This window comes from Salvelinus alpinus, chromosome 8, assembly GCF_045679555.1.
Source record: "Salvelinus alpinus chromosome 8, SLU_Salpinus.1, whole genome shotgun sequence".
Classification (NCBI taxonomy): Eukaryota; Metazoa; Chordata; class Actinopteri; order Salmoniformes; family Salmonidae; genus Salvelinus; species Salvelinus alpinus.
This window is the reverse complement of record NC_092093.1, coordinates 45239788-45311246: the sequence shown is the minus strand read 5'-3', so window position 1 is coordinate 45311246 and position 71459 is coordinate 45239788. Positions and strand designations below refer to the sequence as shown.

Sequence of the window (71459 nt, the reverse complement as noted above, 5' to 3'; positions counted from 1 at the left end):
ACTACACTTCCTATGCATATCTAACTCCCTTCATCTGCATTAATCTGAAGAGCTTCTCCCAGCCATGTAGACGATTGAAAACAGGGCAGCAAAGTTTGTCACCAGAGCAGTTTAGAGCATATTACTATTTGCCTGTGAATAACCAGACCTTCATACAAACTTGCTATGCTGAATTCTTGATGCACAACCGAAGGTGCTGTCATTTCCTGCCAGCAGGCCCACAAGCGAGCCACTCAGGCGGAGAATGATGCATGGAGGAGGGCGAGGAACGAGATGGGAGTAACAATCCAGGCTATTTGCTCTGAGACCGGCATAATAAATATAATGAAACAAGCAGGGAGCAGGTTTCGAACCCTCAACATTCTAGCCCAAGGTCCAGCACGCTATCGACTGTGCCTAAATGTATTAATTGGGGTTGGGGCCAATTGTGGCTAAAAACACTATCAATTGGAATCTTTAAATAGTGGAAAGGGGAAAAAGTATCAGTTTTTCACAAGCGTAGCAGGCTGTGAAATCTGCTGACGTTTCTAGGATGGGCTATTAGCTGAACAATAGATTATTCAACCTTTACTAAAGAATTGTCGAATAGCCGAGCGAGGTGTGAACCCCCCCAAATAAATCATTTGTATCTACCTTTCCACATCTACCTACACACGGTTAATTTTCATGACACATACATACATATGTATATGTCATGTCACCCGAGTGGCGCAGTGGTCTAAGGCACTGCATCTCAGTGCAAGAGGCATTACTACAGTTCCTGGTTCAAATACAGGCTGTATCACACCCGACTGTGATTGGGAGTGCCATAGGGCGACGAACAATTGGCCCAGCGTCACCCGAGTTTGGCCGGGGTAGGCCAGTCAATGTAAATAATGCTTTACTATCCAAATGTAAAAGCATATACTGTACAGCACTGTATTTCTTCATCAGCAGTCTCCGATAACTTCACCGCATCTACCACCTCTGATACTTCGCCCTCATACACTTCCTCCTGTCTTCAACACCCTCTGCTTACACTTTCTACCATTCTTCTTTAACAAACCATCTCCCTTTTTTCCACCATTTTTATCCGACTCAAGCTTACCCTCTTCTTCCCTCTCTCTCTTAGACCTCTTCTCCCTCTCTTTTTCCCTCCATTCCTCCTCCGTTTTCCAAGTATACGTCTCCTTATGATAATACTGCTGCCCCACTCCTGACACCCATCTTGTTCTTGTTTTCTCTGGGGACTCCATTTCCCACAATGCCTCACTCTTAGACTTTTTCTTCATGTCCATATTTCTTGTTCATATCTGAACCACTGAGGTATAATAAAAAAGGTCTGAACAGACATTTACATAGAACGTCTGAAATATATGAATTTAAATCTTGATTATAATATGTAAAGCTGTTGCAAAGAAACCACACAAGACATGCCCATCTCAATACATCCCAAATGATCTTATGCTAATTGTAACAACATTAACCATCAATTTGATGAGAGCAAGTACATCAATCAAGTTTCTGACATATCACACTTGACACTCCTGCTCCTGATTACAATAATGCGGTATGTTTCTCACTTTATCTTTATAACTTCATGTTAAGAAAATACAATTTCATCATAAATGCTGTCTTTACCAAGATTGCCATAATTCCTGGTATTTGAATGTACAGTACAATACATGCATTCTATTTATTGGCCTGCGTGAGAAATATTTTTGAAATGCATAATTGCTTTTCTTCTTTCTTGAGGTTATCACTGAGCTGTGAACTGGGTATGTTTAAAATTGTACATTTAAGTAATTTAGCAGACGCTCTTATCCAGAGCAACTTACAATTAGTGCATTAATCTTAAAATAGCTAGATGAGACAACAAGACTTTAATAGTATCATGCACATTTTCCCTCAACAAAGTATTTATCAGCAAAGTCAGTGCTAGTGGGAATAGAGAAGTACCAATAAAAATTTTATTTTATTTTTATGTCAGAGCATTGTTTCTATCTCATTGCTTGTTCCCATCAAACCTCGGCAGATCAGTGATTATTTCACGGAAAATAGATAGGATTAAAGAATGCGTTTCCCAAAAATTCGAACTGGGCCCGGGGTTCGGTGTCAGACCTCACACTAACTGACCGTTAATGAGTCCCAATGCATCCCAGCCTAAACAGTTCCGTATGGAACAGTTCAAGCGTTTATTATGACGACATTTTGTGACGTTTGTGTTCGTTTTGGACTTTTGACAGATCGGGTGTAACCGATGTGAAATGGCTAGCTAGTTAGCGGTGGTGTGCGCTAATAGCGTTTAAATCGGTGACGTCACTCGCTCTGAGACCTTGAAGTCGTTGTTCCCCTTGCTCTGCAAGGGCCATGGCTTTTGTGGAGTGATGGGTAACAATGCTTCGAGGGTGACCGTTGTCTGTGTGCAGAGGTTCCCTGGTTCGAGCCCAGGTACGGGCGAGGAGAGGGACGGAAGCTAAACTGTTACATTGATGCTGTTGACCCTGATCACTGGTTGCTGCGGAAAAGGAGGAGGTCAAAAGGGGGGTGAGTGTAACCGATGTGAAATGGCTAGCTAGTTAGCGGTGGTGCGCGCTAATAGCGTTTCAATCGGTGTCGTCACTTGCTCTGAGACCTTGAAGTAGTTGGTCCCCTTGCTCTGCAAGGGCCGCGGCTTTTGTGGAGCGATGGGTAACGATGCTTCGAGGGTGGCTGTTGTCGATGTGTGCAGAGGGTCCCTGGTTCGAGCCCAGGTAGTGGCGAGGAGAGGGACCGAAGCTATACTGTTACACGGGCACACGAAGTCTACGCCCCCTCTTCGGCGATTGGTCAACAGGGATTTTCAATGAAGCGCATGTTGTTGTCATTCAACGAGAGACGACTCTTCCTCATGCACATTTTTCCACTTGAAAAATACTGCACCAAACATCCTACTCATATGCAAAATAAGATCTCCTCCGGCAAAAATATTCTTCAGGGTTAGGTTTTACTTAGCATTATGTGTTCCCTCCCAAGTGCTTATAAGGGCACAGATGACAGACCGGTAGGATTCCAGTTGAGGTTGTTTAATGAAGTGATTGCTTAGTACAACCACCAATTACATAAGCTATAAATAATATGGCTACAATAGGTTCTGCTACACTAATGAATGATCAGAGGAGTGCAAATACACAGCACTACTGAGCAGAACCATCATCCTCACACAACTGCATGGACTTGAATGTATATAGCTACATCCACAAGGCTCATGGCTAACAAAATACCTTCACAATCTATACAGTATACATCCATAAAACCACAGGCCATATAAGACTAGACACTGAAATGCAAAATGTCTTAGATGACAGAAACAACAGGGTTAGCAAGCGTACAGTTGCTAGCTCGGGTAAAAAGGCTAATTAGCATTAAAAAGGAGTGTGTCCACAACACATGAATTGTAAGAAATATGGACGCACACTGGCCTTGGCTAAAACAAAGAATGCTATCTAAAGGTAATCACAGGAGATGGCTGGAACTTATCACGGCTGGTGTACTTTCTCTAGTTACTTCCTTCTCAGCTGGAGATCGCCGAGTGTAACAGGGTTATATTGGTGATTCCCCTTGCCACTTTATTGTTAAGCCAATGGGTTTTTGGTTTTATTTTTGTCTTGCCTTCACCTACTCAACATGGCATAATATTGGCTGGTTTGCGTAGATGCTTACCGAGGGAGGATGTTTCAGTTAGAATCGTCCCAGTGAACAAGCACCAAACCAGCGGTAAGTTGTTGGTTGCAAAGCACTGTACGTCAAAAGTGATTTTTATACTCCCAAATGATGATTTAAATGTACAATTTATATAAATTTGTTTGCAAATGTTATTAGAACACCACCTATAAGATGTAGTGCATATTTGTTGTGCATTTTGTTGTAGAGAATTCCAGCTAATACTAGCTAGCAACTTACTGTGTCTGGTGGGGGGGTTCCTATATTTTGTACAGTGCGTGAGTGTAGAGTTGGATGGTGAGCCGTGCATTGCGTGACGTGCAATTTTGTGCTGTTTCTGTCAGGTACATTGTTCAAAATATTATATTGTATATTGTAATTGTTGTATTATTTTGGTAACTACATTGCCCAGTGAACAACCACCAAACCAGCGTGCGTGAGTGCAGAGTTGGATGGTGAGCCGTGCATTGCATGACGTGCAATTTTGTGCTGTTTCTATCAGTTTCTATCAGAATACATTTCCATGACAGGTGCTACAAGTTGGAGTTCGTGTCGATTATTGATTGTACACAACGCAAGAATAGTACTGTTACAGTGGTGCCGTGACCGTTCTCCTGGATCGGATCATCTTTCGCTGGATTTCCATCTCAGAACTTCGCCGTGGTTGCCGTTGAAGAATCAGATAAGACGCTGCCGGTGCAGTTTATGGCGATATCGCATTTCGCCACAAGAGGGCGCTATTGCAACGTTTTATTATCGAAATTGATGATTTCTCTGGTTTAGACTTCACGGATAGACGATATAACTTTTGTGTTACTTGTTTATTTGCAATTCTAACGTATATCTGATGTAAGTAAGATGAGTTTTACCAGTGTACTAGATATTGGTTAGATTTTGACGTGAGGTTAAAAAATATATATATTTAGCTATTTAAATTTTTATTTTAGTGTGTTGATTTCCCATTGAAGATGGAAGGTGTTGGGAGAGGTAGGGGTTACCTGACATTTAATCTGTCACCATCTGTTGGTAGCGGTTTCCTGACATTTAATCTGTCACCATCTGTTGGTAGGGGTTCAGCCAAAATTCCAGTTGCTTCTACACCTATGCCTAAACTGGAGGGTTTTGGGAGTTTTGATGATAGTTTACCCATGGAAATGCCCAAGGATGTGTATGAAAGAGGTTTGCCAAATACAGGGAGTGGGGAGGTCTCCATGGATTTCATAGGAGACATAGTACAGCAGATTGGTCATTCCATTGGGGAGAACATTGCCTCCTGTTTGGAGTCAAAGGAAATTGTTGGACATGTTGGGGACAATGTTATGGGGAATGTATGCAGCTCTAGGGGTATGGATGTGTCGGGCCTGAACCTGGTATTGAAGCCTGATATCAGGGAGCCGGTGTACTTTCGGGGGGATGGCTCTGAAAAGTGCACAGTGCATAAGTGGGAGGATATGGTCATGGTTTACATGCGTAAGAGGGGCGTATCTATGATGGACCAAGCAGTTGAGGTTATGGGTAGGCTTATGGGAAGGGCCCGCGATGTTGTTAAAGTGGGCATACGCAGCAATCCCTCCGTTGATTTATCTAAAGGCCCAAGTCCCATCTTTGACATACTGAAACAACATTTTAGTGACACTGCTTTTTCAAGCATGCCCCTCGCTGACTTTTATGCCACATTACCTCTGACTGATGAACAACCATTTGAATATTGGCTCAGACTGAACAGGGCTATGGAGGTTGCTGAATATTGTCTAAAGAGACAGAAAAAAAGTGTTGAAGACCCATCTCGTGAGCTCACAGTCATGTTCATCAGACATTGCCCTAACGCTGAACTGTCGCTTATCTTTAAGTGCAAGCCATTACAGCAGTGGACCGCTGCAGATGTTCATGAGAGGTTGGATGAATACAGGAGGGAGCAGAGGTACTCTCACTTATCTAAGGTGACCCCAGCCATCGCAACAATGAAGCAGGAAGTTGGTGCTGTCAAGTTGGTGCTGTCAGGACACCTGCATGTTGAACATCTCATTCCAAAATCATGGGCATTAATATGGAGATGGTCCCCCTTTTGTTGCTATAACAGCCTTTACTCTTCTGGGAAGGTTTTCCATTACATGTTGTAACATTGCTGCGGGGACTTGCTTCCATTCAGCCACCAAAGCATTAGTGAGGTAGTGCACTGATGTTGGGAAATTAGGCCTGGCTCGCAGTCGGCGTTCCAATTCATCCCAAAGGTGTTCAATGGGGTTGAGGTCAGGGCTCTGTACAGGCCAGTCAAGTTCTTTCCTCACCGATCTCGACAAACCATTTATGTATGGACCTCGCTTTGTGCACAGGGGCTTGTCATGCTAAAACAGTAAAGGGCCTTCCCCAAATTGTTGCCGCTATGTTGGAAGCACAGAATCATCTAGAATGTCATTGTATACTGTAGCGTTAAGATTTTCCTTTACTGCAATTAAGGGGCCTAGCCCGAACCATGAAAAACAGCCTCAGACCTTTATTCTTCCTCCACCAAACTTTACAGTTGTTACTATGCTTTGGGGCAGGTAGCATTTTCCTGGAATCCGCCAAACCCAGATTTGTCCGTTGGACTGCCAGATGGTGAAACGTGATTCATCACTCCAGAGAACACGTTTCCACTGCTCCAGAGTCCAATGGCGGCAGGCTTTACACCACTCCAGCTGATGATCTTAGGCTTGTGTGGCTGCCAGCCATGGAAAACCATTTCATGAAGCTCCCGACTAACAGTTCCTGTGCTGACCCTGCTTCCAGAGGCAGTTTGGAACTCGGTAGTGAGTGTTGTAACTTCACTCAGCGGTCCCGTTCTGTGAGCTTGTGTGGCCTACCACTTCGCGGCTGAGCCGTTGTTGCTCCTAGACATTTTCACTTCACAATAACAGCATAAATAATCAAACATGAACATTAACAATGATTTCCAGCAAGGGGATGGGGTTTATTTTTGAGCAGCGACTGTGGCAGGGTATATTTCTGTAGTCACAATTTATTTTATTTTATTAAAAACAATAAATTTCAGCGCCCATAAAATAGCATATTGTCTTTTTACGTGACATCAGCTCCAGTCTGCACACACTAGTCACTGCTCAACTTGATCGTAAATCATGGAGTTGAGTTTAGTCAGCTACATGAAGCCTAGACTACCATTACTAGGGACACGTTCCTCAGATATTGCCTACCAGCTCCTACAATGCCTGGATAGGTATTTTTTCCTTTCAGCTAACCACATAATATTTTATAGAAATCTGTCAGTCAATGACACAGTCGATGACGTGACTCACAACCTATTTACACTTTTAGAATTTTGACACTTGAATAAATAATTACAAAGACAATTGTTGCTTATTTTTTTCAGTTCAATGTTGACTCTGTCTAGACAAAATGTAAGTAATTTAGCAAACACTCTTATCTAGAGCGACTTCAAGTAGTGAACATAATTTTGTACTGGTTTCCTTGTGGAATCAAACCCGCATTATTTCTGTTACAAACATAATGCTCTACCAACTGAGCCACATGCGACTCAGATTACGCCGTGAGGACGGCACCATCAAGCCTCTGTGCTTCTCAGTTCACACGTGTCCTCATTCTACTGGACGTCCCACTCAGGTAACATACACATAAAAAACATTTATAATATTGTATATGGACATCTCTCAACTTTTTTTTCTCCCTCCCTTTCTCGCTCTTCCTCTGTGTCTGTAAATATCTCCCTCTCTGTGTCTGTCTGGTTGGTCTCTAGGGAGGAGGCTTTCAAGTTTGTACCTCTGGACGGCTCTATAAGAAAGAAGAGAAAGGTACCCCAGAATGACCCACCCGTCAGCCTGTTGAACAAGCAGCTTTCATTAAAAACTGGAGGGGTGGGCCTAAAGTCAACCTCACAGCAAGCTGCCTCTCATCTTTCTCATGGATCAAGTCTGGAATATAGCAACAGAGGACTGCTGTAACCACTTTGGCCAGAAGACGGACATTGTCATCATTAAGTTTATATAGTAAAGGACTCCGTAGAGGATTAAAAAGGTGAGGATTCAGAGGCAGAAGTGGGATTTGGTAGAGGAGGCTTTTGGTCTCCCCAGCGAGAGGAAGATGTCACATATAGGTGATATTCAAGCCCTGAAGGCAAATGGTGTTTTGATTTTTATTATTGTTCGACTTCACCTTTCACCAACGTTTAGAATTGTAAAGAATAGAGAATAAAACCTGATTCTTTTCAATTGCACGCACTTGCTTTGGGACTCCTGGTTATACACCACATGACCACATCATCAGTACTTGTACTCCATGTAAAATATGTGGTTTAGCTTAACTGAATAGGTGATATTAAGTTTATTTGACAGGAAAAATCACAAAAAAAGTATCAGAATGTGAGAAGTGACACTGCACCAGATATGTCCATAACATATATAGCCCACCAAATCAAATATATATGTATATACCGCACATGTTCTTATCACATTGCACATGGTCTCCTCCTACATACTGCTGTTTAGGAGTATTACTAACGGGAGGAAGGAGTGCTTCTATCTGTTCAGTTTACAATGACAAACTGTTTTAACTTTGGGTGGAGTACATAGGAAGGGTGTGAGATTATTTTATTAGGCTGTCCCATGATTGTTTGTTCACACCCATCATATTCATTGATGTCTGGATAGTAATTTTAAAGTAACTGAAAATTTCACAAACCAGGCAAAAATTACATATATAGTAGAAAGCTCTCTATAACAGTGGTAGAATAGGAGCATGACCTTGGGTTTAACTCCAAAAACCCTGCATCTACCCTGATTAAAGTCCACATTACTGTCTGTAGCACCACACCACAGGTGAGTAGTCACCAATGGATTTTAAGTCAAAAAAACATTTTCTTGATGTATGAAGTGGTGGTAATCACACACCTGCACAAACCTCCCAATCAATCGTATGTTCTTTTTAAAGTCCGTTTTATATCAAGAGTTGTCATTAAGTGCTTATACAGGTACCTGGCCTAAACCCCCCAAGAGCAAGCAAAGCATACTGTAGTGGCTAGGGAAATCTGCCTAGATTGGCAGGAGCCGATGGGAAAACCTAGAGAGGAGTGACCATTCCTCTTGGCTGTGCCTGGTTGAGATTTAAGAGTACATGTGGCCAATTAAGGCCACATTTTTCTTCGAGATGTTTGAGCATGTTAACACACTTTACAGTTTCAGTCAAACTTTATGTAAAAGTCATTAGGCTAATTTGACAGTCTTTTCATAATATGTTATGTTGCCGACAGTGGATTTACAATGGATTTCTGGTAGGAGTCATATTGATGGATTTTGTTGTTGAGCTTGTCATTGAATAGAATGACAATACAATACAGAGTCCAGCAGTTCCCATTCTAAAATGGTTTGTTGCCAGATTCTACAAGAATAGATTATTGAGCCAAAAGGCTTACCTTCAAACTCAATGCCTCTTTGCTTGACATCATGGGAAAATCAAAAGAAATCAGCCAAGATTTGACGACCTTGTCACGCCCTGGCCTTAGTTATCTATGTTTTCGTTATTATTTTAGTTAGGTCAGGGTGTGACATGGGGGATGTTTGTGTGTTTTTTGTCTAGTCTAGGGTGTGTGTATTGTCTAGGGGGTTTTGTAGAGTTCATGGGGTTGTGTTCAGTGTAGGTGTTTATGTAAGTCTATGGTTGCCTGGATTGGTTCTCAATTAGAGACAGCTGTCTATCGTTGTCTCTGATTGAGAGCCATATTTAGGCAGCCATAGGTATTAGGTAGGTTGTGGGTAATTGTCTATGTCTTGACGTTAGTTGCTTGTGTCTGCACTTTCGTTTTGTAGCTTCACGGTCGTTTGTTGTTTTGTCTAGTTTGTATTAGTGTTCGTGTTCGTTTCTTCTTCTATTAAAAAGAAGATGTATTTATATCACGCTGCGCCTTGGTCCTCTCTTTCACCTAACGACGATCGTGACAGAATTACCCACCATACCAGGACCAAGCAGCGTGATACAAGGCAGCAGCAGCGAACGCAGGACTATAGGAATTGGGAGGAAATTCTGGACAGCGGAGGACCCTGGGCACAACCGGGAGAATATCGCCGCCCTCGTGAAGAGCTGGAGGCAGCTAAAGCCGAGAGGCGGCGGTATGAGGAGGCAGCACGGAAGCGAGGCTGGAAGCCTGAGAGTCAGCCCCAAAAATGTCTTGGGGGGGCTACAAGGGAGTGTGGCGAAGTCAGGTAGGAGACCTGCGCCAACTCCCCGAGCTTACCGTGGAGAGCGAGAGTACGGGCAGACACCGTGTTATGCGGTAAAGCGCACGGTGTCTCCTGTACGTGTGCTTAGCCCGGTGCGGTACATTCCAGCTCCACGTATCGGCCGGGCTAGATTGAGCATTGAGCCAGGTGCCATGAAGCCGGCTCAACGCGTCTGGTCTCCAGTGCGTCTCCTCGGGCCGGCATACATGGCACCAGCCTTACGCATGGTGTCCCCGGTTCGCCAACACAGCCCAGTGCGGGTTATTCCACCTCCCCGCACTGGTCGGGCTACGGGGAGCAATCAACCAGGTAAGGTTGGGCATGCTCGGTGCTCAAGGGAGCCAGTACGCCTGCACAGTCCGGTATATCCGGCGCCACCTCCCCGCCCCAGCCCAGTACCACCAGTGCCAACACCACGCACCAGGCTTCCAGTGCGTCTCCAGAGCCCTGTTCCTCCTCCGCGCACTCGCCCTGTGGTGCGTGTCTCCAGCCCGGTACCACCAGTTCCGGCACCATGCACCAAGCCTCCTGTGCGTCTCCAGAGCCCTGTGCGTCCTGTTGCTGCTCCCCGCACTAGCCTTGAGGTGCGTGTCCTTATCCCCGGTACCACCAGTTCCGGCACCACGCACCAGGCCTACTGTGTGCCTCAGCCGGCCAGAGTCTGCCGTCTGCCCAGCGCCGTCTGCGCTGTCCGTCTGCCCAGCGTCGCCTGCACTTCCCGTCTGCCCAACGCCGTCTGAGCTGTCCGTCTGCCCAGCGCCGCCTGCGCTGCCCGTCTGCCCAGCACCGTCTGAGCTGCCCGTCTGTCCTGAGCCTTCAGAGCCGTCCGTCAGTCAGGAGCCGCTAGAGCCGTCCGTCAGTCAGGAGCAGCCAGAGCCGCCCGCCAGTCAGGAGCAGCCAGAGCCGCCCGCCAGTCATGAGCCGCCCGCCAGTCATGAGCCGCCCGCCAGTCCGGAGCCGCCCCTCAGTCCGGAGCCGCCCCTCAGTCCGGAGCCGCCCCTCAGTCCGGAGCCGCCCCTCAGTCCGGAGCCGCCCCTCAGTCCGGAGCTGCCCCTCCGTCCAGTGGCGCCCTCTAGGATGGTCTTCAGTCCGGGACTCGCTGCAAGGGTCGCCTCTCCAGAGGCGCCACCAAAGCGGGTATTGACTATGGTGGAGTGGGGTCCACGTCCCGCACCCGAGCCGCCGCCGTAAGAAGGCCCACCCGGACCCTCCCCTTCTGTGTCAGGTTTTGCGGCCGGAGTCTGCTCCTTTGGGGGGGGGGGGGGGGTACTGTCACGCCCTGGCCTTAGTTATCTTTGTTTTCTTTATTATTTTAGTTAGGTCAGGGTGTGACATGGGGGATGTTTGTGTGTTTTTTGTCTAGTCTAGGGTGTGTGTATTGTCTAGGGGGTTTTGTAGAGTTCATGGGGTTGTGTTCAGTGTAGGTGTTTATGTAAGTCTATGGTTGCCTGGATTGGTTCTCAATTAGAGACAGCTGTCTATCGTTGTCTCTGATTGAGAGCCATATTTAGGCAGCCATAGGCATTAGGTAGGTTGTGGGTAATTGTCTATGTCTTGACATTAGTTGCTTGTGTCTGCACTTTCGTTTTGTAGCTTCACGGTCATTTGTTGTTTTGTCTAGTTTGTATTAGTGTTCGTGTTCGTTTCTTCTTCTATTAAAAAGAAGATGTATTTATATGACGCTGTGCCTTGGTCCTCTCTTTCACCTAACGACGATCGTGACAGACCTCCACAAGTCTGGTTCATCCTTGGGAGCAATTTCCAAATGCCTGAAGGTACCACGCTCAACTGTACAAACAATAGTACGCAAGTATAAACACCCTGGGACCAACCTGCCGTCATACCGCTCAGGAAGGAGACATGTTCTGTGTCCTAGAGATGAATGTACTTTGGTGCGAAAAGTGCAAACCAATCCCTGAACAACAGCAAAGGACCTTGTGAAGATGCTGGAGGAAACATGCACAAAAGTATCTATATCCACAGTAAAACGAGTCCTATATCAACATAACCTGAAAGGCTTCACAGCAAGGTAGAAGCCACTGCTCCAAAACTGCCATAAAAAAAACAGACTACGGTTTGCAACCGCACGTGAGGACAAAGATCGTACTTTTTGGAGAAATGTCCTCTGGTCTGATGAAACAAAAATAGAACTGTTTGGCCAAAATGACCATTGTTATGTTTGGAGGAAAATGGGGAAGGCTTGCAAGTCAAGAAGAACACATCCCAACCGTGAAGCACGGGGGTGGCAGCATCATGTGGTGGAGGTGCTTTCCTGCAGGAGGGATTGGTGCACTTCACAACTTCACAAAACTTCACACAATAGATGTCATCATGAGGTAGGGACATTTTGTAGATATATTGAAGCAACATCTCAAGACATCAGTCTGGAAGTTAAAGCTTGGTCGCAAATGGGTCTTCCAAATGGACAATGACCCCAAGCATACTTCCAAAGTTGTGGCAAAATGGCTTAAGGACAACTAAGTCAAGGTATTGGAGTGGCCATCACAAAGCCCTGACCTCAATCCTATAGAAAATGTGTGGGCAGAACTGAAAATGTGTGTGCGAGCAAGGAGGCCTACGAACCTGACTCAATTACACCAGCTCTGTCAGGAGGAATGGGCCAAAATTCACCCAACTTATTGTGGGAAGCTTGTGGAAGGCTACCCGAAACGTTTGACCCAAGTTCAACAATTTAAAGGCAATGCTACCAAATACTAATTGAGTGTATGTAAACTTCTGACCCACTGGGAATGTGATGAAAGAAATAAAAGCTGAAATAAATCATTCTCTCAACTCTCTATACTATTATTCAGACATTTCACATTCTTCAAATAAAGTGGTGATCCTAACTGACCTAAAACAGGGAATTTTTACTAGGATTAAATATCAGGAATTGGGAAAAACCGAGTTGAAATGTATTTGGCTAAGGTGTATGTAAACTTCCGACTGTATGTTAGATATTGCTGCACTTTCAGAACTAGAAGCACAAGCATTTCGCTACACTCACAATAGCATATGCTAACCATGTGTATGTGACCAATAAAATCTTATTTGAGATCCTATTGGTGCGTTGTAGCATATATTTGCATATTTCCATTATGGAACGCCTACTCTGTGAAGTGCGAGTGTGCAATAACTCAATTAGCATTTGTAATCCTTCGAAACAATGCACTTTTTAAAAACCTTTAGTAAAGGGTAAAGTCTACAAAATTTGTCCACTCTGTTTGTAACAGATTCTAGTTTAGGGAACAGACTACTGTATTGAGATGAAATGTTTCATCGATATAAACATTTGCAGAATATCGGGCCAAATACACTTGGCTTCCTCTCACTACCATATTTGGTAGTGGGTGGAAACGCCAAACAGATGCTTCACATTTATACATTCGTGAAATATCTGTCTCATTGTTCTATCTGTGATAACGTCCTCCCAGGCTGGCCGGAAAGTGACACACGGTCAGCAACACGCTCATTCAGGAACACAGCTCATTCAAAACCGTAACCAATCACAGAGAAACCGTCCAAAACTTGATCCTCCCATCAGTGCTCCCTATCCTCCCAATTCTCTCGACACGCCCATTGAAAGGGTCACTCTGGCGATGCAGCTACCTACACTTGCTGACTTCCATAATGTGCTCATTGTAGTTTATCAAGTCCAATACTAGTCGAATATTATTACATATATGTCTGCCCTTCATAAAACCAGACTGGGTATCGTCAATGACCTTTATTAAGTCTTTCTGAAAAGATGGATGCAAGTATCTTTCCATCATTGTTCATTAATGTGATTGGTCTCCAATTTTCTTACATCATATAATCTTTGTTTGGTTTGGGTATTGCAGAAATTAGGCCTTGTGTCATAGAAACAGGCAGGACCCCTAAATCAATATCCTCCTGAAAATATTTATAGAATTCACTGATAATGCCATCATTCCCTGGAGATTTGTTCTCTTTTAACTTGCTGATACATTTTTTTGTTTCATTAATAGAAATAATTTCATCACAAGACTTTTGGAAGTCTTCATCAATGAATTTTGCACATTCTTTGACCGAGTCTAGAAAGGCAGATATGTCACTAGTAGGACAGGCATTACTGGTATAAAGGTTACCATAGAATTCTGAAACATATTTTGAAATATCTTTGGGGTTTTCATTTTCTTTGCCATCTATATTGAGCTTATGAATAGATGTAAATTCAGAATTCTTTCTTTCTAAATTGTAAATTATTTGTAGACTTTTACAAGACATTTGATACAGTTGAACATTATTTTATTTTTGAGACTTCGATATTTTGGTTTTGGTCAATATTTTCAAAGTGTAATTAAGACACTTTACAATAATAGTAACATCTCTGTTAAATTATCCCATGGAACTTCACAGAGATTCGACATTAGACGTGGAATTAAACAAGGATGCCCAGTTTCTCCTTTCTTATTTTTATTGGTCACACAAGTTATGGCACTTCATATAAATAAGGATAGTTTTAGGGGTATTTAGATACAAGACAAAGAGATAAAATGTTCACAATTGGCTGACGACACCACAATTTTTTAAAAAGATCATAATGAAGTCAGGAAAGCTATTGAGTGTATTAATGCCTTCACACATGTATCAGGTTTATCTCTGAATATTAGGAAATGTGAATTATTTGCTTTGAAAAGATATGACTTAAACTCAGTATGTAATATCCCTGTAAAAGATGTGATCACATATCTTGGTATTACAGTTAGCAAAGATCAGAAAGAAAGGGCCAACTTACATTTCTCTCCTATTGTAGAGAAAATTGGAAAGAGATTTAACTCCTGGTTATTAAGAGATCTTTCTTTATATGGACGTGTACTTTTATCAAAATCTGAAGGTCTGTCCAGATTAGTTTATACCTCCCTTGCCTTGGATGTTCCTCTGTCAGTAACTAAAATGGTTGATACTAAATTATTTAACTTCACATGGAGGAATAAACCTCATTATTTAAGAAAAGCGGTAATATGTAGCACCCAAGGTGAGGGAGGGTTGAATGCTCTGGATTTTAAAACCTCTAATATAATATTTAAGATTAAATGGATACAAAACTACTTAAGAAATAAGGATTGCATTTGGAATATCATCCATAATTTAATATTCCAACAAATTGGTGGTCTAGAATTCTTACTCAAATGCAACTTTGATATGGGTAAAATCCCTTTTAAGCTTGCAAACTTTCATAAACAAGTACTTCTAACTTGGAACCTCATGTACAAACATATTTTTTCCCCTCATAGGTATACAATCTGGAATAATAAAGACATAAAATACAAAAACAAGTCTTTGTTTTTCCAGAACTGGTTTGACAACAACATTATTTGGGTTAAACAATTATTGAATAATGATGGACAACTATATGATTATCCAGAATTTATTAGAACACACAATGTTACATTCACTCCTGAGGAGTATCAAATTGTTGTTAGAGCTGTCCCTAAAGGTGCTATTCTTCTTTTAGGAGAATATAACAGTACTCCAAGTGCAACTGTTGAGGATGTTGTAGCCTCAATACAACTAGAAGGAATTGACATTTTAAACTATAAATGTAATAACATGTATATAAGGAAACTATGTCAATATGTTACTATTCCCTCTGCTAAAATGTACTGGAATGCAGCCCTAGGACAAGTGAACTGGAACAAAGTTTCGTTGTTATCTGGTAAATATTGTATATCTAATAAGGTGAAAGAAGTATCATACAAACTCATTCATAGAATCTACCCTGTAAAGACCTTTATTATACACAGATTTAAAATAGCTATTGATAACAAATGTGTATTTTGTGATTGTGCCGTGAGTTAGAAGATTTTATTTTAAAAGAAACAACTATTAATGTTAATTTGAAAGACTCTGATATTATGTTTTATTTTGAACCAAATGATATGGACCCTGATTTAACTTTCATTGTTCATTTGTTTATCTTTCATGGAAGATTCTTTGTCCATAAAATGAAGTGGGCAGAGAACAAACCCCTCTTCACATTATTTAAGATAGAATTGAAATATTATTTTGAAATTATCAGTAAATGTAAAAACAAAAAAGCAATACGCACCATAAAAGTATTTAACATATTGAAAATTTATCTTGATATGTAATACTTTTAGGTTTATGTACTCTTGTCTGAATATTTCAGTTTTTTTTGTATTTGTTGTTCATAATTAAAAATTTAAATAAAAAAAAATACCTACACTTGCTGAATATACCAAATATGTTTTATAAATAAACCACAATAGATAACAGTATGTCGTTTACAAATTAGTCACAGTTGTCAGAACAAGCAAGGAGGTGGGTAGAACCAAGCACGAGCTAGCATTTATCTGCATATTTCAGTTAGGGAACGTCTACTCTGTGAAGTGCGCCTGTGCAATAACTCAATTCGCCTTTGCACTCATTTCAAACAACGCGATTTTTAAACACTTTTGCAAAGGGTACAGTCTACAAAACTTGGTCCACTCTGTTCATGACAGATATTCGTTTTGGGAACAGAAAACTGTATTTAAATCAAATGTTTAATCGATGAGGAAATTTGCATAATGTCGGCCAAAATCCATCTCGTTCCATCTTCTCCTACTGCCGGCCAGTGGGCTTCCAGTCACTACCATATTAGTAAGTGGAAACGCCAAGCGGATGCTTCACATTCATATATCCGGTGAAATATCTGTCTCAATCTTTTATCTGTGACTCTACTGCATATTGTGAGAGGCGGGACTTCCCTTCGTTTACGGATAGAGGTTTAGGTGAGAACGCAGAAGGGATCGTTACTGTATCAACTATTGGTAGGCCTATCACAGGTTTATGTGAAAGCCTCAGTACAGTAGCACAACTACTAGGATACAATGACGCGGCGAGGGACATAGTAGCCCATATCGGCGATGCTAACCTGAAACGTCTTGTGCAACTCCACCCGGTGAACATGTCTGATGTCAACAAGACTATCCAGAAATGGCACGCGAGTTTCAGAAAAGGCACGGACTTTGATTCGTGGGGACAATTAGTAGAGGCCATAGATGAGTACCAAATGTAAGTTGCATCACCTGTCACAGTGGTTAGAAGAATGAGAAAGGATGGTTGCATCTTACTACCTATTCAAGATGATGTTTACACTGCTCATCTCGAAATATGTAGTAAAATATATCATTATTGTTTTCATGAAGTATCAGGAAAGCCAGCAAATCTAAAAACCATCAGCAATAGAAAGCCATGCATGATCTTTGATGTGGTGTAACTGTAACTATTTTCTCTTGGCGTTACATTGTCACAAAGATGGGAAGTCAATTTGCGTCTGTTACAGTGTTGCTATCATTTTAGTTTATAAATCACAATTAGAATTTGGGTTGATGCATTCTGAAAATGCAATTTATATGACAGAGCAAGACACTCATATGGGCAAAGGGACATTATCTGCCACACCCTCCTATTCTTATGGGTGGAGCTCTGATCTGTGGATGTGTCATAGGCTGCTGCTGATGAACAAAAACAAATGAGGATATATTCAAGACATTATTAAATAAGTGTATCTTAAAATAGTATACTGTATTACACAGGAATGACAATCATGATAATTTTGAGGCTACTGTACCTCTTCTCTTGGCCCAGGAGGGGGCATGAGAACAATGCATTTGATTATTTTATTGCCACAACACCCATTCTTAGACGCCTTCAACGATGACTAGCGCTGTAGGTTACAACAATTTTTACTCAGCATATTTGTTAACATATTGTTTCCATATTTTGGGAACTATTAGTTTAACTTGATTAAGAATATGCATTTAACTGATGTTTCTATTCATTTATATGTATATAGACTCGCAAGGCAGCTGCAGAAAGAAGTACAGTCAACAAACCCGTCTGACTTCACAGAGGACCAGAAGGTACATACTTTTCTCAGACTAATTTCAACACCAGGTGAATTAATGAATACTTCTATTCAACACTGGGTGAATTAATGACTACTTATTGGCTTAGGCTACCTCAACCTCACTTTCCTCTATCTCACTATCATGTAGCCTATGCAGATTTTCATATGCCTTCTTTTTATAGCTGAAAGATACAGTTTTTCACCACAACATAGTTATTGACAGAAAAAGGTTTGACATTCAGTGGTACCCTAATTATGTGAGGAAACATGATTTTTTTTTTTTTCTTTTTTTTAGAAAACATTAGGGAAGTTTGCAACATGCCTGGAGATGAGGAGCTCTGCCTTGCAGGTTTGTACCTCTCATACAATAATACTTATTGTTTTATAGTAAAAGACCACTAAATGAATGCTCTCTTTCTACCTATGCATCAGTGTTGAACTGTCTATAGGCGAGGTGATGAATACATCCAATACCAATCTGTGATGTCAAATCAAATTACATTTTATCTGTCACATGCCCCGAATACAACAGGTGTAGGTAGACCTTACAGTGAAATGTTTACTTACAAGCCCTTAACCAACAATGCAGTTTTAAGAACAAAATACAACAAAAAAAAGAAATAAAGGTAACAAATAATTAAAGAGCAGCAGTGAAATAACAATAGCGAGGCTATATACAGGGGGTACCGGTACAGAGTCAATGTGCGGGGGCACCGGTTAGTTGAGGTAATATGTACATGTAGGTAGAGTTATTAAAGTGACTATGCATAGATAATAAACAGAGAGTAGCAGCAGCGTAAAAGAGGGGTGGGGGCAATGCAAATAGTCTGGGTAGCCATTTGATTAGATGTTCAGGAGTCTTGTGACTTGGGGGTAGAAGCTGTTTAGAAGCCTCTTGGACCTAGACTTGGCGCTCCGGTACCGCTTGCCATGCGGTAGCAGAGAGAACAGTCTATGACTAGGGTGGCTGGAGTCTTTGACAATTTTTAGGGCCTTCCTCTGACACCACCTGGTATAAGAGGTCCTGGATGGCAGGAAGCTTGGCCTTACGCACTACCCTCTATAGTGCCTTGCGGTCGGAGGCCGAGCTGTTGCCTTACAAGGCAGTGATGCAACCAGTCAGGATGCGCTCGATGGTGCAGCTGTCAAAGCTTTTCAGGATCTGAGGACCCATGCCAAATCTTTTCAGTCTCCTGAGGGGGAATAGGTTTTGTCGTGCCCTCTTCGCGACTATCTTGGTGTGCTTGGACCATGTTAGTTTGTTGGTGATGTGGACACCAAGGAGCTTGAAGCTCTCAACCTGCACCACTACAGCACCGTCGATGAGAATGGGGGTGTGTTCGGTCCTCCTTTTCCTGTAGTCCACATTCATCTCCTTTGTCTTGAGTATTCATCTAATTAAGTGTGTATGTGGACATGTTCCGGCTCGCCAGCCAATTATCATATTGATGAAAATTCAGTGTCTGTGTTATGACTAACGTATGATTACATGATGTTACACTCATTCTGTTTTTTTATGATTTCTAATTCTTAACCTTCTATGATATGCATTTAACTCTGTAACACAACCTTATCAGTGAATCACATGAAGATTTTGTCAGAGTTGTCAGATGTTCCAAGGCTGTGACAATTGGCTCCAAAATCTATTCATGTCTTCAGCAAATTCTTGAACATTTCAACATTTTTCATCTTCTTTTGCTCCTTTAGTGCACACAATCTCAGGAGGAGTTCAAGTTGGAAGATATGAAGAAACGTGAAATCAGTATGTATACTAGGAAGAATATGATTTCGTCAACATCTGAATGCTTTATTCATCAGTAGTTGAATGTTTTGGCAATGTAATGTGTTAATTGTGCTTTTCTCTCAACAGTTATCAAGAGTATTTTGACGTATAACAAAGATTTTCCTTTTGATGTGCAGCCAGTGCCCTTGAGGTAAATGAAGATCGATGAACCAGCACAATGCAGGCCAATTATTGTCGTACCCAATGTAAATACAGAGTTTTTTGTTTAAGTACACAATAATCAGAACAAATCAGAGCAAATTATGGAGTAAAGCAAACGGTATTACTAAAAATTCAACAATGGCTTCCCCATCTGAATGATCTAATCTCCTAACATCATGCTGAGCCTGTAAATATTCAAAACAAGTAATCTAATGAATGAAATCTTACATTCAGGAGAATCCTTGCCCCAGGGGAGGAGGAGAACTTGGAGGTGGAAGAAGAGGAGGATGCTGCTACAGGAGCAGGCTCCCCAGAGTCCTTTCCCAACAGAGTACCAGGTAAGTACTCACAAAGTACTTGCAAAGTACTCAACAAATACTGTGTTTTATTTGTAATCTATGGTGTATATAGAGCATTCATAATCATTGGTCTTTATTCTGAATCTGTTGACTGTGTCATTTTGCCATGGTTATCTTTTTTTGCTTTGTGGCCCTGTTTTGAGTGCCTTTGTGATTGCTGTCTCCTCTGTTCCCTGTCTCTCTGCATGGCTTCGTCGCTCTGTCCTCACTGCCTGCTCCATTCACAGTTTTGCAAGGTATGGTTTGGTTGAGAAGTAAGGGGCTAGCATGGGTCTGAATGGGTCTATGTCTTTTTATAGTTTTGTCGTAGCATGAATATGATTTCCTACTAATGGACAGTGTGTTATTATCAAAAACCCTATCCTACTACTACTAGATAGCTTTAGTTGTTGAATCTACTTTACAATGTATTTTTTTTATAAGCATTCACCAAAACGTGTATGTCATCTTAGCCTTATCTGTTAGTCAGTCTACAACTTCTTCTGCTGCCTATTATTGTATAAGTAAAATACTGCTGACAGTAATGACTTGAACAAGGATCTGTAAGTATAGACACTGGTTACGTCCCAAATAACACCCGATTCCCTATGCAGTGCAATATGGGCCCTTGTCAAAAGTAGTGCACTATAGTAGTGAACTTGTCCCCCTTGCCCCTTTTAAACATGTATTGTAGGATCTTTATTTTTGTTTTGCTTGTAACTGCTTCGGGTAATGCAAGTTCTTGTGCTGTTAGGGGAATAACCTATGTGTAAATGTAACAATCTGCTGCTGTATTTTTTTGTGTGATCGTTTTGTGTAGTTTCTTAATCATTGTACATAAACTGTATGTGTAAACATGTATACGCAGGGCCCAGCTGTAAAAGAGACCTTGGTCTCAGTCTGTGTTCCTTGTTGAAATCAAGGTATAATAATATAGGGAGTAGGGTTCCATTTGGGACGGTACCATTATCTTGATTTCAGCTGCATTAGTTCTGGGAACGTGGGAATGTTTTCTGCAATTATTGTATCTTTAGAAAGTTACAGTTTTCATGTCTCCAACAGGTACATTGTTGCCACGGTTACCCTCAGAGCCCAGGATGTCGCTGCTCACAATAAAGATTGACAAGATTGGGCTGAAAGATGCTGGGCAATGCATTGATCCCTACATGACAGTTAGTGTGAAAGGTACTAAATGTAGGCTACATTGTTTACATTGCTGAGATGAGTTGCTTACCTTCACATCTGAAATGGTAAGGTCTGAAACAGTGATAATCTAGAAAAATGTTTAAATAATTATCTCTGTTGAGTTGACACTTGACAGTACATTTTTATAAATATAATTTATTCCTGCAGAACAGCCCAAGTGAATCTGAACGTTTTGTTTCCCAACAGATTTCAGTGGCATTGATTTGAACCCAGTGCAAGACACACCTGTGGCAACCCGAAAGGAGGACACATACATTCACTTCAGCGTAGACATTGAGATCCAGAGACATATCGAGACTACCAAAAGGTAGTCAAACGTTCTATTTCTACTGAATTAGTAGTGGGGCCTCTATTTAGCCAGTATCATGTAATATTTAGCTAATACAGTGTCAGTTTATGTTCAAATCCTTGCAGAGGGATTGGGCAGACAATCGTTAATCCTGAATCCTTGTTCATGTTCCAGGGACAGCTATTTTCTTTGAGTTCAAGCACTATAAACCCAAGAAGGGGTTTACAAGCACAAAATGTTTTTCCTTCATGGAAATGGATCTGCATACCACCCTGCACACCACTGCTGGCTTGCTTCTGAAGCTAAGCAGGGTTGGTCCTGGTCAGTCCCTGGATGGGAGACCAGATGCTGCTGGAAGTGGTGTTAGAGGTCCAGTAGGAGGCACTCTTTCCTCTGGTCTAAAAAAATATCCCAATGCCCCAGGGCAGTGATTGGGGACAATGCCCTGTGTGGGGTGCCGTCTTTCGGATGGGAAGTTAAACGGGTGTCCTGACTCTCTGAGGTCATTAAAGATCCCATGGCACTTATCGTAAGAGTAGGGGTGTTAACCCTGGTGTCCTGGCTAAATTCCCAATCTGTCCCTCAAACCATCACGGTCACCTAATAATCCCCAGTTTACAATTGGCTCATTCATTCCCCCTCCTCTCCCCTGTAACTATTCCCCAGGTCGTTGCTGCAAATGAGAACGTGTTCTCAGTCAACTTACCGGGTCAAATAACAGATTTAAAAAATATATAATAATAAAATGGATGAGATCAAACCTGGTCCTGTTGTGAGTGACACAATTTGTGTTTTCCAGATTAACTTTCTTTAAATGTACTCACTATTTTATTGAAAATAAATTAAATTTGATAACTATTTATTTTGAGAATCTCAGATTTTAGCTATTTTTCTGGGGGGGGGGTTCTGGTTCAGTCTGCCCTTTGAATATACCGTTTGAATTAATCACTTATTTATGCCATCGGATGTCAGGTACAAGAAGCCTACTGACTTCAAGAGGAAGAAGCTCCAGCTCCTGACCAAGAAGCCACTCTATCTCCACCTCCACCAGACGTTGCACAAAGATTAATAACCGAGGTCACAGAGTAGAGCACATCAAGAAAGCAGAAGCGCCACAGAATTCCACTGTAGTCATCAGACATCCAGCAAAGTTTGGGGTACCGCCTCCCTATCCGCCTCCACTCACATCAGCAATACTAAACCCAGCAGGCCCAAATGCCACAACCTCAACTCTGTGATAGGACGGCTCTGGATGACACATATTAACTACAGCGGTGACAACACACTACTGTATAATGCTGCTTCGTAACCAAGTGGGAGGTGGGAATTTACAAGTTGTGAAGTCGTAAATACCAGTTGGATGCATTCACGTGATTTGAACTTGTTGAGAAAAGATAATTTGGCTAACGGCCAACAAGCTGCCTAAACCATAAACTTAAAGCTACAAAATGCAGTATTTGACCCCTCTGGTGCCAATTAGCGATCACTTTTTTTCTCCTCTCTGCATGACGCTCAATGGAAAAGAAGAGTTGAGTTAGCAATTGGTACTGTATGTCAAACAACCAGCCTCGTCTTTAGTCTTCCTCTGCCTTTCCCTTTGGGGATGAAAGAGGATCAACATGGTCATAGGTGCTCAAGCGATCTATTGATGATGTCATATCCTGGTGCTGTCACTGCCACAGTGAAAATATATAACTGCCCTGTTCATTTACTTACATCCTTATCCCTGATCTGGCGTTATTTAATAGGTAAAAGTAATATATTGGGATATTTGCTTTAATCTATCACATTAGATGTGTGATTACTTCAAAGATGGGAGGAAGAATGCATTTTTTTAGCATTCAAAAAGGATTCTGAGATGCTATGATGTCATCCTGTTATAAAGGGAGTTGAAAAGGATGCTGCATTGTAACTGAAGTTGACTTTTACCTTTGTTTTGAATGCTGTTCCCATCAAGGCCACACTGGCTAACCACTATTAAAACATTGTCTCCTTTTTATAATTTTTTTTTGTAATGGCACTAACTGAATACACTTATGGTGCTTTCAAGAGAACCGGGAACTCTGAAAAAAATTTGGTCAAATCATGACGTCAGTGATCATCGGGTTGGAAAGTCAGAGCTCTAGAAAGGTGCCAGAGTTCCCGACGTGGAATTCCGAGTTGGATGACTCAAAAGATTTCTCCCAGTCGGAGCTTGTTTTTTTCAGAGGTCCCAGTTGTCTTGAACACACTGAAGTCGGCGATTTCTGAGTTCCCAGATGTTTTGCTCACGGCATTAAGAGACACTAATCAGTGACAATTTACACTGCTTTCATTTTTAATAAACAAAATGCTGTTTGAATAGTGGTCCTTCTTTACACTTAATAAAGGAGCGAAACCTAACATGTCAAATGTTCACTGGGCTTGTTTGACATTGCAGGTGACTGCTGACTGATATACAAATGACCTTGCATCATAAAATAAACGACACATTATTCGTAGATCAATTAGTCATAATGAATCACATATTTGATTCTCACTAACATAGCCACTGCCGCGTAAGACTAGTGAAGGCTTTGCAGGAGTGCCCATAGTAATTACCAGAATTACCCACTTAAATCAGGAATAAACAGATGGGTATTACTGTAGCAGTTATTGTTAGCATGTACAAAGAGAGCAAATTCAAGTGTTGGGTGTCGACAGAAAATCCACTTAGTCATCATGATTAACCTTCAGTAACTCCATTTATGGTGTCACATACTGTAGAAATGTACAATGTCAATTCAGACCTGGAACAATGTGGAAAACGTGATGACAAACCCTGTTCAGTCTACCTGCACTGTTACTGTTACTAGAGCAGGGTTTCGCAAACTCGGTCGTTTTCAGTTCATTCTGAAGAGAGTTTGGGGAAGAGTTAAGATAATATGGTACTTCTGAAATGATCGATCAAGCAACCCAAAAGCTTGGGGTCCATTTATTTTGAATAATTTCCACAGGAAACCATGATAACATTGTGAAATTAATACAAAATCAACATAATACCCTTTGAAAAACTTAAATCTTCAGTCATACAATAGAAATGTTATTGCACAATAGGACTTGCAGAGTAACAAGCCTCAGTTCTACTCCTCTTCAAGTCATTATTACATTTCAGACACGAAACATAAGACATTGATTTTCTGATGCTTTAATAGGAACACTAACTTTTTAGATACTTCTGTTGTTTGCAAGTATATCATATGATATTTATTTTCAGCCTATTAAAAGGAAAAAATAAAGAGATGAATCGTGGTTGATTAAATGTAGCCAGGTCGTTAACGGTTGGTAGGTGTCTAAGGCTCTGCCATGGCAGAGCTGACTGAGTCCTGGGGGGCAGCTGTTGCCTGCTGGGAGCTGTAGTCTTGCCCCTGGCCCTGGGGGCCAGCGCCGTGCTGGGGGCCCACTGAAGAGTCATGGCCATGTGGGACCTGTGGCTGCACAGGGAAGTCTTTGGGGCCGACATGAGGAGGGAATGGGGCCACCCCAGGGGGCAGGTGTCGGAGTGGGATGGAGTGATCAAGTGGTCCATAGTGCACGTAGGTATGTGGGGGTCCTATGGGTCGGGCCATAGGAGGGTAGAAGGAAAAATGAACATACAAATATAACACTGTAGTACCAACATAACAATAGCATTGCTAACCACAACTGAAATACTAATAGCAAAGACTCAACTTGAGATAAAAGCTGGCGGCCAGAATTCACCACCTACCGAATGGAGGAGGCACCGGTCCATAGTGAGAAGGTGGAGGAAGGTACCGGTTGTGTGGGGAAGAGGGACCGTAAGCACCAGGAGGTGGAGGCCGATGTCCGGGTGGTATCGTGGGACTAGGCAGGTGTCCGTTAGGCGGTGGGGGTCCAGGAGGCATCATGCCTGAGTGTCCGTTGTCTGGTCGGTACACGGGAGGCATGAAGGGTGGGGGAGGAGGGATGTGGTGGGGTCCGGGAAGAGGACGGTGGCAGAGTCCGGAGGGATGGCTGATGACTGGTCTGAGGCTTGAGTCGAGGGGGGAGCTGATGGGAGAGACCAGCAGGGAGCCAGGACCCTGAGGTCGAGAGTTCTGGAGGAACACAAAAAAATATTAAAACAAAGAATAGCAATAGGTCCATTGTGCTTGTAGCCCTGCTGCTGGCACCAACAATGAGAGACCCTTTCATCTGATTCAAACAGTTTCGTTAGGTTAGAACAAAACAAACAATTATGCACTGGTGAGAAAGACAACAATATCCCACAATAATAAGTCAAGTTACACAGTCCCACAAGAATCACACGACCAAGTTCCACACACTGATTCAGAATCAGGACCGTTTCCACAAAGCATTAACCTCAAACACACACAGCTTTAAATGATAACACATTTGAGATATCCATCATGTAGTTGTGCTGAAGTTATGGCTTTGTAGAACAGTGTCACCAATTCATTCAATGGGGGTCAGAGGGAGGGTGTTGTAATTTAGGGAAAATATAAAAGGAGCTTACAGACGGGCCACGGGAAGCGGCAAAGGTCTTCAGACTTCAATGGGAGTAGGGCGGCAAAACGCAAGCAGTTTCGCAAGTGGCGCCATTCGTGGTACTCACTCCAGTGAGCGGCGACGCTGGCTCTACGCTCAAGGCTTCAAAATATGCATGGTTGACCAATGAGCAGAGTTCTTCTAGCCAACCAACCAACCAACCAACCAATGTTTTAATCACAACCGCCGAGCTGACAACAACCGGGACCGCTGGCATCTACACACGGTAGGCAGAAATGTTCAGTTTACCGCAGCCGTCAGTAAGCGCCTTAAAACAAGCAACCACGCATGTCAGAATCAAGCCAGCAATGTTAAGTCTGACAACCCTGTGACGCCACTACCCAGCTGACTGCCACTCCAGCCACTGATCCACGGCTGGGGTAAGCATGCTCACACACACATCCGCATCCCTGCCACCGCTGCCTCGAACATAATACTCACTGCCTCTGGGTTCTCTGTGGAGGCCTGGGCCTCAGCCTGTGACTCTAGTGGAGCGGTCTGTTTAGTGCAAACACACCCACATGATGGAGGAACAGGGGGAGAGATGCACATTGTCTCAAATTGACTGAAACTTACCGAGCTGCCCAGATTGCTTGGTGAGGATGTACGTGGGGCCATGGTGTCTGTGGAGGAACAAAGGGAAGAATGATTAGAGGAGATATAGGATAAGGGCTCGATTAGGGAATAATACCACATCAACCCTCATTGACAAAAAATACAATCCCTACCAGGTCTAGCAGCCACTGGGTGTTTGTGGTACGGAGAGTAATGACGGCCGTGAGGGTCAGAGTGAGGTCGTGGTCCTGTTGGACAATAAATACACGGTGATATATCAACGTAAAACACTGCAATATTCTCAAATCTTCTAGAATGCTAACCTTGGCTCTCCTGGTTGTCATTAGGCACCTGACTCTAGACCACGTTACTGGTTCATGCTACCATCTATTTATAGCAAAGTCTGGTCTATTTGCAGTCCGAGGAAAATGTTTGGTCATGTCATGATAGGATATTATTCTTCCAGAACTAGAAGTACCAGTATCATAATATTTGAGATTCTTCAAAGAAGCCACCCTTTGCCTTGATGACAGCTTTGCACACTTTTTGGCATTCTCTCAACCAGCTTCATGAGGTAGTCACCTGGAATGCATTTCAATTAACAGGTGTGCCTTGTTAAAAGTTAAATTTGTGGAATTTCTTTGCTTCTTAATGCGTTTGAGCCAATCAGTTGTGTTGTGACAAGGTAGGGGTGGTATAAAGAAGATGGTCTTTTACCAAATAGGGCTAAGTCCATATTATGGCAAGAACAGCTCAAAGAAGCAAAAAGAAACGACAGTCCATTACTTAAAGACATGAAGATCAGTCAATCTGGACAATTTCAAGAACTTTTAAAGTTTCTTTAAGTGCAGTCGCAAAACCCATCAAGCTCTATGATAAAACTGGCTCTCATGAGAAACGCCACAGGAAAGACCAAGAGTTACCTCTGCTGCAGAGGATAAGTTCATTAGAGTTACCAGCCCAAATAAATGCTTCAGAGTAACAGACACATCTCAACATCAACTGTTCAGAGGAGACCACGTGAATCAGGCCTTCATGGTTGAATTGCTGCAAAGAAACCACTACTAAAAGGACCCCCAAAAGAAGAGACTTGCTTGGGCCAATAAACAAGAGCAATGGAGATGAGACTGATGGAAATCTGTCCTTTGGTCTGAAGAGTACAAGTTTGAGAGTTTTGGTTCCAACCTTCGTGTCTTTCTGAGACGCAGAGTAGGTGAACGAATGATCTCCATATGTGTGGTTCCCACCGTGGAGCATGGAGGGGGTGTGGTGTGAAGGTGCTTTGCTGGTGACACTGTGATTTATTTAGAATTCAAGGGACACTTAACCACCATGGCTACCACAGCATTCTGCAGTGATACGCCATCCCATCTGGTTTGCGCTTAGTGGGACTATCATTTGTTTTTCAACAGGACAATGACCCAACACACATCCAGGCTGTGTGAGGGTTATTTGACCAAGGAGAGTGATGAGTGCTGCATCAGATGGCCTGGCCTCCACAATCACCCGACCTCAACCCAATTGAGATGGTTTGGGATGAGTTGGACCCCAGAGTGTAGGAAAAGCAGCAAACAAGAGCACAGCATGTGGGAACTCCTTCAAGACTGTTGGAAAAGCATTTCAGGTGAAGCTGGTTGAGAGAATGCCAAGAGTGTGCAAAGCTGTCATCAAGTCAAAGGGAGGCTACTTTAAAGAATCTCAAATATATTTTGATTTGTTTAACACTTTTGGTTATTACATGATTCAATATGTGTTGTTTCATAGTTTTGATGTCTTCACTATGATTCTACAATGTAGAAAATAGTAAAAATAAAGAAAAACCCTAGAATGAGTAGGTGTGTCCAAACTTCTGACTGGTACTGTGTGTATGTGTATATACAGTTGAAGTCGGAAGTTTACATACAGTTAGGTTGGAGTCATTAAAACTCGTTTTTCAACCACTCCACAAATTTCTTGTTTACAAACTATAGTTTTGGCAAGTCGGTTAGGATTACGTTCATCTCTAGGAGACAGAACGTGTCTCCTTTCTGAGCAGTATAACGGCTGCGTGGTTCGATTACAGGCTCAAAATGGCCAGAAACAAAGACTTTTCTTCTGAAAGGCCAGCATCCCGGAGTCGCCTCTTCACTGTTGACGTTGAGACTGGTGTTTTGCGGGTACTATTTAATGAAGTTGCCAGTTCCTCAACGTGTGAGGCGTCTGTTTCTCAAACTAGACACTAATGTACTTATCCTCTTGCTCAGTTGTGAACCGGGGCCTCCCACTCCTCTTTCTATTCTGGTTAGAGACAGTTTGCGCTGTTTTGTGAAGAGAGTAGTACACAGCGTTGTGCGAGATATTCAGTGTCTTGACAATTTCTCACAAGGAATAGCCTTCATTTCTCAGAACAAGAATAGACTGACGAGATTCAGAAGAAAGTGCTTTGTTTCTGGCCATTTTGAGCCTGTAATCAAACCCACAAATGCTGATACTCCAGATACTCAACTAGTCTAAAAGGAGCCCAATTTGATTGCTTCTTTAAATCAGGACAGTTTTCAACTGTGCTAACATACTTGCAAAAAGGGTTTTCTAAAGATCAATTAGCCTTTTAAAATTATACACTTGGATTAGCTAACACAACGTGCCATTGGAACACAGGAGTGATGGTTGCTGATAATGGGCCTCTGTACGCCCATGTAGATATTCCATTTAAAAAATAACATGTAAAAAATAAAAGCCGTTTCCAGCTACAATAGTCATTTACACATTAATGTATACACTGTATTTCTGATCAATTTGAAAAATAAATGCTTTTCTTTCAAAAACAAGGACATTTCTAAGTGACTCCAAACTTTTGAACGGTAGTGTATATTTTAAATATATATATATACAAATGTATGGAATGCAGTAATCCCACAAGGGAAAGCAAAGGCTGAAGCTTTAGTAACCTAACGAGTTGCCACACACATATGATCTCACAACAGCTGAACACAACAAAAACACCACCATAGTACTGAAAGAGCAAGAGGGATGCAAGAGCGGTTATTCCAAATTGTGAAAGCAAACGAAGGCATGGGAACATTCTGGATCGTCTGGACACGCAAACACAGGTGAGAAAGATGGATATGGCAGTAGAGGGAGAAAAAATGGCAGTGAAAGAGACAGGAAAGAATGTCTTCGAAAATCAGAGAGGACGTAATTAGAAGACAAACATTAGGAAGAGGAAACGGTCAAATGGGTACCAACTAGGAGCAGGATGAGAGCAGTAGGAAGAAAAATAAGGGAAATTATTGAAACACCACAGCGGAGGTAAAGACAGGGAAAAGGGAGAGGTGAAAAAGAAGCGGGGAGTCAGGGCATACAAGGGTGAACAAGGGGGGGATGGTTCATTGGCTGAGGGATGGTACTGCTTGGCCAATCAGGGCCAAGGCTGTCCGGAGCGTGGGTTCAGGAGACTCACGGTAGGGCTTGTTCCTTCGCCCCACAGGGGGAGGGGGGGGCACCCGTGAACTTCTTACAGGGCCTGTACGAATCACCTGTTTAGCAAAACCATTTAACAACAAAACACTCAGCCAAATACCACTCTCAGTCTCTCCACATTGGACCAGCTACAAGGAATTCAAATCAAAACCCCAGGAAAACATGCATTTCAGAGGGTGGACGTCAAACAGCAGATGAGGTATCAGACAGTCAAAAAGTCCAAGATCTAATTTGAAACGCAGTCACAGATGATATCCAACCGACAAGACAATAGAAATGGTCAGGAACGTTACAGAACGTTCAGATAGAAATATGATTCTCTGTCCTCAAGAATAGAGTCATATCAGCCCTATTCATTTCATTTCTACCTGCAAGTTATGTTCTGACGATTTTGCCTTACTGAATGCACCCCAGACGTGCCAGTACTAAATAACGTGAACTGAGGATTGGTTCTTACCTCGTCGGAGAGGCATGGGAGCCATCCCAGGGGTGGGCTTGAACAGAGGCCTACAGAGCTCATTCAGCTTGCTGGACATGTCAGTCAGTCTAGGGTGAAAAAGAGAACAGGCATTTAGATTCTCAATACTGTACCTCCAAATCTAGACTAATACAGCTTACTGCATTGCAAAACTGTGACCAAAACACTTGCATTTGTGGCCCTTCGACTTGGCAGTGCAACCTTTGGTTCACAATGTGCCTCTTTTTACTTTACTATTATGACTAATTCAAAAAGTAAATGTGAGATTGACCAAAAAACAAAACAAATGAAAGGATCTGCCTGTCTCCATTTTGAGTGAGCAATAGGTGAGCCCTGCTTTGGTATAGCCCAATTGAGTCTGTTGTATTAGTGTTGCACTCACAAGTTACGAATGTTAGTTGTTTCCTTCTTCTCGTCGAACAGAGCTCGCTCTGCGGCGCGTGCAATCACCTAGAGAGAAAGAAGAGACATTTAAAATCTCCTGTTTTGGACTAAATTCACCTTACAAATGACTGGCCAAACAGAAGACTTCAAAAAAAATGTCCTGATCCTAATGTATGTGCCATCAATGGGGGTTGAGATATGAGACATTTGTTGTTTCTTTAACAAATGGACTAATAAAGTCATATTGTACAAACCCAGTTCTCGTGAGATTTCTGCTCCTGCTCAATGATCTGAGCTTTGTAGAACTTCTCGGTCCATCTCAGCTCGTCCTGGATCTCCTTAACGCGCTGCCTACACACCTTGACCTCCTCCTCTAGGGCCTTGCCGTCCATCTCCGTCAGCCGGTCTTCCTTGTTGGGGCGCTCAAACTCCTCCTTGGTCAGCTTCCTGTAAGGCGACACAAATTAAATCAAACTATTTAAAGACCATTTGAAAACCTCAAACCTCACAGTAAAAGAATACAGTAAAAGACAAGGAAAAAAGGTTTTTTTTACATGCTGTGGAACCATGGAGAACAAACCCTACTATGGTATTAACACATGAACTGCACTGCTTCTGATTCCACTTACTGCTGCAAAGCGTTCTCCTTCTGCTGGTACATCTCTGTCATGATGTCATTCTTCTGCTGCAGGGTCTTGTACTGGTTCTCCAGGTGGTTCTTGTCACTTTTCACCAACAAGATGTCATGCTCCAGCTTCTGAAATTGCTCTGTGGTGAAAACAAGTTGATAGTGTTGAGAGAGAAAAGGCAGTGATGCATATCAAATTCTAGTTGCTGGGACATACCTTCCAGCTCTTTCCTGGACTTCTCTTCGCTCAGCAGCTTGGTCATGAAGCGATCGCGCTCTTCCTCCACAACAGACAGAGTGGTCTGGACCTGTGGAAAGTTCTTCCAACAGTTAGTGGAAGAGTTGACACACTTCTTGGTTCTGAGCACAAGTTTTACCTGCCTTCAGGTACACAGAAATCTGGGTCCGTTCAAGAAAGAACTCAGTCTTACCCGAGAGACATCCATCATTTGCTTATGGCGGTTTTGGATGATGGTCTGCTTGTCTGAAACAAATAATTGTAAACACAGTGACACGTTTCAGGAAAGTAGGCGTATGTCGCGCGTCAATACTTCACGGGAGAGGCATTTGAATGAATAACTATCAAAATGTGTTTTTGGGGGCAAAATGCCTTCTGGTACGTGAACTTCCATGTGCCTTAATAACAAACTTGTATGCCATCCGTAAATACGAATAAAAATGGTCAACTATGAGCAGAGTTAGTTTAGCCACGGAAAAAGTGAGGAACCTTCCCTCTAGCCATGATTGGCTGAGATAATGGATGAGCTGGACGCGCCATGAAACGAGTTCGGATTGGTCTGCCATGTAGCCAGCTTCTGTCTATAACATGAGCTTCTCAGTATGTGTAAGTAACCCTTTCTAACGCAGCTTTTTTGAAAGATGCTCTCCACTTTTAGGAGACCCAAGTTTTGAAATCAGTGGACTGTCCGGTGGAAGCAGAGTATGATAGCTAAGGAGATGGAGAAAATTCTGTGGTTTGATTGCAAATATGCAGAGGCAGTCGAAAATAGAACACATAGAAGGCTGTTGTATAAAACACCTGTCTCCTGAATACATCTTCAAACTAAGGGAAACCATTTTCAGATATAAGTTTCTAATTTTGTCAGAGAGTCGTTTTCTCATTGCAAAATAAAGCATATTGTTAGCTAGCTAACAATATGTGTGAACAATGCTGAATGGGTATAGACAAAGAAGAGCTCTCCAGTATGGGTTACAAGTTTATCAACTTTCAAAGCAGAATTACTTTCCCATTGTTCCTCAACTGTAGTGTATGATATACCATTTTGATGCTCCGAGTCTCTACTTTAATCCAATGTAAAAAAACACAATTTCAAATTTTGCTACATAAGACCAAATCACATGACAGTATCCTAATCAGAGAAGGCTGGTGGGAGGAGCTATAGAAGGACTGGCTCACTATAAAGGCATAAATGGAACGGAGTCAAGCACACTGCTTACATGTATTTGGTTCCATTCCAGCCATTACAAGGAGCCCGTCCTCCTATAGCTCCTCCCACCAGCCTCCTCTGAATAGGACACCGTGTCAGGTGACTTACCGTTAGAGGCTACCCCGTTAGCAACAACTCCACCTTTCAGGTCATCGCAGGCCTCCAGGTCTCCTAGCAGGTCAGATAGAACCTGCCAGAGAGATTGAGAACCACCAATTGATACATTACACTTTTCCCCTGGAATCAGTCAAGAAGTATTTTTTTGGAACATAATACAGGTGACATGTTTCTTTGTCATCAGGGTGCATTTGAGAAGGTGTGAACAGGAATTGATGTGTGTAACAATATCGTAACGTGTAAAAAAGAAACTCTACGTTGTGGTCCTTCTGAAGGAGGGAATCCTCCAGGTCTTTCTGGGACTTCTGGTAGACTTTGATCTGCTCGCTTGTCTCCCTGTGCTTCTCCTCCCACAACTTGGCAGCATGGTGCAGCTGTAACAAGGAAATTAGGTCATCAGGACGGTGCAATGCAGGCCCTGCATGGCCAATGAGTCCTACACAATGTCATGAGGCTTAAAGTGTGAATCGTTGTTCCATATTGGTACTCACCGAGAGGTTCTCCTCCTTCAGGGTGGCAATATCCTTCTCCAGAACCTGGACCTGGACATTCCGGGCATCTTCGCGGAGCTTGGCTTCATCCATCAGAATGGTAGACTACAGATTCAATGATAAGGATAATTAAAAGGAAATAAACACTTTACATTTGATTGTTGCAATGTTAATATATTTGACATATTTTCATTGGGCATGTTCACTTATATGACCTATACCTTCGACAGTGCATCCTGGGTCTTCTTCTTGCTGCGCTTCAACTTCTCAATGGTTTTGTCCATTTCGGACATCTATGGGCAAAGATAATGATAAGCATAATGACAACCATCTTTCTCGGTCCTCATCAACGAGCCATCCTATTTAGGATAGTAGCTGGCTAATAGTAGATGCCTATGCTGTCTACATCACGAAAGCAACTGCTCTCTAGGGTGTCTCTCTCTCATTTGCAGGCTGTCCCTTTCTCTCTGTTTGCCCGCGCAAGTCCATGCAGCTGTAGGTGCAATGGATTGTGGTCATTTTAGTCAATTACCACATTTTCTGCACTAAACTATGTTGAATAGTTTAGTGAAAACTACAACGTCCCGAAGTATGTGCTTGATTTGATTTCTCTCTAGAGAAACGGCACATTGAGCTCACATAATAAACGAACTTAATGGAATTCAAATAATTGAACCGACGTCAGAGAATTGGTTGTTCTGAAACATTTTGATTACAGCTAAATCGCTCAATACTACTCACCATATCTTCATGTTTCGCAGTATTGGCCCGCTCTTTGTCAAAGGATATGGCGTGTAAGTTATTTTCCTCGTCCAGGCGCTCATTTTGTCTCTCCATCTCTTGCACAATATTCTATTGGACAGAAAAAGAAAATGCGTAGTCAATTTAAACACTATGGAGAAGAAAAAAATTATAAAAAATCTAATAATTGTCAGCATGACAATGACATGTGATCAAGATAATATTTTTTAGAGACTCACCTCCAATTCCTGGATCTTTTCCAGAGATAAAGTGGCAGATTTTTCAGACAGCTTTTGCTTTTCTTTAAGTTCTTCGCCCTGAGGGGAACCCAGTAGAAATATACTGTCAAAACATTATGTACCTTAATTCACATTGAACTCAAAAGTCTGGATCTTAGTCAGTGAAAAGTCTCTGCAACTTACCTGTTGCTGCAGTTCAGCGACCTTTTGGAGTATCTCCTTCTTCTCTTGTTCAAGCTTTTTCATCCTGTCCACCATTTCTTTTTCAGTAGCGAATAAAAACCATGACAAGAGTATGAAATCAGACATGGTTTACACATGACAAGAACACCAGCCTGTAAGCAATATGAATGAGGATTCACTATGCACCCTAAATAGCCAGAGAGATGAACTTACTTAGATATGACTTGCTTTTGACCTGTGAGAAGGAAAAGAAAAGTGGCAGCAAACAGCCTCCTCAACGGTAGCATACAATACATCATAGAATAACATAAAGCAATCAGATAATGAAATTATGAAAGCAGTAACTGTGCAACAACGACTTACAGATAGAATGCTCCTCCAGAAGAGGAAGCCGATGACCCCGGCACCTGCAGTGACCAGCACGGGTTCACAGGACACGCCGTAGAAGTCTGGACCTGGCTTCCAGTGCTCTGGCAGGCTGGTGACCATCTGGGGAGAGACAGATCCAATCAGTGTTACTATAGCACATGTCAGGCTTAGCAAATAAGTTGGGTAATAGCTGGGCTGAGATGACAGAAGAAAATAAGTGATGTTAAAAACATTGAACTAAACCATCAGGCATTCCAGTGTTCTGTTTACAAGCATGGCTAATGGTTATCCCACTGAGCACCCTCTCAGTCAATGCAGAGGCATATCTTCAGATCAAATCAAGGTGGGTTTAGAAATAGATGTAGCCTATAACCTTTGTTGTTGATCAAAATCAATGGAGAGAAGATTTGCCTTGACCTGATGTAATTAATGGGGATTGGATTGGACTGGGGCCCTACCACTGTCCAACCATGGTGACCTTTGCACAATTAAGAACTTCCATCGCAGTCGCTCAGTGAAATTCAGGGATTGGCTAAATTAATCACCACAGAGTGGATCTAACTAACAAGCCTTAGGCCTATGTGGATTTAGAGTGCAAAAGATTGCATCATGTAGCCTGTCACCCTGTAAAATGGCCAATAAACAAAACAGATGATTACATAACATATCACTAGACATGAGCCACATGTAGATTTTAATGGTATGTAACCTCAAGTGATAGTTATGTAAGGGGAAGTTGTCAAAGCAAAATTCAACAACTTGAAGGCACCTCTCGATCTTAGACCCAGATATAGGAAGAACGGATACTGCTAGTCTGGAAAGTGAGACATTTTTTAAATGAGGAAGAGGACAGGCCAAATTAAGTTGCCAACAAGATTCAGTTTCAATGTAGCTAGCCAGCCAGCCATGCGGCGGCCTAAGACTTGCATTGTCGGAACTAGAAGCACAAGCATTTCGCTACACTCGCATTAACATCTGCTAACCATGTGTATGTGACTAATAAAATTTGATTTGATTTGATTTGACTAGCCAGCTAGCTATATTGTAGCCAACTACTTACATATTGAAGTACAAGACAGTACAAGACAGACAGTTGATCAGATTCTGTCATCAGGGGCAAAGTGGGTAAAGGGGTTGTTTCTTCCGAATCCATCGCTACTGTACGTTACTTTGACAGTTGAGCTGGCTATCTAGTTAGTTTGGCTTGTGACCTGCAATGCAACTCGTTTGCGTAAACCCGAAAATCCTCATTTCACCAACTGATCAACGCAGTCGACTACTGGAGAGGATCCTTCATCGTGGTTCTCTTTACCCAGGAGAGGACAATATGTACCTATCTTTCTAGCTACTATAACCTAAGCTTGAAGGTTAGCTTGCCAATGCTGGCTCTGCTTCGCCAAAAACATGTCTACTAGCCTCCTTTTAGAGTTCTGAACGTGATTACTTTCTAAGCAAAACGCACAAAGCCTGCTAAAACGAGCGGGGTATCATTTATATCCCACTCAATAAGCAAAACACCGGCTGTGGACACTTAACTTCAGTCTACACTTCACTAGAACAAGTCAACAAAAAAATGGGAAAGGATCACTGAACCTGGGCTGCATTTAGTACGTTTTTACGTTCTGGAACGTTTAATTTAACGGAACTACCAGTTGAAAAAAGGGGAAGGGTTGGGTAACGCTGTCAGCATGGCAAATGCCGCCCCCCAAATAAAAATAATACATGCATTGTCCCAGCAATAATAAAATAAGTATGAATACTTGAGTCCTAAGCACTACATGCAGGCAATTAGTCAATTACAATAGGAAGGAAAGCCCATTCACAAGAGAGAAATACATGAAGTAACTTACCATAACACCATATATTCCAAGATACTCATAAAACAGGGTGACGAGACGACCAGATAAAATTAGCACTGATACGAATGATGAACCACTCTGCTCATCTTCATGGAAATCAGTGACAGCAGGTGACTCCAGAGGTCCTGGAAATACAGCACAAGCAAATTAGGTTAATGCATACAGTTTACATCTCACCACAATTTCAAAAGTAGGGAAGTATAATGAACACCTACCTGAGGGAGGGTGATCCATGTCTACGCTAAGTCCCATGTCCAAGGTATTTTCAGACATATCCCCATCTTTTGAAACATTCAGAGAGGTTCAAACAGTGAGTAAATGTTCATGCATTGCAATCTAACTGGCATTGTCAGGAAGTGTATTTGTTCTGTCAACAGATTACTATTTACTTTGTTGTACTTCTTGGGCATTTCTTAAATACAGCTTATTCTGCAAACCAAATCTCCAGGCATTATTATCATGTCATTAGCAATGTATGAGACTTTCCAAATATTTATTTAACAAAAGGTTTTAATCCTCCTATACTCTGACTTGAACATAAACTGAAAAAAAAGCATTATTACCTGTGTCAGGGTGTAGTTGACTGCCCACTACCATGGGAGCACTGTTTCTGGCCGTTGAGTACTTCTGACGCAGGGTGAACACCAATTTCTGGAAGTCGTCCAAGATGGAAGCTTCCTCAAGAAACTCACCAGCCTCCTGCTGCAGGTCAGCGTTCTCATGGGCATCCAGCATCCTCTCAATCTCATCCAGGATTGGGGTTTCAGAGCCTTCCAAAATGGCTTCCAGCACCGTTTCAATGTCCTCACTGACGTTTGTCTGGGACCGCCGGGCAGCCTTCAGCTCCAGGTCAAAAAAAAGGAACTCCAACCTAAAGAGGTTCTGAGGACCTAGAATCTTTTGGAGGCGCTCCATATCCTCCTCCTTGCAGCGGTCTAGCAATAGTCTCAGCCTCAACACATTGTTACTGTATTCCGCCTCTTTGTTTGGAAGGGGATCCAGAACTTTATCTTTAAGTGAGGGCGTGTGGCTTTCAGCATCATTTTCAGTCTCATGCACCTCAGGTTCTATGTCAATAGCCTCGTCGTGTTGGACCACATCCAACACATCACTGGATACAACATCGGTTTGTGTATAATTATTGGGTTGCTCTGACCCAAATTCAGATAGACTTTCTGTGTCCTCAGGTACATCCCTATCAATCTCATCATTTTCTAACAGTGTCACTTCAGGTGGAGGCTCATCCACTTCCACCGTGGTGCTCTCAGCACTTTTGTTAAGGTACAAAGTCTCTGTGGTTACTTGCACTGATTCCTCCTTGTCTATTAACAATAAAGAGGAACCTAACAGTGAATCAATGTCATAACTGTCAAACTTATCGTGTCCAGTGTCAAAGCAAACAATGTAGGTTTCCTGAAAAGAAAAAGAAAACATTGTTTGAGTCATACTACCTATTTCAGAAAGAAGTTCAGTCATTCCAGACAATGTTTTAAGCGATGATGCATTGGCAGTAGTGAACTAGGCCTATATCTATTTATTGACTTACCTCAGCAGGAATCTCCAATTCTTTTTCAGTGTATATGTGATTGATTACGAGTTGGTCCTTATTGAAGTAACCAAAGCGGTTACCAACCCATTGTAAGAAATGGAAACAAAACAGAGAATGAAACATGTTAACAAAACAGAAAAAGCTTCAACATTCCTTCTAGACTGCAATGTTATCATATACAGTACCAGTAAAAAGTTTGGACACACCTACTCATTCAAGGGTTTTTCTTTATTTTCTACATTGTAGAATAATAGTGAAGACATCAAAACTATGAAATAACACATATGGAATCATGTAGTAAACCCTAAAAAGTGTACAAAAAAATATCTAAATATATTTGATATTCTTCAAAGAAGCCCAAATCAAATCAAATTTTATTGGTCACATACACGTGTTTAGCAGATGTAATTGCGGGTGTAGCATAATGCATGTTGTGTTGTTGAAACAGGAATGCTTTTCCAACAGTCTTGAAGGAGTTCCCACATACAGTATGTTGAGCTCTTGTTGGCTGCTTTTCCTTCACTCTGTGGTCCAATTCATCCCAAACCATCTCAATTGGGTTGAGGTCGGGTGAATGTGGTCAAAAAGCCCTTACACAGCCTGGAGGTGTGTTGGGTCATTGTCCTGCTGAAAAACAAATAATTGTCCCACTAAGCACAAACCACATGGGATGGCATATCACTGCAGAATCCCGGTTAAGTGAGCCTTGAATTCTAAATAAATCACAGACAGTGTCACCAGCAAAGCACCCCCACACCTCTTCCATGCTTCACGGTGGGAACCACCCATGCGGAGATAATTCGTTCACCTACTCTGCATCTCAGAAAGACACGAAGGTTGGAACCAGACCAAAGGACCAAAGGACAGATTTCCACCAGTCTAATGTCCATTGCTCGTGTGTCTAGGCCCAAGCAAGTCTCTTCTTCTTATTAGGGTCCTTCAGTAGTGGTTTCTTTGCAGCAATTCAACAATGAAGGCCTGATTCACGCAGTCTCCTCTGATCAGTTGATGTTGGGCTATGTCTGTTACTTGAACTCTGTGAAGCATTTACTTGGGCTTCAATATGAGGTGCAGTTAACTCGCAGCAGAGGTAGCGCTGGGTCTTCCTTTCGTGTGGCAGTCCTCATAAGAGCCAGTTTCATCATAGCGCTTGATGTTTTTTGCGACTGCACTGTTCTTGCCATAATAAGGACTTGGTCTTTTACCAAATCTTCTCTATACCACCCCAACCTTGTCACAACACAACTGGCTCAAACGCATTAACCTCTTGAGAATACAGGGGGTGCTGTTTTCGCATTAGCATAATTTGCTCTACAGATTAAACTGCCTCTTATTCAATTATTGCTCTTACTATATGCATATAATTAATACCATTGGATAGAAAACAACCTCTAGTTTCTAAAACCGTTTCAATTTTGTCTCTGAGTGATACACAAGTCATTTGACAGCACTTTCCCTGACCAAGAAGTAGAATGCAAGAAGTCTATGCTCGCTTCAACGCTCTGCCTATATATGGTCATGACCCCTATGACCAGAAACACACTTCATTCGCCTTCCTCTGGGTGTCAAGAGGACGTCAGAGGAGAAATTCTTTGTTTATCTGGTACTGACGTGAAATAAGACCTATTTCTTTGGCGTGACCGACAACTTCCGGTTTTCTGATTCGCACGAGTTGGAGCTGCGATTGTGTACTGTTTTGCTGGCGTTATGGATGAAAACTATCTCCGTGTCGAATTTTGTTTGATACATGTGACCATATCATCGTAATGTATGTTTTTTCAATATAGTTTAATCAGATTATTAGAATTTTTTCGGGAGTTTTGCGATGTTCCGTTGTCTGATTTTATTTACGTTTGAGAGATCCGTGCCACTCGACCAGTACCTGTGCTAAATGGAGTGGGAAAGGAACAATTCTGAACGGAACCAACGACTCATCTTGACAAAGGACACTTTGATCAACATTCTGATGAAAGATCAGCCATAGTAAGACCCAATTTACGATGTTATATCATATCTGTTGTGCATGTGAACTGGCCGTGCGCGCCCAGCCGAATCTGCCTGGTATAGCTATGCTAATTTAGCGCTACATTTTGTTTTCGTTATAAAACATTTAATAAATCTGAAATATTGTTTGGATTCACCAGATGTTGGGCTTTCAATATCTGTACGCTGTGTATTTTTCTGAAATGTGTTAAGATGAGTAATTAGTTATATGACGTTGGTCTCTGTAATTGTTCTGGCTGGGTAAGCACTATTTCAGATTGCAGCTGCAATGTAGAACTGTGATTTATACCTGAAAAATGCACATTTTTCAAAAAAAAAACTATGCTATACCATAAATATGTTATCAGACTGTCATCTTATGAAGTTGTTTCTTGGTTAGTGGCTATATATATTTTTATTTAGTCGAATTAGTGATAGCTACTGACGCAGGAAAAAACTGTTGGGAGTAAAAAAATCGTGTCCTTTGCTAACGTGGTTAGCTAATAGATTTACATATTGTGTCTTCCCTGTAAAACATTTTAAAAATCTGAAATGGTGGCTTTATTCACAAGACCTGTATCTTTCATCTGGTGTCTTGGACTTGTGATTTAATGATATTTAGATGCTACAAGTTACTTGTGACGCTATGCTAGCTATGCTACTCAGTGGGGGGGGGGGGGGGGGGGGTGCTACCGGATCAGGGTTGGTGACTCGTGAGATTAAGAAGGAAATAAATTCCACAAATAACATTTTAATAAGGCACACCTGTTAATTGAAATGCATTCCAGGTGACTACCTCATGAAGCTGGTTGACAGAATGCCAAGTCTGTGCAAAGCAGTCATCAAGACAATGGGTGGCTACTTTGAAGAATCTAAAATATATTTGATTTGTTTAACACTTTTTTGGTTGCTACATGATTCCATGTGTTTTCCAAAGTGTTGATGTCTTTACTATTTTCTACATTGTAGAATAATAGTGAAGTAAAACCCTTGAATGAGTAGGTGTGTCCAAACTTTTGACAGGTACTGTAATTTAATATTAACTCATACTTACACTCCCTGCACATATATTTGTCCTTTGGCCTGACAGTTTATAGTAGACATATATAGTCTCTCCTTTTTTAAATGACAGAAACCGACAGTCTGGTCCGGTGAAATCGTTGAAAGCTTTGCCCCGACACAGGAGCACTGTGGAGAGGAATGATTCAAAGATCAGTTGTTTCACGCCTACCAAAGATTCCAGCCCATTACCTCAGCGTCCACCCTATGTGCCCCATGCACAATCAGGGCGTGAATAGAATACATATCACTAAAGTAAGCCTTGTTTTATCTGCTTCTCCATTTACAGAGCCAGAGTATCCAAAAGGAAAGCCAAGCATTAAGGCTAAATAGAATATTATTTTTGTCTTGATAAGGTAGATGTAAAAAGAGAAGAACTTGCAAGCAGAGGGGTTAATGACATGTCAGTATTTTATGTCAACAATAGCTAGCTTTATAGCTAACCAGGCCTATACACCATCTTGCAATTTGCTTCCTAAGCCAACACAGAAGTATGATATATTTATGGTCTGTTTAGTAAGTAACTATAGTAGTTGATTACAATTAAGCTCACATCTCTATTATTGTGTGTAGCTAGCTAGTTAGTTAACTAAGAAGACTGTCAGATCAATTGGCAAGTTGTCATGTAGTTAGTTAGTCAATGTTCACAAGTTTGGATTAGCTATGGGCCCTTGTGTGGCTTTGCCTTTGGGTTCAAGAAAATATATAGGCCGAAAGCTTGTGCAAGCTACTAACGTAGTTACTACAGAAACACAGTTAATATAGTTTCAGAATTTGGCAACTAGTCAGGCAGTAGCCAACACAGGCCGAGACTTCGCTTCGGCTACAACTAAGCAAGCTTAGGTTATTATGCATTGGTAGTGTAACGACCCTGGCTTTATAAGCGCGGAAATCGACTCTGCCGCACGAGCATGCTTTTGCGGCACAGTCGATAGCGCGCCGGACCTTGGGCTAGGAGTTCGAGGGTTCGAGACCTGCTCCACACTGTGCCATTACATTGGTGTCAGAAGTGATCGGAACTTGCATCCACGACAGTGTGTGTGCTTGGCCGGTGAGCGCGTTCCTGTAAGACGTAGAGTCGCAAGCTAGCGTGAGGGCGCGCTTTTTGAAAGGAGGGAGTAGTGTAACGACCCTGGGGTTATAAGCGCGGAAATCGACTCTGCCGCACGAGCATGCTTTTGCGGCACAATCGATAGCGCGCCGGACTTCGGGCTAGAAGGTCGAGGGTTCGAGACCTGCTAACTAACTGTTTCATTACAGTATTTACAACTAACGTTAACGACAGTTGCGCTAGGTTAGCCGAGTTTATCCCTTTGAAATGACAACGCCGGTCAAGCTAGCTATCTATGGAAAGATGGAAGCATCCTGAAAGTTCGCTTGAGTTTAGCGCCAAGTACTTACCACTGCATTCCTCGTCTGGACATCTTTTGAAGTCGGAGAAGCTCCTTTCGACTGCGGCTTTGGGTATGAAATTATGAATACATAAAATAAAAATGTATACATAATAAATATTTACAGCCATGTTGGCAATTGGGCTGGCTGGTTCTGCTCGAGCATGAGCAGATGAATCCTAAACGTCAGCAAATCCAAGGCTGGAACAATTCGCAGGATGTTGATCGTAGAGGCAAATATCAAAATCTGGGCAGACAATGTCAAAAATAAGAGCAAAGACATGAAACCAGAACGCATAATAAAAGCGTCTTATTGCGTCACAATATACGTTCTGATTCGGGTTTATCACGTCTTTGTTGGATAGAACTAAACAGTCCACAAGTTTACTGACAAGTGAGCGCAATATCCCATTCGATTTCTCCATTCAATTGGACTATCTGACTATCACATATTTATTATGATACATTAAAAGCACATGTTCATTGTTTTTCAGGCACTGGGTACCAAAACAAACAGAGAGGATAGATAGGACTCACATTTCCAGGATAGGCTATAAACTACGTTTATATTAACCTGTAAAAGTCAGAATTGATCAAATAAATGTTAATACAAAAGCGTAGTTGCTGGACGAAGCTAAGGGTTGCCGATCCAGTTGTTTTTGTTTCACCTGTTATCAAAATAGTAGCCACTCCCACCCGAATAGACTACAATCACCCCATTAAACAGAGGACATCATTTTACTCATATTTGGGAGGACCCTCAATGACGGTAATGATCCAAGTCACATGTCATTGCCAATAAAATGACAAAAAAGCATTGCAACAAATTACAGTCCTATAACAAAGACAATTTATTTAATTACATGTTTTGATTTGACCTTTATCTAGGAAAGTCAGTTAAAAATAATTGCTTATATACAATGACGGCCTAAACTCTAAACCCAGACAACGCTGGGACAATTGTGCGCTTCCCTATGGGACTCCCAATCACAGCTGGTTGTGATACAGCCTGGAATCGAACCAGGGTCTGTAGACAGAAGCTGCTTTTCAGTCTCTCGATCTCAAGGCCATCAGACTGCGAAACATCACTAGCACATCAGAGGCGGCTGCCTATAGACAAAGATTTGGAATCACTGCCAATTTTAGAAATGGATCACTAGCCACTTTAATAATGTTTCCATATCTAGCATTACTCATCACAAACCGGCTCGTGGAGATAACAAAAATATATTTTGTTATTCCTTAACTGAAGTAAACTAAATACAATTAACAATGGTGTGTGTAGTCAGTAATCAGTAGTGTGAGTGTTTGTGTGCATAAATGTGATAATGAGGGGTGTTGAAAGGTGCCAAAGCAACCAAACGGCCACAAAAATGCCACAACCAAAACTTATAAGTGTGTCTGCATGGAGAGAGTCTCCCCAATGAGCGGGGAATTGGTGCATTTATCCGGGGACACACCCGGGCCCAGGTGTGTCCCATGTCGCTGACGACCCTCCCAGCCCTGCCCGCCAACATCCTAATAAGGAAAACAAGAGCAAAGCGAAAGAATACGGCAGACAGAGCAGGAGGGTCGTCACAATATGTATAAACTGCACTCCACACTATTCTACGGTATCGTAGTCACTTTAATTGTGTTTACATACTGCATCACCCATCTCATATGTATATACTGTATTCTATACTATGCCACTGTATCTTCGTCCAATGCCGCTCTGACATACACCGCCGTTCAAAAGTTTGGGGTCACTTAGTAATGTCCTTGTTTTTGAAAGTAAAGCACATTTTTTGTCCATCAAAATAACATCAAATTGATCAGAAATACAGTGTAGAAATTGTTAATGTTGTAAATGACCATTGTAGCTGGAAACGGCAGATTTTTTATGGAATATCTACATAGGCGTACAGAGGCCCATTATCTGCTACCATCACTCCTGTGTTCCAATGGCACGTTGTTAGCTAATCCAAGTTTACCATTTTAAAAGGGTAATTGATCATTAGAAACCCCTTTTGCAATTATCTCAACACAGCTGAAAACTGTTGTGCAGATTAAAGAAGCAATAAAACTGGCTTTCTTTAGACTACTTGAGTATTTTTGAGCATCAGCATTTGTGGGTTCGATTACAGGCTCAAAATGGCCAGAAACAAAACACCAGTCAACGTTAACAGTTAAGAGGCGACTCCGGGATGCTGGCCTTCTAAGCAGAGTTCCTCTGTCCAGTGTCTGTGTTATTTTGCCCATCTTAATCTTTTATTTTTATTGGCCAGTCTGAGATATGGCTTTTTCTTTGCAACTCTGCCTAGAAGGCAAGCATACCGGAGTCGCCTCGTCACTGTTGACGTTGAGACTGGTGTTTTGCGGGTACTATTTAATGAAGCTGCCAGTTGAGGACTTGTGAGGCGTCTGTTTCTCAAACTAGACACTAATGTACTTGTCCTCTTGCTCAATTGTGCACTTGGGCCTCCCACTCCTCTTTCTATTCTGGTTAGAGCCAGTTTGCTCTGTTCTGCGTTATACGAGATCTTCAGTTTCTTGACAATTTCTCGCATGGAATAGACTTCATTTCTTAGAACAAGAATAGACTGAAGAGTCTCAGAAGAAAGCCTTTGTTTCTGGCCATTTTGAGCCTGTAATTGGACCACAAATGCTGATGCTCAAAAATACTCAACTCGTCTAAAGAAGGCCAGTTCTATTGCTTCCTTAATCAGAACAACAGTTTTCAGCTGTGCTAACATAATTGCAGAAGGATTTGGTTGCTGATAATGGGCCTCTGTACGCCTATGTAGATATTCCATAAAAAATCTGCCATGTCCAGCTACAATGGTCATTTACAACATTAACAATGTCTACACCCTATTTCTGATCAATTTTATGTTATTTTACTGGACAGAAAATGTGCTTTTTCTTCAAAAACAAGGACATTTCTAAGTGACCCCAAACTTTTGAACGGCAGTGTATATGTATATATCCATTCCTTACTTAGATTTCCATATATGTTATGAAACTGTTAGATATGACTCTTTAGATATTACCGCACTGCCGGAGCTAGAAGCACAAGCATTTCGCTACACCCACAATAACATCTGCTGAATACGTATGTGACCAATACATTTGATTTGATTAGAGATGCAGCTAGTACTGAGATGCAGTGCCTTAGACTGCTGGGCCACTCGGGAGCCCTTTCTGCCTATTCTCAATATCTCCCCAAGTATTGCCTTTATTGTTTAAAATTATCTCAACCCCCCCCCCCCCCCCATAAATAATATTAATATTTCCCCCAGTACTATTCGAGGCCTACTTACCTACATTATTCTAGGGAAGTGTTTTACCATTTTGTTTAATTTCACTTTGTTGTCACTAGCAATAGATTGTATAGCTGTGTCACAGTCCCCTTTAAAACTAAATCCATTTTACAATGGCTGTACTTGCACTCAACATGATTGAATTGCATAGAAAAGTAGCAGATTCAACATCCTTTTGACTATCTGGAGATATGCCAACACAATCAGTGCTTGTTTACAGTTTGGTGATTTACAAAAACAAAAGTGTTTGGGGTTTCTTGTGCTGTGTGACACATTCTTCACCATATTTACCTTTCACAGCATTTCTCCTCCCCCCTCTGTGTTTGGTGTTTTTGTATCAGTTAGTTTAGTCTGACTGTTGCACCGACTTAAATGTGTGCTGTCATCCTCATCTCCTATTTCATTACATATGGGTGACGGCCCAACGGATTGGTCAACTCAACCTATTCCTCAATCTGATTAACAAAACTGAGGCTGAGGCTGATTAACAAAACCTCCATTCTTGTCCCACATATTCCTAAGATTTTTGACACTATGTTTAGTGACAATTGGTTTTCCAATTGGCCATTGCACGGTTTTGTCAACCTTCTCACAAAATTGGAAATCACATTTTTCATTATGCTGCATAATGGAATGTATTGCCAATATGATGACAATATGATGACAATCCCAAAATGCATTTTTGTCCCCCCCCCCCCCACACACACAGACGATTTGAGTCTTAACTTTCTGATCGTTCACAACATCCATGCCACCCCCATACAATTTATGCTTCAGATTTGGTGGTTCAAGAGCCTTATTTTAATTTACCATCTGTTGTGTCAAATTATTCTTATCTATGCATTTATCAGTACGGTCAACTCCACAGTTAACGCTTATCACCCCAGACAACAGCGTCACTATCAGTACAGTCAACTCCTACTTTAGCACTAGGTCCACCCTTTACCAGTTCTTCCACCAACACCAGATCTCTGCAACAAACTCCCTTCCCTAATTTATTATATTTTTTTCCTGTATATTGTTGTTAAATCATTATTATATAGGTTAGATCTATGGACAGTATAGCCTATAATTGTCTGTGAAACAGGTAGGCCTACCTCTTATTTCTTAAATAGGCTCGAACACAAAGCCCTCTTGTTATAAAGTCAAATTAAAATGAAGACCCTAGTGAGTAATCCCAACCCCACTTTATTTCAGCATCTAGAATAGTTGTTTCTATTTAAGCCAATATGTAATTTATAGGCCTATAGTGCAGGGCTAGGCAACCATGGGCCTGGAGTGCCGCAGACCCTTCATGTTTTTGATTTACCAACCTGGAACAGCGGGTGTGTTGAATTTAGGCAATCACTGAACTGATCAATTAGCTCAGTTGGTCAGGTGTGGTGCCTAGTTGGAACAAAATCCTGTAGTACCTGCTGCGCTCCAGGAACAGAGTTGCCTATCCCAGCTATAGAGCCCCAAAGTGGCGGTGTCATAATACCCGAACAGGGAAATGGTTCTAATCGTTTTTCCACCATTCATTTTTCCCCTTAAGGAATTGTAGAAACACTTAAGGGATGTGTTTTGTATAGGCTTACCCTGTCATGACGTTTTGATAACCATTTAAATCACTCTTGGACAAGGTGACTTTCATCAATATATTCGGGTCTATTTTCTCTCAGATTCTAAAATGCTAATTAGCGTCAAAGTAGACATGCAAGACTACAAATCCCTGCAAGCTCCTGCACGTCATCTCAAGCTGACCTTTGCAAACAGGTATATTGTGTCAATTTAAAACTTGCACAAAACAGTTCACAGAATTGTCAATTTAAAGAAATGTATTCATTACTACATTTTGCTAACATTAGATATAGTTAATCAAGAGATTCTTTCCTTTGTCTCGATTCGGCAGTCTCATCCAGATCAATCATGGCATTTTTAGGTCTTTATGATAGCCACATTAGCAGCTAATTAGCAGTTAATTTTTAGGGGTAAATACAAGCAAATATATTGATAAGTCAGCTTGTCCTGGACCTAGAGAGATTTACACGGTTATCAAAACGTCACTCAAAAGTAAGCCTACACGAAACACAGACCTTATTTTAAGTGTTTCTATAATCCAGTAAGGGAAAAACGATTGGAACAATTTATTTTATGGGTATGACTCATATTGTGGTACTCTATAGTGTATTGTACTGGGGGCTATGGACTGGGTGGAGTAGAAAGTGTTGCCATAGACCTCAGTCCCCCATAAAATAACACCATATATAGATTCTACAGACCCTAGTGAGTAATCCCAACACCACTTTTACTTTGCCACCTAGAATAGTTTTTTCCCTATAAACCAATAAGTATTTCATATACAGTGTATTGCATTGGAGGCATTTATTTGACCTTGGAACATATGTTGAACCCCAAATTGAATGCAAATATTACTTAAATATGAAGAACTGTGAGTCATGGATGATCTGTAGTCAGAACTGAGGGCGCCTGGAGAAGAACAGGGCGAAAATGAGTCTTCAGATGACGATGAATCAATCAACAGAAAACGAATCAAGAAGCCAAACCTTCCCCTGGCGCCTCCTTTATTTAAAGGTCATTTATAAAATGGAGTGTGTAGAAGAATATGTGAACCCTTGAGTAAGCTAAACCAGCTAGTTAGCTAGTTCAATCTGCTGTTTACTGACAAGTACTACATACACTATATATACACAAAAGTATGTTGACACCCCTTCAAATTAGTAGATTCGGCTATTTCAGCCACACCTGTTGATGACAAGTGTATAAAATCGAGTACACAGCCATGCAATCTCCATAGACAACCATTGGCAGTAGAATGGCCTTACTGAAGAGCTCAGTGACTTTCAACGTGGCACCACCATAGGATGCCACCTTTCCAACAAGTCAGTTAGTCAAGTTTCTGCCCTGCTAGAGCTGCCAACTGTAAGTGCTGTTATTGTGAAGTGGAAACATATTGGAGCAACAACGGCTCAGCTGCAAAGTGGTAGCCCACAAGCTCACAGACAACTGCCGAGTGCTGAAGCGTATAGCTCGTAGAAATCATCCTCAGTTGCAACACTCACTACCGAGTTCCAAACGGCCTCTGAAAGCAACTTCAGCACAAGAACTGTTCGTCGGGAGCTTCATGAAATGGGTTTCCATGGCTGAGCAGCCACACACAAGCGTAAGATCCCCGAGCGCGGTTCCAAGCGTCGGCTGGAGTAGTGTAAAGCTCGCTGTCATTGAACTCTGGAGCAGTGGAAACGCATTCTCGGGAGTGATGAATCACGCTTTAACCATCTAGCAGTCCGATGAACGAATCTGGGTTTGGCGAATGCCAGGAGAACACTACCTGCCCGAATGCATAGTGTCAACTGTAAAGTGGAGGCGGAATAATGGTCTGGGGCTGTTTTTCATGGTTTGGGGTAGGCCCCTTAGTTCCAGTGAAGAGATCTTAGCGCTACAGCATACAATGATGTTCTAGACAATTCTGTGCTTGCAACTTTGTGGCAACAGTTTTAGGGGAAGGCTCTTTCCTGTTTCAGCATGTCAATGCCCCTGTGCACAAAGTCCATACAGAAATGGTTTGTTGAGATCGATGTGGACGAACTTGACTGGCTAGCACAGAGCCCTGACCTCGACTCCATCGGGATGAATTGGACCGCCGACTGCCAGCCAGGCCTAATCGCCCAACATCAGTGCCCGACCTCACGAATGCTCTTGTGGCTGAATGGAAGCAAGTCCCCGCAGCAATGTTTCAACATCAAGTGGAAAGCCTTCCCAGAAGAGTGGAGGCTGTTAGGTCAGCAAAGGGGGTACAACTCCATATTAATGCCCATGATTTTGATGAGATGTTTGACGAGCAGGTGTCCACATACCTTTGGTCATGTAGTGTATGTTAATGCCCGATTTATTGTTTTCATCTATACATAAGATGCTCTTATTAACCAGTAGCAATGTCTGTTGTTTCATTAGAGACACCCCGTGAGATTGGCTTTCACAAGACCACAAGGAACTGCCTCCAGCACATCAGGGAGGTCTTGCTGCACCATAGATGGCAGGATGCCGCAGAGTACATGGCCAGTTACTCACAGACACTGGAGGATATCACTGCAAACATGCCACAACTCTACGCTGAGGTAGGTCTATCTTTGCACTGACTGAACTCTCACAAAGAGTAGCTAATAAGTACTGTATAAATGCAAAGTTTGATTTCTTCAAACTTTGTCTTTCAGATAATTTGGAGGATAGGCACAGAGATACTACACCACCATCCCGACTCGAAGCTGGAAGACTACAACAGTTTCTATGAGCGAGTGAAACACTCAGGAGTAAAGCATTACCTGAAGGTATATTCCTTAATTGACCTCTTGATCTCTACACTATCATTCCAACTAAAGGACCCTAAGTCAATGGGTTAAAAAAAGTTAATATAGGACAGTCACCATGTCTATACTTTTGTTATGAGCCATTATGACACCTTCAAAAACAAACAAATAGATGGAATGTGTAAACAATGTGTTTGCAATGGAAATGTATGCCAATGTGCATTGAAGAATCAGTTTGTCCTGAAGGTCTGTCTGGAGCACTCGTTCCATCTCCTGGTCAATGGGCAGTTTGAGGACGCCAAGCGTCAGCTGTCCATCGCTGAGAGCTGGAGGTATGGCAAGCTGTCAGCCGGTCAGTCCCAGAGGATTAGGCTGATCCAGGCCTATAGTGGCTTCCTGGATTACTTCATCTGGTGTGACAAGAAAGCCACTGCATCCAGCACAGGTAAGAGGACACCTGGCAACCCCCAAGTGACCATTATTCATTGGTTTCAATGACATTGGGATTAGAGGTCGACCGATTAATCGGAATGGCCGATTAATTAGGGGCGATTTCAAGTTTTCATAACAATCGGAAATCTGTATTTTTTGACACCTTTATTTAATCTTTATTTAAACTAGGCAAGTCAGTTAAGAACACATTCTTATTTTCAATGATGGCCTAGGAACGGTGGGTTAACTGCCTCGTTCAGGGGCAGAACGACAGATTTTTACCTTGTCAGCTCGGGGATTCAATCTTGCAACCTTACAGTTAACTAGTCCAACGCTCTAACCACCTGATTACATTGCACTCCACGAGGAGCCTGCCTGTTACGCGAATGCAGTAGAAGCCAAGGTAAGTTGCTAGCTAGCATTAAACTTATCTTATAAAAAACAATCAATCATAATCACTAGTTAACTACACATGGTTGATGATATTACTAGTTTATCTAGCGTGTCCTGCGTTGCATATAATCGATGCAGTGCATATTCGCGAAAAAGGACTGTCGTTGCTCCAATGTGTACCTAACCATAAACATCAACGCCTTTCTTAAAATCAATACACTAGTATATATTTTTAAACCTGCATATTTAGATAATATTGCCTGCTAACATGACTCGTTGCGAACTGTGAAGACTATTTCTTCCTAACAAAGATAGCCAACTTCGCCAAACGGGGGATGATTTAACAAAAGCGCATTTGCGAAAAAAAGTACAATCGTTGCACGACTGTACCTAACAATAAACATCAATGCATTTCTTAAAATCAATACACAGAAGTATATATTTTTAAACCTGCATATTTAGCTAAAAGAAATCCAGGTTAGCAGGCAATTTTAACCAGGTGAAATTGTGTCACTTCTCTTGCGTTCATTGCACGCAGAGTCAGTGTATATGCAACAGTTTTGGGCCGCCTAATTTGCCAGCATTTTACGTAATTATGACATAACATTGACGGTTGTGCAATGTAACAGGACTATTTAGACTTAGGGATGCCAACCGTTAGATAAAATACGGAACGGTTCTGTATTTCACTGAAAGAATAAACGTCTTGTTTTCGAGATAATAGTTTCCGGATTCGACCATATTAATGACATAAGGCTCGTATTTCTGTGTGTTATTATGTTATAATTAAGTCTATGATTTGATAGAGCAGTCTGACTGAGCGGTGGTAGGCACCAGCAGGCTCGTAAGCATTCATTCAAACAGCACTTTCGTGCGTTTTGCCAGCAGCTCTTCGCTGTGCTTCAAGAATTTAGCTATTTATGACTTCAAGCCTATCAACTCTCGAGATTAGGTTGGTGTAACCGATGTGAAATTAGCTAGTTAGCGGGGTGTGCGCTAATAGCGTCTCAAACGTCATTCGCTCTGAGACTTGGAGTGGTTGTTCCCCTTGCTCTGCATGGGTAACGCTGCTTCGAGGGTGGCTGTTGTCGATGTGTTCCTGGTTCGAGCCCAGGTAGGGGTGAGGAGAGGGACGAAGGAAGCTATACTGACATCCAATAGTCAAAGGTATATGAAATACAAATCGTATAGAGAGAAATAGTCCTATAATTCCTATAATAACTACAACCTAAAACTTCTTAACTGGGAATATTGAAGACTCATGTTAAAAGGAACCACCAGCTTTCATATGTCCTGAGCAAGGAACTTAAACTAGATTTTTTACATGGCACATATTGCACTTTTACTTTCTTCTCCAACACTTTGTTTTTGCATTATTTAAACCAAATTGAACATGTTTCATTATTTATTTGAGGCTAAATTGATTTTATTAAGTTAAGTTAAAATAAGTGTTCATTCAGTATTGTTGTAATTGTCATTATTACAAATAAATATTTTTTAAATCGTCCGATTAATCGGTATCGGCTTTTTTGGGGTCCTCCAATAAGCGGTATTGGCGTTGAAAAATCATAATCGGTTGACCTCTAATTGGGATAGTAGAAATCCTTATGTTACGTCACCATCTACTGGCCAGATAATGTAACTGTGCCTTTAGGGACAATACCAATACATTTCAAAAAGCATGGCCAAATAAAAGGTAACCATAACCTGTGGTTGTGCTTTAGCTTAACATGGACTTTGACATATTTTAGATGAGTATGATGCAGCTGTCAACCAAGAAATGCATAGCTACTTCCGACAATCTTCTGTGAACCTGAAGGAGATCATGAAGCTTCCTGGTGTCTGGGATCCTTTTGTTCTGAGTTACATTGATGTAAGTACTGCTTCGTGTTCAGTATGCATGAAACATGAACAATTTCCAAATCGAACGGTAACATACTACCTGAATTTGTCCAGTAAAAATACTTGTTTTCATTTTTCCGTTTCAAAACGATTTGCTACAATTTGCCCTACTAAACATGGCCCCTGGCATCCTCTTTTTCCATCATTGTATTACTTTTCCATCATTGAACTACTTTCCCTTATCAGACTACCTATGATGATCTAATGTTTTGACTTGCGTGTGCCAATGGCAGATGCTGGAATTCTACAACGATCACGAGGGAGCTGTGAAGGTTCTAAATGACTATGCCTATGACAACAGTTTCCCCCCCAACCCCAATGCCCATCTCTACCTATACCGGTACATGAAGAAACATAACCACCCACTGAAGAAACTTCTGAAAGTGCTGAAGGTAGTACTGAGGCCATTTCTGTTCTTAACAGGGGAATCTAGCTGAAATGTTGGGCACTATTATCATTATTGAAGGCCCAGTGCAGTAAAATGATTTTCCTGTGTTTTATATACATTTCCACAGGTTTGAATAATACTGTGAAAATTATAACGTCCTTTTAGTGTATGAGTTGTTTGAAGAGAGGCCTGAAATGTCCGCCTGTTTTGTTGGGGTGGAGTTTTGGTGACATCACCAGGTGGTAAATTGGTTAATAGACCAATAAGAAAGAGCGTTCCAAACGTCTGCCAATAACAGCTAGTTTTCGGATTTCCCCTCCCCACAAAGGCCACTCCCAGACAGTACTAGCAAAATTCTTGCTTGAGAAATGGTTCTTTGCTAAGAAGCAATTTGTTTCTTTTTGACCATTTCATTTTAAAACAATCACAGTAAGGTACTTGATTGCTACCCAGAAGTCTCTAGGCTACAGTTAGTCCTGCACTCTGCCCCTCAATAGCCTACTGGTACTGTACTGTTTAATGAGTCCATGTTTTCGATTACATTTGCCTTAGATCCTGCATACATTGGTCCCAAGTCATGAGTTGATGCCGGAATACTGTTCTCTTCTGGTACAGTCGGGTATGTGAATATAGAATAACAATATATTGATTTTGAGTCTTAAAGGGACAATGGGGTGTAAAATGAGGGGAAAACGAGCCATTTTAAAGTCTATCTTGATGTTTTATTCATTTTTCAATGTTGTCGTGCGTGTTTCTGTCCTCGGTGGCTTTTACGCACTCAGATTAATGTGTTTAGTGGATGTGCTCTTCACATCGATGTTGGTCCTATGAAGGTGTTCATAGTAAAGGATGAGGGTTTTTTCCAGAGAAAGAGGGTGATCTTCAGAAGGCTCTAGGTGTGGTTCTGGATCTCCTGGACTACTCCAGTTGGAGGAGCAACTTAGATGTCTGGAACCATTTGATGAACATCATCAAGAGACTGAAGATGAAGTAAGGATGGCTGCATGAATTGAAAATGCACTCCCTTTCGAAGAAATTAAATTCGGCATACATTGCTTATCTCTTCTCATGGCGAATTGGCAAGTCCTTATGTCATGCTTAATTTGTGCCAATTCCACGGATTTATATTTTCCTTTAGAAAACAATGGCTGAAGACTTTTGCAGTGGAGATGGGGTACAGAAAGGACTGGTGGCTAGCAATACACTTCTCAACATTCCAGGCCAGGAAAGATTCGGCAGAGAATAGAGAGCTACTGGAAGTGAAGAGCTTTGTTGTTGGAGCCTTTAGTCCTCGCTGTAAGTAAAGCCACACAGTGACACCTTTTATTTTCTTGAGTATTACTTTCTTTCAGTTGTGTGAGATTAAGAGATGTCCCCACCTATTATCAGTATTTGCAGCCTTGGCACTATGCGGCAAAATATACAATTAGTTTAAGAATACGTGTTTACTTCCTTGAACCAACATGCTTGGCTGTCCTTAGGTCTAGTTTTCACTGGTTCTGATAGTGGAAAAGTGGCAGTATAACATCTTATGTAGTCTAACCCATTTGTTGTCTCTTTTGCCAGATACCTCCATCTACTGCGGTAAGGCAGCCCGAAAAGGAGTAACTGCTGAGGCTCAAAAGGCTAAGAGTAATCCTAAACAGCTAAGAAATATAAGAAGGCTCAGAAGAGAAAGTGGACAGCAAAGCCAAGACTGACTTTGAGGAAGATCCTGCAATGCCACCGGGCACAGTGGCGAGAACAAACATTTTGAAAATGTGTGAAGAGCTTCTACAATTGCCAGATCGGCAGGCATGACCACCTCATACAGTCACCAGGTCAGACTCTCTCCCCTTCCATGACAGTTGTTCCAACTACATTATTTTTCTTGTCTAGAATGTTCTTGGTTATCTGCATACAATGACCATTCTCCCCTTCAAGAGGCAGGCCTCTCTCATTGCCCTGCAGTGTATTACGCGTCAAGTTCTGTGATTGTCCACCAGGGAGCACTCAAAGCTATAGCTACGTTTTTGAATTGCTCTGCATGCTGCTGCTCTGTCGTTTTTAAAAGAAGCTGAGGCAGAAATTGAAGCATGTGTTCACTGTGGTAGTTGGTAGGGAATAGGGAGGTTGGGTATTAAGTCTAGGAGGTAATATGCTCTGAGGCAGGTGTGACCTCAACTGAACTTCCGCTGATTCATGGAGAACCCAGCTGCATTTAGGTGGAGGCAACGTGTTGGAATTGCTAAAACATTTGGCAACACCAAAGAGCAGCTTCATGGCAACAGACGCAAAGGATAGTGCAGCGATACAGAGGGGGGGGGATGAGAATTTTTGTAAACTGCTATTGCGATTCTTCAGTCACGTTCACGTGACACGACAGACACCCTCGATAAAACCTCTGTGCCTTCGCTCTGGAGTCCTCTGTCTCTGTGTGATGACATCACATGAGTGATATCCCTGGTTGGAAGCAGCCTTGGGTCCCTGAGGTAAAATAGAGGGAGGGAGAGCACACACCCGTGGCTCCTTCCACACCTATCCATCACACACACACAGGTGGAACGCAAATCTGATTACTTTACACCCCTCCAGCCTCTTGATGCAGGATAACAGAGCTCAATTTCACAGGCCAAGGGTTCGCAGGCTGCCAGGGAACAGTGGGCCCAGCTTTATCATGATTAAGGACTACATCACATACTCATGTTTGTTATCAGAACCTGTGATGAAGCCTTCTGTTCCTAAACAACTAACTGTGGTTTATGGCCAGTACTATGTAAAGTCAGGAAGTTACATGATCAAATACTCTGTACTGTAAAGTGAATGACTTGGTTGTTTCAATTTGTGCTGTTGTACCTGATTCATTTTTGTAGTCTCTGTGGTATGGTGAATGTGGCTGCTATATTTTGTATCATTTGTTACTGATTAAACACTGTTGATTGGGTGGCTGAATAGCTCTAAATGAATGAAGTTGTTTGTGATGAATTAATCTGTGAAGCCTAAGTGTTTTTGTTTCACCCATGGCACTTTAGTTTGATTTATATTAGTTTTCAATGTAATGTGTGAGTGATTCAATATTTACACTCTGGGTAAAGCAATATTTGTGTCCTGAATGAATCGTAATTCACACCTAGGGAATATAGTCATTCATTTCAGTGAGCTCATATGGCTAGAGGAATTTGTGTGTGTGAATTGCAAGTGTTACCAAACTGATAAAAATAAATATGTAACCCCTTTTTTCTTCCCAATTGGTAGTTAGTCTACAACTCCCGTATGGACTCGGGAGAGGCGAAGGTCGAGAGCTGTGCTTCCTCAAACACAACCCAGCCAAGCCGCACTGCTTCTTGACACAATGCCCACTTAACCTGGAAGCCAGCCCCACCAATGTGTTTGAGGAAACACCGTACACCTGGGGACTGTGTCAGAGTGCATTGCGCCCGGCCCGCCACAGGAGTTGCTATTGCGCGATGGGACAAGAACATCCCCTAACCCGGACGACGCTGGGCCAACTGTGTGCCGCCCCATGGGTCTCCCGGTCGTGGCCGGCTGCGACCGAGCCTGGACTCGAACCAGGATCTCTAGTGGCACAGCCTTAGACCACTGTGCCACTTAGGAGGCCTTAACTATTATTTTTCTAATCTTGTATCTCAATTGGCATAGTCTTAAAGTAGTGACATGAGTCAAATCAAAATTTTTTTTTCTTTGGGGTATTATGTTCAGGCATTAATCAGTCTTGTCCTATTTTCCTTTATGTCCATTTCTCCTTATTTTCTCTCCTTTTTCTCTAACAGTGTCCTAGTTGAACTCCTCATGCATAAATGCCATCATTTGTATTTGCAGGGCAACATTGGCTCTGAAAGCATCTGCCTCGTAACACTACTCGAGCTTAGGTAAAAGAGCCCAGGGCTTGGAGATGGGAAAGTGTATGGGTTTGAGTTGGGGTCACTTCAGGCTTTCTTCCACGCCACCCCCACACATCCAGAGAGTGGACCCAGCTGAGGCCACAAATTCTGGGGCTTCTTTTCTCTCTGTCCACCCTGGTGTGGTGCCACAGCTAAGTGCTCGTTCACAACTTTGCATTGATCTGGCTGGCGTTCGCAGCCAGCCAGATCTGGCGTTTCCCATCTCCAAGCCCTGGGCTCTTTTTCTCTCATCAATCAACTATAAGAGACTTTGCAGTTAGCTCAGAGAGGAGAGAGCGTCTTGGCTGGGAGGTGCTGCATTTCCTCTGCATTACAAGTGGCCTATCATCTTCCTCCACTTGGGTCTCAGGTACCCCCAAAGCCCCCACCACACCTCACTCCTATATCTTGTATTTTATTTAGGCTACTCGTATAATGTACTGTTCTCAGTATTCAGTCATTCTCATGGGCTCTTGCACTGTGCCTTTGTCTAACATCTCAGGGGCTTGCCCCACATTGGGCCCCATGCCAATTTTAGTAAGTGTAAGTGCTTGTAATGATTCTGTTGTAGCAGCTCACCTTAACGATGGCCATGCATGCAGTCAGTGTGTGATTCCCAAATGGCACTCTATTCCCAATGTAGTGCACTACTTTTGGGAGTGCACTATAGGGAATAGGGTGCCATTTGGGATGCTGTCAGTTGACCAGGGGATGTGGCTCTATGCTTCTATCTGCTCTGCAGTCATTACATAACTAGCGCCCAGAGCACTAGGCAAGGCTAGTTAGCCAAACCACAGAGCAGCTGCTCTGGGGAGAGAAGGCAGAGAGGGGGGAGTGCGTCATCTGAGAATTCAACCTCACAGGGAGCAATTAAGGGACGATAGAAAGGACAGACCACCGCCATGAAGGGTCCACTCTGTTGTAATGATTGTTGATGGTTGCCATGGACACTGGACACCAATCATTTTTGGCAAAATGTGTATATATTTGCATTTTTTCTGCAGATGAATGTTCTGTGTATATTTTATTTATATCCTAAAAAGTTACGTCAGTTTAAATGGGAATGAGGTCTCTGGTCATGGCTCCTTGTGGAGGGGTCAGGCAGCAACAGTGAAGTCAGACAATTTTGTTGCACATTGCATGCCTCTATAGGTCACACTGCCATGGCGTGGGATGGTTGATTGATATTGATGAAAGCCAGGAGAATTGTCCTACATGTATCAATAACTATACTGACCTCAGGCCTAGAGTGATGGATTTTTTGCTTGTAAAAATCTACCTGCGGGCCTCCCGAGTGGTACAGCAGTCTAAGGCGTCGCAGCCCGCTGCGAATGGGAGACCCATGAGGCTGTGCACAATTGGCTCAGAGTCGTCCTTGTTAGGGGAGGGTTTGGCCGGCTGGGATGTCCTTGTCCCATCGCGCTCTAGCGACGGCGCGGGGACATGCATGCTGACTTCGGGTGCCAGCTGTACAGTGTTTCCTCCTAACACATTGGTGCGGCTGGTTTCCGGATTAAGCGAGCTGTGTGTCAAGCAGTGCGGCTTGTCTGGGTTGTGTTTCGGAGGGTGCATGGCTCTCGACCTTCGCCTCTCTAGAGTCTGTATGGGAGTTCCAGCGATGGGACAAGACTAACTACCGATTTGAATATCACGAAAAAGGGGGTAAAAAGTACTGAACAAAAATAATCTACAGTTGAAGTTGGAAGTTTACATACACTTATATTGGAGTCAGTAAAACATGTTTTTCAACCACTCCACAAATTTCTTGTTAACAAACTATAGTTTTGGCAACTCGGTTAGGACATCTATTTTCATGACAAGTAATTTTTTGTTTACAGACAGATTATTTCACTTATTCACTGTATCACAATTCCAGTGAGTCAGAAATGTAAATACACTAAGTTGACTGTGCCTTTAAACAGCTTGGAAAATTCCAGAAAATGTCATGGCTTTAGAAGCGTCAATTGGAGGTTTACCTGTGGATGTATTTCAAGGCCTACCTTCAAACTCGGTGCCTCATTGCTTGACATCATGGGGAAATCAGCCAAGATATCAGAAAAAAAATTGTAGCCCTCCAAGTCTGGTTCATCCTGTGGGAGCAATTTCCAAACGCCTGAAGGTACCACGTTCATCTGTACAAACAATAGTATGCAATTAGAAACACCATGGGACCACGCAGCCATCATACCACTCAGGAAGGAGATGAGTTCTGTCTCCTAGAGATGAAAGTAATTTGGTGCGAAAAGTGCAAATCAATCCCAGAACAACAGCAAAGGACCTTGTGAAGATGCTGGAGGAAGCGGGTACAAAAGTATCTATATCCACAGTAAAACGAGTCCTATATCGACATAACCTGAAAGGCCGCTCAGCAAGGAAGAAGCCACTTCTCCAAAACTGCCGTAAAAAAGCCAGACTACGGTTTGCAACTGCACATGGGGACAAAGATTGTACTTTTTGGAGAAATGTCTGATGAAACAAAAATATAACTGTTTGGCCATAATGACCATCGTTATGTTTGGTGGAAAAAGGGGGAAGGCTTGCAAGCTGAAGAATGCCATCCCAACCATGAAGCATTGGGGTGGCAGCATCATGTTGTGGGGATGCTTTTCTGCAGGAGGGACTGGTCCACTTCACAAAATATATGGCATCATGAGGCAGGAAATGTATGCTTCAATATATTGAAGCATACATCTCAAGACATCAGCTTGGTCGCAAATGGGTCTTCCAAATAGACAATGACCCCAAGCATACTTCCAAAGTTGTGGCAAAATGGCTTAAGGACAACTAAGTCAAGGTATTGGAGTGGCCATCACAAAGCCCTGACCTCAATCCTATCGAACATTTGTGGGCAGAACTGAAAAAGTGTGTGTGCGAGCAAGGAGGCCTACAAACATGACTCAGTTACACCAGCTCTGTCAGGAGGAATGGGCCAAATGTTACCCAACTTATTGTGAGAAGCTTGTGGAAGGCTACCTGAAACGTTTGACCCAAGTTAAACAACTTAAAGGAAATGCTACCAAATACTAATTGAGTGTATGTAAACTTCTGATCCACTGGGAATGTGATGAAATAAATAAAAGTTGAAATTAATCATTCTCTCTACTATTATTCAGACATTTCACATTCTTAAAATAAAGTGGTGATCCTAACTGACCTAAAATGGAATAGTTACTAGGATTAAATGTTAGGAATTGTGAAACTGAGTTTAAATGTATTTGGCTAAGGTGTATGTAAACTTCCGACTTCAACTGTACCTTTAGAAATAAATGATTTAAATAAATAAATATATTGATTATCAGATTGCCTGTAAATGGTTGTCACACAGTTACGGTGTCACACAAGTGTTATTACTGCTGGTTAATGCACATAGTACTCTTTTTGACGCCTACCGTATAAACCTCTTTTTGACTAACTACAAAGTCTACGGGTAAACTCTTCTCTTGAAGAAAGACCTGGGTTGGTCGGTTTCTGTTTTGTCCCTAGCTGTAGCCAGGCAGTTATGCTGTATATACATGCATTCTCATGCCTGGAAACTGTCTGAGTGGCCCTTCTTGGAGGAGATGATAATTGCTTATGACTTATCGTGGAAAACCACACACAACAGCTCCTATGGACTCTCCAAGCTTAAGCCACCAGCCCCTTGTTCCTCTCTCCCTATTCTGGAAACGGAGAGGGAGAAAGGCATTCTATTCAGCCATTGCCTCATCAAACCATTGTCATAAGAAACCTTTGCTCTGGTGACTGCTATTGGTGTGTGTGATGCTTGTACAATACCCATTTTGTCAGACACTGTCCCAAACTCCCAAATTTTAGGAAATGAAGAAATTGAATGTCATCACATCAGGGTTTTTTTTAAAATAAAAGGCTTCTCTCTTAAATCCAACCTAAAATATTTTTTGGTGGAAATCCTCTACTATAGTATAAAAGTATAATATAACCAGGGTAGAATAGCTTAACCTATTATATAACTAGGGTCCGAAAACAGGTAATCTAGGAGCCATTCCTCTCGTCTATCCCAGTGGTCATAAGATATATATATTACACCACAGCACTGTTTTGGCTTCTGATTGGTCCCTGGTGGCCGTACTGGTTGTTGGTGTTCTATATCCATGTTAGTCCCTCCTGACCTTCTCCACAAGCTGACCTCTGACCTTATCAACAGCCTCTGTGGTCCCGAGAGAGAGAGAGAGAGCACTAACACCTGTTCGTGAGAGGAGACATGAGGGGTGAGTCACATTGAGGGAAATAGGACACTAAACCCACACTGTTAACATGCCCCTACTAATTGTAATATGGCATGCTGTCTCTGAGTTATTGAGGAACCATCATATATGACTTACTTGACTTAAACCTTTTCGCTCCCTAGGGAGCGTCAGTCATCTACAGGTCATACATGCACCTTAATACATTTTTTCCGTAACCTAACATATTGACAAAATTGTATCCGGGAATATACTGCAAAGCTGGCGGGACACATCTTTTATGAACTCCCCCTAAAATCCCCAGTTCCAGTCCTTGTCTATGCTTGGTGTTTTTTCTGCTGCTGAAATGCCAAAATGAGTGCTCGGTACGCATGACCAAATGCATTAAGGAAGTGGAGCAACCGTTCAACTGAGTGCAAAAGTCCCAGCCCCCCAGGGGATATGAGTGTGTGCGTTCACGGGTGCGTGTGTGTGTTTTGTATGTGACACAAACACAGTGGGGCTTTCATAAGGTCTGGCCTGGTTCATAAGAGTGAACACATCAGTGAGCACATCAACCTTCTCTTTCAAACAACTGACTTCGGGTCTCTGGGTGTAACTGGTGCACAATTCATTTAATTTGAACTATATTCCCTCTATCTCTCTCTCTCTCTCTCTCATTCACACACACATGGCCACAAGTGTGCGTGCAAACAAACACACACATACACTCTCCATGACTCTCTCCCCCTCTGTAGTCATGGTCTGCAATGTTCCTTTTGCACGACAGCGAGATTGCTGACCCCTTGATGAGTAACTCAGTCATGAGTTTGAAGTCTGTCTGAATTCTGAAATGTTCCATGTTTTCTGTCTGAGGTCATGTCTAGATACAGGTTCTGAGCAAACACAGGGCTAATACATTCATTCTGGCTCTGATTTCAGTGTGAATGTGCCCTATACGTGTCTTTATACATGCTATAGCCATATGTTCCTTCCTTTTGAACCTGTGGCCTATAAAGGGAACTCATTGAACCTTCCATCGGCTGCTGGATTTCACCTGCTCGGATTTCCATGCTCTCGTGTAAGACAGTCTGCGTCCCATAGGGCTCTGGTCAAAAGTAGTGCACTATATGGAATAGGGTGCAGGCTGGGCCCTGGTCAAAAGTAGTGCGCTATAAAGAGAATAGGATGTCCTTTCGGACACAGACATACTGTACATAGACTTATAGGGAGACATCTTCAGGATGACGCCATAGATTAGACTATGTTGAACATATCACTCAGTCACCCTGTGACCCTCTATGTATCATATGAAGACCCCCCCCCCCTGAATCCATGTGTGTCTGTCTGACAAAGAAGATGTTTCTATATCATGTGGCTTCATTGATGTTCAGTTGGTTATGTCTATGACTATGTCACCTGCTCAGTCCGTGTATCTATCTCTTTATGATATGCAAAATGTCGGAGCAGCCTTTCACTCGGACACAATCATTTTTGTATTTATTTATTTTTGACCACATTTTTACAAATTTTGTCATTTGTTAAGTATTGATCGTTATGATAATATTAAAGAGTTAAAAAATAATACGTTGAATATGTAAAGGAAAAATTAACACCACAGCCTCCCATCCCATTCCCCCAACCCCACCCATCCAGCATGTCTCCATCTATCCAAATCACCCACCTCCTGCCCCCCACCCTGAAACCATGTTTTCCCCACTTCCCACCCCTCCAGCAACTAGCGTTGCTTGTCAGTCACCCCAACTTAACTTTGTCCCAGTAGCATTTATCTGCAGGGCACATCATATAAAGGAATGTGGCTACCTGATTTAGGGGACATGGTGAAGAGTTGGGGCCAATTTCATCGTAAAACTTTTCCTTGGTGTTAAATACAGTTTGTGAACAAATTTTAAATGTATAAGTTGACGGTTTGGTTACGGAATGCCAAGGTCATATTTTTTCCAAGTTCTGTTCCAATTAAACAGTTCAGATTTACTTAGATCTGTGGATCCTACTTTTTTAATGGTAGCTCAGAATATAGCTTTCCAAAACTTGTTTATATATTATAGAGATCAGTCCTTTCGGGAGCCCAGATAATTTGTCTGAGAAATAATAGGACCGAAGTGTAGTTTACATTATTTAGCCCATAAGAGTCTAAGCTCTGTCCAGAGCGTGTGAGCGGAATTAAGTGGTTGGAAATCCCGCTCATAGCTCCGGCGCTCAATGTCCTTTCCAACCCTTCTGCAAAAAAAAACCGCTCCACGCCCACAGGAAAAAAAAAGAAAAACGGACAATCCAAATTTGCTCCATTCATTTAAAGCACAATTTAACCAACACCCATCTATTTTTGTGACTACCTGGACCTACCATTTGGATTTAAAGTATTGAAACCAAACCATATGGATTTGAATGAAAGTATTTGAATTACAATGAAATGGTGAATGCAAGAAGCGCACATCATTTCAAATAGGCTACATGTCATATTAAACAGCATTTAAACACTCTAAATAGGTCAGGAGCAAGACAGGGAGCCTAAGAAGAAACGGAAATTAATTATTTATTCTATATTATTTCAAGGCACAAAGAAATACATTGCGAAGCATTTGCGAGCTGCAACACAATAGGCTGGTAGGGACGTAAAGTACTCAGCATTTAAACAACATTTCATGCATTAAATCATTATAGTCTACAAATTGTGCATATAGCCTGTGATTTACTTAGAATGAAATACAAATCAAATGAAAAATTACTTATTGGTGCCTTTTGAATTCTTTTTTAGAATTCCTTTTTAGAAACACGAGTTTGGCCAGTCTGGCTTCACGCTCATGCGATGGTACCTGGAGAGCAGTCCAGCACCGGAGAAGTTCCTCTACACACTTGGATGATAAACACCATTTTGGCCACTCTTGCCAGGCTGGGCAGAGATGGAGATTATTATTATTTTTTTAGGTAGGCCTAAAGGTTTTTAGGCAAAATTATCATTTTGTTGTGGACACTACATCACCGCACTCCCGCTCTTGCTCACCTTGATTTAGCACCTGTGTGTTTTATCAGTTTCTTTATGAAAATATTTAGCTAAATCCATGACAGTAGCTAAAGCAAGGGGCAATATCAGCACACAAGTAGACTACAAATACATGCTGGACCGGGCATGCCCTAAGCGAAATTGGAGAGGGCGAGAAGGCCTTTGGGAATCTCGCTCCGCGCTCCAGTCAAATCGGGCACGCTCCACTCCTTGCTCCGCTCCTCGCACCGCTCCAGCTCCGCTCAAATACTCTGGCCCTGTCTAATCCAGGGGAGGGGGGGCGGTTCTACTAAACTATAGAGTTGCTTTAAGAAGGTCACATCAAGGATCATTCAGATATTTGATTTAGAATTTTAAGACTCCTTGAAGTATCCCGAAATAATATAATAAAATGATTTGAAAAAAATTGGCCTTACTGCTATTAGCCCATAAAAATGCATGGAATAACAGATAGTCCCATAAATGTTTTAAAGAAAGTATGTTCTGAAGTGTCTGTCCTATATCTGAGCGATATAAGAAAGATAGGGAAACATTATTTGTACATGTATTTAACCCATTATTTTTGGCACTAAACAGTGTCCATATACAGTGCATTTGGAAAGTATTCAGAACCCTTGACTTTTTAAATATTTTGTTACATTACAGCCTTATTTTTTTTTTTTACCCCCTTTTTCTCCCCAATTTCGTGGTATCCAAATGGTAGTTACAGTCTTGTCTTATCGCTGCAACCTCCGTACGGACTCAGGAGAGGCGAAGGCCGAGAGCCGTGCGTCCTCTTAAACACAACCCAACCAAGCCGCACTGCTTCTTGACACAATGCCCACTTAACCAGGAAGCCAGCAGCACCAATGTGTCGGAGGAAACACCGTACACCTGGCGACCGTGTCAGCATGCACTGCGCCCGGCCCGCCACAGGAGTTGCCAGTGCGCGATGGGACAAAGGACATCCCTGCCGGCAAAACCCTGCCCTAACCCGGACGATGCTGGGCCAATGCGCCGCCCCATGAGTCTCCCGGGTCGCGGCCGGCTGCGACAGAGCCTGGACTCGAACCCAGAATCTCTAGTGGCACAGCGATGCAGTGCCTTAGACCACTGTGCCACTCGGGAGGCTACAGCCTTATTCTAAAATGGTGTACATTATTTTCCCCCCACATCAATCTATGCACAATACACCATAATGACAAAACTAAAACAGGTTTTTAGAAACAGAAATACCTTATTTACATAAGTATTCAGACCCTTTGCTATGAGGCTCAAAATTGAGGTCAGGTGCATCCTGCCATGAGGTCGAAGGAATTGTCCGTAGATTTCTGCAGCATTAAAGGTTCCCAAGAACACAGTGGCCTCCACCATTCTTAAATGGAAAAAGTTTGGAACCACCAAGACTCTTCCTAGAGATGGCCACTCGGCCAAACTCACGTCTAGAGGAAACCTGGCTCCATCCCTATGGTGAAGCAGGGTGGTGGCAACATCATGCTGTGGGGATGTTTTTCAGCTGCAGGGACTGGGAGACTAGTCAGGATCAAGGGAAAGATGAACGGAGCAAAGTAGATCCTTGATCAAAACCTGCTCCAAAGCGCTCAAGACCTCAGACTTTGGCGAAGGTTCACCTTCCAACAGGACAACGACCCTAAGCACACAGCCAAGATAACGCAGGAGTGGCTTCGGCACAAGTCTCTGAATGTCCTTGAGTGGCCCAGCCAGAGCCCGGATTTGAACCCGATCGTACATCTCTGGAGATTTGATTTTATTAGGATCTCTTTTAGTCCTTATTTGGACTAATCTTCCAAGAGTCCGTAAACATTAAAATGCAATTTATAATACGGTCACATTTTCACACATAACACACTGTTACAAACAGACTGACACATTGACCAGATAAATACTTTAACAGTCTGAAAAGATAGATTGAGTCCTTCATCTACCATAGTCCTGCACAACCTTTCAGTTTATTATATTTAAATGGTTCTAAAGTATTGTTTGAATTTATATATTGAAAGGTTTCTGGAAAGTATTTCCTGAATGTCTGTCTTTTACCAACTGAATACTGTTTTGAATGGAGTTTGGCTGTTTTAAATGGTGTACATAGTGAAATAAAGTCTGTTTTTATTATCTTGTTGATTGATGACCAATCAAGAGCGTTGTGCATGACTACAGAATAACCATATATCCACCTTAAAACAATCCTTGCTGCTTTGTTCTGTGCAATCTGCAGCCTCCTAATTTCACTTGCTGATGCATTTCCCCAGACCACAGAACAGTAGATCACCTGACTCCCAATGAACGCTTGGGTTGTTTGCTTAAGAATCTTTTCCGGTAAATATTTAGCTATCCTTCTGATCATGCATGCAGTTCTTTTTTTTCTCTTTTTTTTAAACATAAATAACTAATTTAAGACAACCATGATAAGCAGTTGTCTAGCTGCACTCCTAGTAGTTTGGTGTCTGCCACCACAATTTATACCCCCCCCCCATACTTAATTTTATCCCATGTTGTGTTGGCCTTTTCCTGGTGGAACAGATCAACATAACCTTGGTGTTCTTGGTGTTGAAAACAAGTTTGTTCCAGCAAACCCACACCCTGATATTACCCAGATCTACTTGTAGAGCTTGCTCTACCAGTTGCACCGATTGTCTTGCTGTATAAATTGTAATGTCATCTGCAAATATAGTAGCTTGTGTTTCAGATAAGGCATAAGGGAGGTCGTTGGTATATATTAAATAAAGAAGTGGCCCAGGCAGCTGCCCTGCGGTATTCCACAGTTTGAACCATGAGGGGAAGAAAACAACCCATTTGATATAGGTGGACTGTTTCCTGTCAGTTAGATATGACTGTACCCAATTTAATGCTGCCTCCTTAAACACATAATGCAATAATTTTGTCAAAATGATTTAATGATCCACTAAATCAAATGCTGTGCTAAAATCTAAAAAATATTACACCCACAAACCTACCATTATCCATAGCATTGAGCCACTGGTCAGTCATGTCAAACAATGTAGTGGATTGGTTTTTGCGATAAGCATGCCGATTGGCTGTGATCAGATGATTATTTTCCATGTACTCCCATATTTGTCTACTCACAATACCCTCCAATATCTTACTGAGTGAAGGGAATAGACAAATTGGTCGACTATTGGCAGGAGTAAGGGGTTCTTTGCTGTCTTTCGGGATTGGAAATAGTTTAGCATGCATCCATACATTTGGAAATGTCCCCTTTTCCAGTGACCAATTAAATATGTATTTCAGTGGAGCTGCAATCTGGGGAGCAGCATAGCGAAGTAAATGTTTTTCTCCATAAGATCATAACCTGTAGATTTACCATTGGGTAATGACTTCAATAGGTTTAACACCAACTCTACTGACACCATTTGTAGACTAAAAGAGCAGGTTTTAATAATATATATTTTTTAATTCATTGGACAATAGCTTGTTTGGAAGAATGGGTGTTTACATTATTGCTCAGTAATTTTTTATTTATTTTTAATCAGCAAAATGATTGGCAATATCTGCTGGTTCTTTTATTGTTCTCCCGTCAACCTCCACACTAGATGGGCATGATGAGATAGATGTACCAAGTAAGCCCTTAACTGTATTCCATACCTTTTTTGAATAATTTTTACAATCAATTAAAGCATTTTTGTAAAGTACGTTTTTTTCTTCTTACAATGTAATTTAACTGCATAATTACGTAGTGTTCTATTATTTTGTTAATCAATTTCTAGTTTAGATTTGGTTGCTAAGACTTTTGCCATATTTCTTTGAGAAAATGCCTCACCCAGTTCATCATCAATCCATGGAGATGGACGAGCCCCAACTGTACTCTTTCTTACTGGGGCATGATGGTTCATTACCTCAGTGAGAAAATCAAGAAAACATTCTGTAGCGTGATTTAAACCATCCTCTAGATAAATCAGCTCCCAGGGTACAGGAGTCAAATCATTTTGAAATAGCTCATGATTAAATGTTTTAAAATTTCTCTTGACCACAATCCTTGAGGGTTTCTTTGGAACTTTGGTGTTCATGGTTATGGTAACAATATTATGGTATGTCCAGCCCACTGGCATTGATCTGGCTTTTAAGCATTGCAATGGTATATTACAGAAGATCAGATCAATGCACATGTCTGAACGGTGACCTAACTTAGTTGAAGATCTAGTAGTATCATTAACCATTTGTTTCAAACCACCGCTCTCGGCATATCTCATTAATTTAGTTCTATTTGAATTATTATGATCCTTCCAATTTTTATTAAAATCACCCAAGATAAATACATCTCTGTTACTATCTGTGGCCTGATCAAACCAAGTACATAAGTCATCGAGACAGGACACCTTAGAGCTAGGAGGTCTATACACACATCCTACCAATATGGGAGCCTGGTGTGGCAGATGAACTTGAGCCCAGGCTAAGACCCAGATGCAGACACAGGAGGCGGATAGTATGAGTCACAGAGTTTATTATAGTACAAGGGGCAGTAGTCTGGACTCCACCCGGAGGGGCTGATCCCGAGTGGGAAAACCATTACCCTCTGCCCAAGACGGTAGCGGGGAACAGGGGTCCGGTGGCGGTCCGCCTATCATCGATACCTGGGGGTGGTCTTGAGAAGAGTGGCCCGGCCTCTGTTCCAGTTACGGCGACAGCGACGGACGAGTATCTGGGCAGAAGGTATACTGACCTCTTCCTCTTGCTCCGGGAATAGAGGGGGCTGATATCGCGGGGAACACTCAAAAGGGGAGAGACCTGTAGCAGAACAAAGAAGGGTGTTGCAGGCACATTCCACCCACACGAGTTGCTGGCTCCAGGTGGTGGGATTGGTGGAGATGACACAACGCTCGCTCTGACTGGCCGTTAGACTGGGGATGAAAACCAGAAGACAGGCTGATCGACGACAAAATTAGGGTGCAGAACGCCTTCCAGAACCGTGATGAGAACTGGGAACCGCGATTGGAGACCATGTCGAATGGAAATCCATGGATCCGGAAGACGTGCTGCACGTGAGGGAGATGTGAGTCTCCAGCTTCAGTGATTTTTGCTGGAAGGAAAGGCTGCCAAAGTAGGTGTTGGCTTTGGGGGTGACCAGTGAGATATACCTGCAGGAGCGCGTGCTACAAGTGGGTGCTGCTATGGTGACCAGTGAGCTGAGATAAGGTGGGGCTTTACCTAGTAGAGACTTATAGATGACCTGGAGCCAGTGGGTTTGGCGACGAGTATGAAGCATACAGGTCGCAGTGGTGGGTAGTATATGGGGCTTTGGTGACAAAACGGATGGCACTGTGATAGACTGCATCCAATTTGTTGAGTAGAGTGTTGGAGGCTATTTTGTAAATGACATTGCCGAAGTCGAGAATCGGTAGGATGGTCAGTTTTATGAGGGTATGTTTGGCAGCATGAGTGAAGGATGCTTTGTTGCGAAATAGTAAGCCGATTCTAGATTTAATTTTGGATTGGAGTTGCTTAATGTGAGTCTGGAAGGAGAGTTTACAGTCTAACCAGACACCTAGGTATTTGTAGTCAGAACCGTCCAGAGTTGTGATGCTGGACGTGCGGGCAGCGATCGGTTGAAGAGCATGCATTTAGTTTTACTTGCCTTTAAGAGCAGTTGGATGCCACGGAAGGAGAGTTGTATGGCATTGAAGTTCGTCTGGAGGTTAGTTAACACAGTGTCCAAAGAAGGGTCAGAGGTATACAGAATGGTGTCATCTGCGTAGAGGTGGATCAAAGAATCACCAGCAGCAAGAGTGACATCATTGATGTATACAGAGAAGAGAGTTGGCCCGAGCATTGAACCCTGTGGCACCCCCATAGAGACTGCCAGAAGTCCGGACAACAGGCCCTCCGATTTGACACACTGAACTCTATCAGAGAAGTAGTTGGTGAACCAGGCGAGGCAATCATTTGAGAAACCAAGGCTGTTGAGTCTGCCGATGAGAATGTGGTGATTGACAGAGTCGAAAGCCTTGGCCAGGTCGACGAATACGACTGCACAGTAATGTCTCTTATCGATGGTGGTTATGATATCGTTTAGGACCTTGAGCGTGGCTGTGGTGCACCCATGACCAGCTCAGTAACCAGATTGCATAGCGGAGAAGGTATGGTGGGATTCGAAATGGTCGGTAATCTGTTTGTTAACTTGGCTTTCGAAGACCTTAGAAAGACAGGGTAGGATAGAAGTTTGGGTCTAGAGTATCTCCCCCTTTGAAGAGGGGGATGACCGCGGCAGCTTTCCAATCTTTGGGAATCTCAGATGATACAAAAGAGAGGTTGAACAGGCTAGTAATAGGGGTTGCAACAATTTTGGCAGATGATTTTAGAAAGAGAGGGTCTACAGGATGCAAATTTCTGCTTGAAAAAGCTAGCCTTAGCATTCCTAACTGCCTGTGTATACTGGTTCCTAACTTCCCTGAAAAGTTGCATATCACGGGGGCTATTCGATGCTAATGCAGAACGCCACAGGATGTTTTTGTGCTGGTCAAGGGCAGTCAGGTCTGGAGAGAACCAAGGGCTATATCTGTTCCTGGTTCTATATTTTTTGAATGGGGCATGCTTATTTAAGATGGTGAGGAAGGCACTTTTAAAGAATAACCAGGCATCCTCTACTGACGGGATGAGGTCAATATCCT

At 42.2% G+C, this 71459-nt stretch overlaps 3 protein-coding genes and 1 pseudogene across 5 annotated transcripts; 2 read left to right on the top strand and 2 right to left on the bottom strand.

The window, feature by feature from the left end:
• Positions 1-1277, bottom strand: part of LOC139582299 (E3 ubiquitin-protein ligase rnf8-like) — a 16669-nt pseudogene extending 15392 nt beyond the window's left edge.
• A 15332-nt stretch (positions 1278-16609) lies between these two features.
• aida (axin interactor, dorsalization associated) lies at positions 16610-23906 on the top strand. The gene is made up of 9 exons (XM_071414042.1): positions 16610-16949; positions 17734-17800; positions 18083-18136; positions 19495-19549; positions 19658-19721; positions 19967-20070; positions 21133-21255; positions 21463-21583; positions 22538-23906. Exons 1-9 carry the CDS (start codon positions 16843-16845, stop codon positions 22632-22634), a joined length of 792 nt encoding a protein of 263 aa, XP_071270143.1. The 5' UTR covers positions 16610-16842; the 3' UTR covers positions 22635-23906.
• A 577-nt stretch (positions 23907-24483) lies between these two features.
• LOC139583207 (transport and Golgi organization protein 1 homolog) lies at positions 24484-43264 on the bottom strand. 3 transcript variants are annotated; one of them, XM_071414040.1, is made up of 26 exons: positions 43036-43249; positions 41630-41763; positions 38590-38646; positions 37607-38456; positions 37259-37324; positions 37035-37168; positions 35179-35304; positions 35029-35050; positions 34816-34892; positions 34633-34710; positions 34394-34504; positions 33874-33945; positions 33653-33757; positions 33419-33535; positions 33153-33234; positions 32028-32080; positions 31814-31904; positions 31598-31736; positions 31223-31415; positions 30967-31034; positions 30564-30652; positions 30087-30149; positions 26821-26895; positions 26669-26715; positions 25293-25641; positions 24484-25136 (listed from the first exon to the last, which is right to left on the bottom strand). In XM_071414040.1, exons 1-26 carry the CDS (start codon positions 43154-43156, stop codon positions 24877-24879), a joined length of 3579 nt encoding a protein of 1192 aa, XP_071270141.1. In that variant the 5' UTR covers positions 43157-43249; the 3' UTR covers positions 24484-24876. The 3 variants fall into 3 exon arrangements, 2 of the variants coding, with proteins under 2 accessions (XP_071270141.1, XP_071270142.1); XM_071414041.1 differs by lacking the exon at positions 30087-30149 and having other exon boundaries at positions 43036-43248; XR_011676509.1 differs by lacking the exon at positions 24484-25136 and having other exon boundaries at positions 25549-25641; positions 30087-30162; positions 43036-43264.
• Positions 43265-48753: 5489 nt separating this feature from the next.
• LOC139583206 (TATA box-binding protein-associated factor RNA polymerase I subunit A-like) lies at positions 48754-56694 on the top strand. Its single transcript, XM_071414039.1, has 10 exons — positions 48754-48901; positions 50282-50445; positions 50542-50655; positions 50881-51079; positions 53211-53332; positions 53595-53753; positions 54302-54368; positions 54616-54739; positions 54888-55045; positions 55316-56694. Exons 2-10 carry the CDS (start codon positions 50383-50385, stop codon positions 55447-55449), a joined length of 1140 nt encoding a protein of 379 aa, XP_071270140.1. The 5' UTR covers positions 48754-48901; positions 50282-50382; the 3' UTR covers positions 55450-56694.
• Positions 56695-71459: the final 14765 nt, after the last annotated feature.

Coding starts and splice junctions, on each gene's coding strand:
- aida (XM_071414042.1), top strand. CDS start 16,843: ATGTCTGATGTCAACAAGACTATCCAGAAATGGCACGCGAGTTTCAGA. Junction 16,950..17,733: donor GCCATAGATGAGTACCAAAT/GTAAGTTGCATC, acceptor ATATGTATATAG/ACTCGCAAGGCAGCTGCAGA. Junction 18,137..19,494: donor TGAGGAGCTCTGCCTTGCAG/GTTTGTACCTCT, acceptor TTGCTCCTTTAG/TGCACACAATCTCAGGAGGA.
- LOC139583207 (XM_071414040.1), bottom strand. CDS start 43,156: ATGGCTGTAAATATTTATTATGTATACATTTTTATTTTATGTATTCAT. Junction 41,764..43,035: donor TCCAGACGAGGAATGCAGTG/GTAAGTACTTGG, acceptor TCCTCTCCACAG/TGCTCCTGTGTCGGGGCAAA. Junction 26,716..26,820: donor CCCAGTGGCTGCTAGACCTG/GTAGGGATTGTA, acceptor GTTCCTCCACAG/ACACCATGGCCCCACGTACA.
- LOC139583206 (XM_071414039.1), top strand. CDS start 50,383: ATGGCCAGTTACTCACAGACACTGGAGGATATCACTGCAAACATGCCA. Junction 51,080..53,210: donor AGCCACTGCATCCAGCACAG/GTAAGAGGACAC, acceptor GACATATTTTAG/ATGAGTATGATGCAGCTGTC. Junction 53,754..54,301: donor AACTTCTGAAAGTGCTGAAG/GTAGTACTGAGG, acceptor CATTTGCCTTAG/ATCCTGCATACATTGGTCCC.